Consider the following 72,089-nt stretch of genomic DNA (forward strand, 5'->3'; position numbering starts at 1 on the left):
ATGGTGAACTAATTTATAGGAAAGGAGACACTGTAACGTAGTTGAGAAAATATGGTCTATTAAATAAATGATTCTGGACTATAAAAATACATGTTTGGTAGAAAGTATTGAGTCCTATCTTATACCATGTAGAAAAGTCAGTTCTATTAAAGTTGAGAAACATTTCAATCTTAGTCGTTAAAGCCATGAAAATTAAAACCATGAAGGCAATATTAAGTACAGGAGAGAAACTGGCCCTCACATATATTACTGGAATTGAGGGAGTCCATCACTTTGGAAAACTGTTTGGTAGTATTGACTACAAATACCTTAATATCCTTATTACTTTGTTCTGTAGTAAACTTTTAAAATAGTCATCAAGTAGGCTGGCATTTGTTAGGATGTTTTCTGGATGCTTTATAGTTTTATTATTCCCTGAATGGGATTTTTTAAAAATCCTTTGAACCTAATTTTCTAATTACTGTGCTATAAAAAGCTTGCTTTGCTATGTTGATCTTGTTTCTTGCCATGTGTGTTGAAGTAGAAATTCTTAGCATCTAAATTAGCTTTTGAATTCTGAGTTCTAACTTGATTGCACTGTGGTCTGAGAGACTGTTTGTTGTGATTTCCGTTCTTTTGCATGTGCTGAGGAGTGATTTACTCCCAATTATGTGGTCAATTTTAGAGTAGGTGTGATGTGGTGCTGAGAAGAATGTATATTCTGAGGATTTGGGGTGGAGAGTTCTGTAAATGTCTATTAGGTTTGCTTGGTCCAGGTCTGAGTTCAAGTCCTGGATATCCTTGTTAATTTTCTGTCTGGTTGATCTAATATTGACAATGGGATGTTAAAGTCTCCCACTATTATTGTGTGGGAGTCTAAGTCTCTTTGTAAGTCATTAAGAACTTGCCTTATGTATCTGGGCGCTCCTGTATTGGGTGCGTATATATTTAGGATCGTTAGCTCTTCTTGTTGCATTGATCCTTTTACCATTATGTAATGTCCCTCTTTCTCTCTTATGATCTTTGTTGCTTTAAAGTCTAATTTATCAGAGATGAGAATTGCAACTCCTGCTTTTTTTTGCTCTCCATTTGCTTGGTAAATCTTCCTCCATCCCTTTATTTTGACCCTTTGTGTATCCTTGCATGTAAGATGGGTTTCCTGGATACACCACACCGATGGGTTTTGTCTTTTATCCAATTTGCCAGTCTGTGTCTTTGGATTGGGGCATTTAGTCCATTTAAATTTAGGGTTAATATTGTTATGTGTGAATTTGATGCTGACATTTTGGTGCTAGCTGGCTGTTTTGCCCATTAGTTGATGCAGATTCTTCATTGTGTTGATTCTCTTTACCATTTGGAATGTTTTTGGAGTGGCTGGTACTGGTTGTTCCTTTATATGTGTAGAGCCTCTTTCAGGAGCTCTTGTAAAACTGGCCTGGTGGTGACGAAATCTCTGAGTACTTGCTTGTTCACAAAGGATTTTATTTTTCCTTCACTTATGAAGCTTAGTTTGGCTGGATAGGAGATTCTGGGTTGAAAGTTCTTTTCTTTAAGGATGTTGAATATTGGCCCCCACTCTCTTCTGGCTTGTAGGGTTTCTGCTGAGAGATCTGCTGTGAGTCTGATGGGCTTCCCTTTGTGGGTAACCTGGCCTTTCTCTCTGGCTGCCCTTAGTATTTTCTCCTTCATTTCAACCCTGGTGACTCTGACAATTATGTGCCTTGGGGTTGCTCTTCTTGAGGAATATCTTTGTGGTGTTCTCTGTATTTCCTGGACTTGAATGTTTGCCTGCCTTGCTAGATTGGGGAAGTTTTCCTGGATAATATCCTGAAGAGTATTTTCCAGCTTGGATTCATTCTCTTCCTCACATTCAGGTACACCTATCAGATGTAGATTAGGTCTTTTCACATAGTCCCACATTTCTTGGAGACTTTTTTCATTCCTTTTTACCCTTTTTTCTCTATTCTTGCCTTCCTGTTTTATTTCATTGAGTTGATCTTCGACCTCTGATATCCTTTCTTCTGCTTGGTCAATTCGGCTGTTGATACTTGTGCATGCTTTGCGAAGTTCTCGTGTTGTTGTGTTTTTCAGCTCCATCAATTCACTTATGTTCCTTTCTATTTTGTCCATTCTCGTTAGCATTTCATCAAATCTTTTTTCAAGGTTCTTAGTTTCTTTGCATTGGGTTAGAGCATGTTCTTTTAGTTCACAGAAGTTTCTTACTACCCACCTTCTGAAGTCTGATTCTGTCATTTCATCACACTCGTTCTCCATCCAACCTTGTTCCCTTGCTGGTGAGGAGTTGTGATCCCTTTTAGGAGGTGAGGTGTTCTGGTTTCGGGTGTTTTCATCCTTTTTGCGAGGGTTTCTTCCCATCTTTATGGATTTATCCACCTGTCGTCTTTGTAGTTGCTGGCTTTCAGATTGGGTCTCTGAGTGGACATTTTTTTTGTTGATGATGAGATTATTTCCATTTCTTAGTTTTCCTTCTAACAGTCTGGCCACTCTGCTGTAGGTCTGCTGAGGTTCACTCCAGGCCCTGCTTGCCTGAGGATCACATGCAGCAGCTGCAGAACAGTAAGTGTTGTTACCAGTTTTCTTCTTCTGCTGTCTTTGTCCCTGAAGGATACCCACCAAGTGTCAGTCTGATCTCTCCTTTATGAGGTGGCTCTTTGGATATACAGGGGTCAGGGAGCTGCTTGAGGAGACAGTCTGTTCTTTAGAGGATCTCAAATGCTGAGCTGTGAGCTCTGTTGTTCATTCAGAACTGCTTTTTGTTCCCAGGTGCTCTGTCCCAGGGATTTAGGGCTTTATTTATGAGTTTCTGTTATGCTGCTGCCTTCTTTTTTTTCCTTCAGAGCTGCCTGCCCAGCAAGGAGGCAGCCTAGTCACTGTCTGCCTGCAGAGGCTTTGCTGAGCTGCTGTGGGCTCCGCCCAGCTGCCGAGTGAACTTCCCTGCAGTCCTGTTTATATGGGTGTAGTTAGAACTGCCTCGGCAATGGTGGCCCGCCTCTGTTATGGCGGACTCTTTCTGTAGTGGTGGGTTGCCTTGGCAATGGCAGGCTGCCTCAGCAATGGCAGGTTGCCTTGGCAACGGCGGGCTGCCTCAGCAATGGCGGGTTGCCTTGGCAACAGTGGGCTGCCTCAGCATTGGCTGGCTGTCTCTGTAGTGGTGGGCTGCCTCAGTAATGGTGGACGCCTCTCCCCCACAGAGCTGGACCATCCCGGGTTCAGCTGCGCTTGCTATGAAACTCTCAATCCAGAGAGTTTCTGATTGCTGTTCTTTTGTAGGGGTGGGACCAGCCAAGCCTGATCACCTGGCTCCCTGCCTCAGAGTTTTTTTAAGTTGGTGTTCCAGTCACCTGTTGAAGAGGCACTGGGATCTGTGTGTTTTCCCATGCAGCAACTCACTGCCCTGGCTTAAACAGCAGCACTGAGATTCGTGGCACTTTTTTTGCCCTGGAATCTACTGTCCTGGTTCCCTGTTCAGTCCCCTTTTTAAACAGACAAATGGGCAACTTCCCGTGGCTCCAATTGCCAGCCAAAAGGGCACCCAGACCAGTGTATTTTGTACGGAGAACCGCTGCTCTGGGGCGCTGACAAAGCAGCCGTGTGGGGCAAAGCAGCAGCGATGGCCAACACAGCCGCACTGGCCGAAACAGCGGCGCTGACCACCCGTGGAGCTCCTCTGCCTGGGAATTTCCTAGTCTGTGGGCAATAAAAATGTGGTGTCCACTCACTCTCTGCACTTTCACTGGGAGCTGCAATCCTGAGCTGTTCCTAAACGGCCATCTTGGATCCACCCCCCAACTTTTATCTTTCTTTTGTATAGCTTTCCACTTTTTCTTGTGTTATTGCTTTGGCAAGCACCTTTCTTTCACTAAAATTACTGAATATTAGTAATGAGAGCCAAAATATTTTTTATCTGACATTTTCAATGAGATACATTAAAAATTTTAACATTGAAAATCATAAAAATAATGTGTTCATAGGTTTCTGGTAACTACTATTTATCAGGTTAAAAAAGTTTTATTCTATTCTTTTTAAGAGCTTATATTAAGCTCTTTATATATCCCTTTGTTTATTTTAAAATATATCCCATATATCCCTTCGTTCAATTTAAAAATTTTGTGTGTGTGCACTTGTGCACATCAGTGTTTATATACTATATATTTTTTGTCCTTCTCATAAGTTTATTTTAGGATACAGGTAATGTTAGGTTTTAAAATCAACTGAGAAGCCCTCCCTCTTTTTCTGTTCTCTAAATCAGAATATTTCTTTTCCTTAATGTTTTTGAAAAACCCACAAAATCATTTGGATTTATTCTTTCTTAGAAGTATACCTTGTCAGCCTTTGACTATCTATTTACAATTTTTTCCTAGGTTTACAAAATTTTTGAGTCAGTTCTGGTATTATACATTTGTTGAGGGGAGGCAGTGTTACTTTTTCCAGATTTTCCAATGAATTGTTATACATGTTTGATATATTTTATTACTGTAAGTCCCCTCTTTATGTGCAGTTAAAGAATATTTTTATTATTTTTTATTATACTTTAAGTTCTGGGGTACATGTGCCAAACATGCAGGTTTGTTACATAGGTGTACACGTGCCATGGTGATTCGCTGCACCCATCAACCCATCATCTACATTAAGTATTTCTCCTAATGCTATCCCTCCCCTGGCCCCCATGCTCCAACAAGCCCCAGTGTGTGATGTTCCCTTCCTTATGCCCACGTATCCTGATTGTTCAACTCCTACTAATAAGTGAGAATATGTGGTGTTTTGTTTTCTGTTCTTGTGTTAGTTTGCTGAGAATGATGGTTTCCAGCTTCATCCATGTCCTTGCAAAGGAAGGGATATTATTTGTAATACTATTGATATATTTTGTTTTTTCTTATTGATGAGATTATTTTCAACAATTTTGTAGTCTTTTCAAAGATTCAGAGTTTGGTTTTAATGATCCAGTCTATGGTTTTTTTTATTACACTACACTTTCCCAATTTTAACTACATTTATTTTTAATTCTGTCAGGTTCTATGTACTTTCTAAAATGATGCATTGTCCCTGTCTATATGGTTCCAGTTGGAATAGTTTCAATGCACTGGTAACCAGATAAGATCTTTTATTATTCTGCTTAACTTATCTTAAAATATATTCTGTTTAAAAGAATGCAAAATCCCAAATGTAACTATGACTGGAGATCCTTTTGTTCAGCCCTAAAAGCCTCATATCTCTTGCTTGACCCAACCCCATAAAACCAAGTAGAAACTTTCACTAATGAAAGGTCTTTATTATTTGCTTCTTCTATCTCCTCTTCCAGTAATTAAGCAGAAGTGCAACTTACCCAAATCCAATATTCTATTGTATTTTGGGGTTGTCCAGCCTTGGTCAGATTTATAATTATTTTACTCCCATTTTTGTTTGACATTGGAAATATCCTTTCATAATTGAGGATGTTGGGACATACCTCCAAAGACTCAAGACTGTAAATAATTTTTCCATGTCTATAACTATCACACAAGCATTTAATGTGCTATTTGCATGTCTTCTTGACCCTCTCACCAAATTTGAATGGCTTTCAATAAATAAACTCCAAAATATAGAGTATTTTACTTGTGAAACAATCCTCCCAACATATATGCTCATTCAGCTGTCACTAGAAGTGAAGAGCATGAAATACTTTTTGAAAATGTTTCAAAAGATTCACTCAGGTATAAAGCCACGCTATGCATTTCTCCCCCTGGTGGCTTAAGGTGCTTTAAGTCACCGACAAACAAAAACTGGGGAGAAAAAATCCTTCTTGACTGGCTGACATTTTATTTTCTTCGGGAAATAAAGGAGAAGATGTCCCTAAAACTGCCAATAGCATTGCTCAAATTGAGAGTCAGGCATCTTTTTCTGCAAGAAACCAAGTTGCCCTTTTCTTGATAATTTGAAGTCTCAGAGGAAATGTTGGTCTAAAGCCTGCAGTTATTCTATTGCTCATTTCCTGATGTACACCTTTCAGTGGCAGAGGATTGACTTACAACAAAGAGAGACTGTTAAGAAAGTGAGAGGCATGGTATACTGATAATTATGTTTATAGAGAACTTATATAAAATACATTAAATGTAAACATTTACTTATATAATTAGATGTTTTGCCTTCTTTTTTTATCTCTATATTTGCGTTATACTCAATCCAACCTGAGATCAATTTTGTAGAACTAAATTAGGCAGATTGGGATGCTCGTTTTCACCTGCTCTAAACAGAAACATTAGTTACATGTTGCAAAAACAAACTACCTTTTTCTCTTCTGATCTCTTCAGATCTCTGTGATTGCTAAAGTTGAGCTGTTTTCACGCAGGGAAGTAAAAGGCAACACCCTCTCTGCTCTGCAAACTGCCATTCATTTCAGGAAAATAACAGTCTGTTGGCTGGAGATCCAGCTGCTTGTCATGTTAGACCGTGTGGCGTCTGCTGCTGCATCCAGCTGTACAGCCAAGATCAGTGCCCTAAGGACTGAGCACAAAAATGCTGTGATCCCTGGCAGTGACAGGGTCTCTGCTAACAAGCCTCTAGACATTCAAGATGAAATGTCATCACCCCAGCACAGCTATCACAGAGAATGAAACAAAGCATCTAAAGACCTTTAATAGCATCAGAGTCTGAGAAATAAGTGAAGCATACCAGGTTAAGTTCTCCGATCTATGGAGCTGATGTCAATTCTGTGAGTAATTGTGACCCCTTGTCTGTTACCTTTATCCCCAGTACTCAGAGATAAAATGTTAACTTGTAATAACAGGTTTTCCCATGATTAAGCTTAAGGCATTTTTGGGTCTCATTGCTAGTTATCGTTCATTATTTGATAAGTAATTATTAAATGTCTACTGTGTACGAGTTCCTCTGCTCAAAGTTCAAGTAGACAAAGAAATTGAGAATCAGGTTTCCTATCTTTATGGAATGGCAGGTAAGAATCATTCAATTTTTACTCCAGGCCCCCCAGTCATACTGTTTTGGCTAAATTCTTTAATCTCAGTCATTCTTGGGGTTCTTTTATCTTTCTGTGGCGGCCTCAGGTTGTGTGGAGATAAGCTTGGTAAAGGGCCCCATCTTGTCTTTTTGTTATCTGCCCACACGGGCTTATCTGAAATGTTCATTATACTGGCTAATGTAGCCCTTCCTATTCATTGGCTCTTTGCTGCTGGGAGTATCAGAACTATTTCAAGTCTGCTTGAGGCACCAACTTCCAAAACTTATTTCCTCTATTGGGTCTACTCATCTACCTGGAGAAGCTTCTGGGCATGCCACCGCATTACCCTTCCTAGAGAAATCTGTCTAGAGTGATGTGCCTATCCCCTCTATCCTTTACTTCTGGGCAGGTCATTTTCTTTGCACCCCAAATTTTCTATCTCATTGCCTCTAGCCAAGACAGTTTGGCCAAGGCATTTGGTCTGTAGCTGAATCCTCCCCTTCTAGACATGTAGCCTTATGAAAGACTGAAGCGCAGAGAAATTTAATAGGTTGTTTTGGCTTTTAGCTATAGTATGACTTTTCTGAGGTCTGCTTGTGTAGGAGGGAGTGGGAATAAATGGGAGGTGGAAAAACAAAGAAAAAACAGTGAAAAGCATCAAGTTGTTGGGAGGATGGTAGAACAACCCAAGCTCTCAAACACTGCAGTGTAAATAAGTACAATCATTTAGAATAACTCTTTGACCCAATTTGCTAAAGCTGAGCATAAGCATATCTTATGACCAGCAGCTCCACTCCAAGATTATACTCAATCTAATTATACATACAACAGAAATGCACACATATGTTCACAACAAAAAACTTACTATATTGTTTATAAGAGCACTCTGTGCTAACCCCAAACTGGAAATTACCAAGTGTCTATTTGTAATAACACACATAGATACATTGTGGTATAGTAATACAATAAATACTACATAGCATTTGAAATCAACAATCTATGACTAGATGCAAAAATGTGGATAAATTTCATACAAAAGATGTTCAGTGAAAGAAGCCAGGCACAAAAGAGTGTTTAATATACGCTTTCAATTACATGAAGTTCAAAAACAGGCAACAGTGGTCTTTGCTATCGGTGATCAGAACAATAGCTATCTTTGGGCATTTAGTTGCTAGAGGAGGGCGTGAGGTGGGCTTCTAGAGCACTAGTGATGTTCCGATTCTTGATTAAGGTATTAGTTACACAGATGAGCTGTACACTTAGCATATATGCAATTTTCTAGTGCGCCTATTGTACTGGGTTGAATGCTATCTTTCGTTCCAAAACGCAAAGCCCCCTGGAACCTCTGAATATGCCCTTATCTGGAAATAGGGTCTTTGAAGATGTAATCAAGTTAAAGTGAGGTCATACTTGATTAGAGTGGACCCTATTCTAGTGACTTGTGTCTTTATGAGAAGAGGAAAATTGGATACAGAAATACACATAGAGAGGAGAAAGCCATCTGAGGATGAAAACAGACATTGAAATGACGCATCTGAGAAAGGGAATGCCAAGGATGGCCAGGGAGTCATAGAACATATTCTCCAGCCTCCAGAAGGGACCAAGCTAGCCAACACAGATTCCAGACATTGGAACTCCAGAAATCTAAACAAATTACTATTATTTTAGAATACCTCATTTACGGCAATTTGTTACTGCAGCCCTAGGAAACGAATACACCTTATCCACAATTCTTGGCTTAGGTTGTAAAAGAGAAGCTTTTAGATTGAGTATAGTTCAAAGAATTTGGGAAAGATTCAGAATGCAGCAAATAGTCAAGAAGTAACACTTGACCATAATTTAATCCTTTAAAGTGGGGGTCCCCAATCCCTGGGGCTGCAGACCAGTACCATCTGTGGCTTGCTAGGAACTGGGTGGCATAGCACGAGGTGAGTAAGGGCGAGTGAGCATTACTACCTAGGTTCCAGCTCCTGTCAGATCAGCAGCAGCATTAGATTCTTAGAGGACCATGAACCCTGTTGTGAACTGGACATGGGAGGTATCTAGGTTGCATGCTCCTTGTGAGACTCTAACTAATGTCTGATGATCTGAGGTGGAACAGTTTCACCCCACTACCCACCCCCCCAACCCCACACACACCCTGGTCCATGGAAAAATCATCTTTCACAAAACTGGTCCCTGGTGCCAAAAAGGTTGGGTATCACTACTTTAAAGCTCTATTAAACTAGTTTTCATCTTTAAACAAATGATAAGAGCCAAAGTCTTTCACTGACTTCTTCTACAAGTAATGCTACCCAGAGAAGTTTCTATAAGCCAAGCATTGTCAAGGCATTAGTAAGTTGGGATGTTCTCCTGTAGCTCAATTCCTTTGTTGGAATAGATAACACTCAAGCCCCAGCTCCTTAGAAAAGGACAAGTCTTATGTGCTACTAGTTGTTTTCTTGTTTTGTCAGGGGTGAAAACACAGTCACTAGAAAATTACATTGTCCTGACTATGAATATGGCTGGACATTTTTAGTGTCCAGTATTTTTTAGGTACTATATATAATGTGTGACCATAAGCATTGAATGTGTTTTTAAAACATGCCAGGACTGATACATAAAAGAGTGCCATCCATCAAAATGGTTACTTTTGCACCACACACCTTGCCATCACTTCCATCACTCAAAATGTTACTGGAACTCCTCTTGTGGAATTTTCTTCAAATCTAGTTAATGAACCACACAAGAAAATCAGCCTCATAAATTTATAGTCACACATAATTCTGACCATTAAGGGTGTCATCTTGCTCGATGGATCATACCCATGTCATCCATCAGAAGTGACTTTGAATAACTTTTGACCATTTTCTCCAATAAAACCCACCATCCATGGAAAAATGTTTGCCTCAAATGAGCATATCTAAAAGAATAATAGCTTTCAAAAATCCTTTAGAAAGGATGCTTAGCACAATGCCTCACAGATGTTGTCACCCAATAAATATTTGTGAAATAGCTTTGAATGCACTGTGTAGGTTCTGAAGGCGTACTAAAAATTTCCTGAAATTAAAAAAAATATATATATCACAGCAGGTAAGTAGCTTTCTAAGATGTATTGTAGGCAGGAAATATGTTAAATTGTAACTATGTATTTAAATTGTAATTCATATAGAAAATAAGTAGTATGACTTCATTGGCATATCAATACAAAACATCTTTAGAAGGTATAATTTTATGCATTTACAAATTATATATAAAGAGCATGCATGCAACTATATTTATGATTAGGTTTTACCTTTGTTTACTTTTTATTTTCTGGGATGACGGATAGCATAGCAGAACATGATTTCACCTACATTTATTTTTTGTTCAGTTTTGTTGTTTGGCACCATCTATTCCTTTGTTGTCAAACCATAACTGTGAATCTGAAGGTTACATTTGTGAGAGCAGCAGGAAGGTAGTGAAACAGACTGATACAAAGACTAAAGTCACTAACATCGGGATAGCTAATGTAGAGTACTGTGAATTGTTTTCTTACGCCAGGAACACTATTGGATAAGATTCAGAGGAAGAAATGAATTATACCTGAAAGATTAAGTGACAAGTGCGACTGAATTGTCAACAGAAAAGAAAGTGACAGAAGATGTTAAACAAAGCACTTTAGTGATTTAATGTAGGATAATATTTTGCTTTAATAGTCTTATCGCTTAGCCTGGCTTCTTAACCAGTCACTCTCACAGATGTAAAATGGCAGGTCAAAGCAAAGCCATTAATTTTTTAAAAAGTGAACATGTAATATTAGGCTTTCAAAGTGGATCGCATGGTAGGGATGTAAAATGATGCAGTCACTTTGGAAAACAATTTGGCAGTTTCTCAAAAGGTTAAACATGCTTATCATATGACCCAGCAATTCCCCTCCTCTGTATATGCCTAAGAGAGATGAAAACATGCTCACACAAAAACGTATACCCAAATGTCTATGGAGCGTTATTTGTATTCGCAAAAAAATAGAAGCAACCTAAAGGTTGACAAATGGATAAACAAAAGCTGAGAAATAGTGATAAACAAAAAGTGATGTATCCAGGCTATAGCATGTTGTTTGGCAATAAACAAATTGAAGCAGTGATAGATGCTACAATGAACCTTAGAATGTTACACTAAGTGAAAGATACCGATCACAAAAGACCATACATGATATGATTCCATTTATATGAAATGTGAAGGGTAGGCAACACTGTAGGGACAGAATATATATTAGTGGTTGTCAGAGATTGAGGGGTGATGGGAGGTAAAAGAGTCACTACTAATGGGGACACAAATTTTGGAGGAGAGGTGACAAAATGTTCTAAAGTTGATTGTGGTGATAGCTACATATATATATATATACATATATATATATATATACACACATATGTGAATAAACTGTACACAGTTTAAAGTGGATTGTATAGTATGTAAATTGTATCTCAATAAAATAGTTTTAAAAATGACTTAAATCTTTTTCAAAAGTCCCCAAGGTGTGTGTTAAAAGGACTTTCTCCATAGGTAATATTAAGTCCTCCAGAGAAAAGACGGAATGAGTTTGGATTTTCAGCAGCTGAGACACTTCAACTTCCGCTGCTTCTCCAGCAATAGCATAGATTGAGTCAAATAACATAGAGATATTTCAGCTGCTTTGTAGGTTCTTTTTTTTTTTTCAGAGCATATTATGCTCACTATGAGTCAATAGAGAGTCACTTATATGTGAGGTTTTGCAACCAAATTAGCTCTTTGGAGATCATACTAGCTTCTGACTTTTCTGAGTTTCTCCAAGATCTCAAGAGGTTGAGGCTACTACATTAAGCATTTCAAGGACATTGAGTTGTGTTTATATCCAGAAATTCTGGTTGAGCTAGAATGTCTTTAGGAAATCAACTCTGACTGATGCTACTTCTATCATCAGTTATTTTTCTCTTATTTTTAAAGTTCTCAGTTATTGGGCATTTATTTATGCCGGGGATTTATCTAATTTTATGAGTATTCTCATTTGACCCTTACAACAATGTAACATTGCATAACATCATGGGGAACACCACACAAAACAGATGCAATGTTCAACTGAGAGGCCCTAAGTTTTCTTTGTTATCCTTTATTGCTCAGAGGGAGGTTCAGAGCCTTTCCCAAGAAAATATAACCAGTAAATGGTGGAGCCAGGAAGTGAGCTTTGTTCCACCTGGCTCGGAAACTGTATTAGGTGAGACTCCTGGCTGAGTTAGCAGAGAAGCAGAGACATCTCATTAACAGAGTGTAGGGACTAAGATCTAAGGCTCCGTTTTCACATGACAGGAGTTGGAATATTGGTTGTATCATGTAATATTGTGGGCTATGGTTAATTGCTATGTTCTTTATGCCTCAGTTTCTTGGCCAGTATACCAGAATGATAATAATTTTATGACATTTTAAAACTTTAAATAAGATAATCCTTGCAAAAAAAAGTCATTACAATTTCCAGTGTTCTATAAAGCTATCAACAAGTGTCAACTCTCTATGAGTTTATGACTTTATTGCAGGATAATTACATTACTAACTCTATGCGCACCTCAGAAGGAACAGTGGGATGACAGGACTATCCAATTATTCTAGCTGCCTTAGTGATAAAATTCGATCTCCCCATCATGGATAGATCAGTGAAGAATTAATTACTGATATTTTGCATACCTAAATTGGCTTCACAAACATCAGCCTATGATGGAAAGTATATATGTTCTTATAAGTTCTAAACTTGAGCAGTGAATAATATGCATTTAAAAACAGGTGAACCGTGTTTTATAGAGCTGAGGTACTAGCACTTATTTTGCCTTGATTCAGTTACGGACAGACATAGAATAGTGTTTAGGTATCTCGATTCCCCTGCACAAAATACCTGTACTTGTGAATCTACGTTTGAGAAACATGTATATTTGAGAAACAACTCATCAATACATACTTTTGAAAAAGCAATGAGAATACTCTATACACTAATATGGAAGCTCTTTAAAATATTAAGCCAAAAAAAAGGAAAGAAAAGCAATATGTGGAATAGTGTACTTTATGCGATAAAACGGTCCTACAGTGGGAGGAACACAAATAATCAGAGTACAAAGTGACACTGCTGATTAAAATATATGGATGAACTTTGGTTACCTATGAGAAAGGTGGGAGGAAGCTGTGGATATGGACAGCCAGACGGGATGAGAGTCTTCACTCAGGGTCATGCTATTTTGATTGATTTATACTTGTGAATGGACTATTTATTTAAAAAGTTTAACATAATTTAAGAAATAAATCTCTTGAATGATTTCTGGTTAAGGAACATTGAAGAAGCATACATCCCTTTCTTCTGCATGATCACGATTGAGGAACAGAGTAAAATGGCACAGAAACTTCTTAGTTATCACTTAGGAAAAAACACAAATGAAGAGCTAGTTGTTTTCAATCACTATATTTGTAATTATGGACCGGAAAATTAAAAAAAAAAAAAACATAGAACACAAGGAGAAAGCTCAGGTGGTGGTGGCTAGCTAAGAAAGGAAAAGATAACCGAGCAGCCAGATACTTTCCCAGGGGAAGAGCATGACTTTGAGGCCAGGTATGCAGAGTCACATCCAAGGAGAGTCCAACTCAACTATATTTTTTGTGCTCACCATTTTAAGCCAGACGCTCGTTTGCTCATAATGTCGATAAAGACAAGAGCTCAAAAGAAAGTCTTAGTGTATTATCTGTTATGTAATATGGAACGTCAGGTAAAATTAATGCATAATAAATGTTATTATCTTAGAAAGTTTTTATTTAGTAAAAACATATCAAGCAAATCAATTAAAGTTATATTGCATTGAAAACATCACGATTTATCTGAATACATCAAGATTTATCTGAAAATAGAAAAATAATACATTCACAGTATGTGGTGAGGGCTATACCATCATCACATGCCCTCCGCTACAGCAAATCACTTTCAATTGTTTTATGGTGTGATTTTTAAAAAAGCAACAATGACAAAGGTTGTGTATTTGTTAAAGTGATTTAGAACAATTCCGTTGTTTGGATTCATCTAAATGGCAAATAATATGTAAGCTGTAAGCTCCTTGAGGTCAAGGTGGTCTTACTTATCTTCTACCCATTATTAGGCAAAAATAGACTCTCAGCTCTGCCTGTTTGTTTTTCAAAGTCATTTAGGGCTAAAGGACCCAGCTCCACCTGAAGAGTGAAAGGACAGCATGTAGTGAGTGGATGTAATTTGCAGTCAGATGAGGAATACATTCTCCTTTTTCTTCAGAAGGAGGATCCAAGAATGTTAAGTCATCTGGCATGAGACGCTGGGTGTCATATGATGAATTTTCCAAAAAGAAAAGAGCAGAGATTGACTCTGGTTTCCTCCTCTGGCCACTGGTAGACTTTTATTTCCAGAGTAGAAAATAACTAGGTGATATACTGGATGCTTTGAGACTGCAGGCATGTCTGCCTGGACGCTGCTTTTTAGACTGGAGGAAATTTCCTGGAAGCCATAAAACTTCAATGTAAGACCGAAATCTGCTACTTCCAACTGTGTGACCTTGTACAATTCACTTTACTAAACCTTAGTTTCCCTCACTGGTAAATGGGGTAAGGGTGAAGGCAGACCACTAAGACCTCTTGTGGATTCTAAGCAATCCAACTGAATATCCTATTGGACTACTGGCCACCATTTTTTTTTCTAGATCCCATGATTTGTTTGTTTGTCCATGGATTTTTATCCACATATACCACATGGGTTCAGCTGTATGAATTTATCCTGTTAAGAATTTGTCAAATCATGTTTGTTATTCTCAGATCCCATGCCAACCGTGCCTCCCCGGAACCCTACCTCTCTCTTCACCCCTGCTTGTGTAGCCTAGGCTTTAAATTTTCCCCCATTTTCCAATCTTCCAACAGCCCTCTAGCCTCTGGTTTGATGTTTTATACTGAATTGACAACTCATCTTTGTACTGCAACAGGGATTTCTAGCTCTGAAATAGTAATGGTCCTTCGTGAAATAGCTGCTTGCAAAAAAATATTTTTAAGTCTCTTTATTCAGAAATAAATACATTTATTCCTAAAATGATACTGAGCACAATCAAATTTTTAGTCATTCAGAGGCATTTGAAATCTCTCAGTGATTTGTAGTCATTATTATGTATATCAACCTTCATTGTATGCCATTCTGAAGGCATTTTGATGATTGGAGTTTACGGCAAATGCGCCTACCTCGCTGTTGAGATAGGAATAGCACTGGGTAGTCACAGGACCGTGGAAAAACGCAAACAACAACTAAAACAAGAACTAGGCAAAGAAACCACAGGATAACAAAACACCCAAAATAAGAGAGAGAATATGGCCAAAACCCCAGTCAAGGTGACATGTCCATGACTCTTGTACGTAAGGAAGAAGGGTATGTTTTGAAGTGAAAGAAGAGAGAGAAGACACAATAAAATATTTAAATTACGTAGGAAGAGGGCAGTAATGGGGGAAGGAGGTTCCTCAAAATCCCCTCCTCTTCCAGAATACCTAATGATTATGCCGCCCCCTAACTAAAGATACACCCATAAAATAGGGATGCTGGGAGTCATAGGAAAAATGGGAAAATACCAAGTGGTAGTTTCATATAACATCAAGAAAGGGGCTGTTAAAAATTAAGCTACAAGGACAAGGAGGAGGCTGGACTGATAAGATCCTAACAAACAGAGTGAGTGCTGAACTGTAGCTGGATTTGACTCAGGCCCTAGTCTAGACCTAATTAATGCACTTATTACCATGCATACACCAGTCAGCCCCATGATAGAGCCGAGCATGCCCATATTTGTTAGAAAAATGGGTGGCACCTCAATTCTAAGAAATTTCTGCCTTTTTTCTAGAAAACTTTATGATTACTTCACCTTCTAATTAGAAGAGCCCATAAAATCAGAAACTCAAACTTCCTTGGGTGTGAATCACTTTCTGGATCATGACCACACTTCTCTCTCAAGTGGGTGCCTTTGCTTCACAGTAAAACCTTCTCGCCTTTTGCCTCATTTTGATTTGTCTCTAAATTCTTTCTTGTGATGGTGTTAAGGACCTGGACACCAGCTTGGGCTAGCATCTCACTGACTTCCAGAGATCCTCTTGAGCCCTCTGACTATTCTGTGATCAATGAATATCACTGTTGTTGTTAGCTAGCATTTATTAAGCCTTTGTGTTCTTGCATTCTTTACTACCTGTCCTTGTCTTGAGTTTTTCTATTGACCTGTATTGATCCTCTACCAATTCCTATAGAGCTTTCATTCTTACTCTTCAACTGCTTGTTTATGCAGAGACAACTGTTGCTATTTTCATCTCTACACTCACGTTTTCTCATCACATAATCATATTCCATATACTGCTATTTTAATCTCCCGATTATCCAAGAAGTAAGTCAAATAAATTGAGAGTGCAATACATAGTTGTACACATGCATTTCTTAATAATTTAAAAGGTAAATTAACTATTGCCACTCTAGCCTTTTGTACTTATATTAACGCATTGAATAAAAAATATAGTTAAATATGATGTCAGTTTATTTCAAACTATTTATAAATATAACAGTGATAACCGTACGACAAGGTTATGGCATTTTTAGAAAAATTATGAGACAATGGTGGTTCTACCTGTAAGCAGAGAGGCATTTTATTGTGTTATTTACAGACCACAAAAAAACTCACCTTTCCCTACACATCTCCCCTACAAGCCTTCCATAGTTCCAGCTGTCCCTACCACTACAGTCACCTGCTTTGTCAAAGCACTGTTCAGAACATCTATATTTTACTGAGACTCATTCCTTGGGGAATAGGGCACATTTATCTGTAACCAAAGGGAACATGTTTTGGAATTTAACTGTCAGATTCTTTAACTACCTCCTGACTGAGCGTAGAGTTTAGAAATTAGGGAAAGGTAAAGAAGATGGTATGTTTTGAAGTGAAAGAAGAGAGAGAAGACACAAGAAAATACTTAAATTATGAAATACAGGGTGATAAAAGTTGGTCATGGTAACTTTATTCAGGCTGTAGGAAGGTTATTTGGATTTTGTATAAAGAATAAGATCAGAAGATAGGACTGGGAAATGAGGGTCACATGACCATGTAGTTCTGGGGTGTGAAGCGAAGGAGGAGCAAGAGGGATCAGCAGGGTGGGCTAGGTGAGGAGCCTCAAGGCACAAGGAAAGACCTGTAACACAGGATTAACACAAATAATCAGCGGAAGGAGAGGCTTAGTAAGCCGCAGAAACAGAGACCACAAAGTGGGCAGGGCCTTGCAGGATTTCATGCCATTCCTGGGCAGAAAGCTTCAGTGGCTGATTTCTTGAGACTTAACCCACATCAGGCCGGGGAGTGCTTGAGCAGTTACGATTAACCTCCAATTGGCAGATGATGACAGAGATGGCCAAGGCCACACACACTATGGCAGTTACCCTTCTAGTGTCTAAGTGCCTATCAGACTGTGCCCTGGAAGCATCATTTCTGCACCCAAATGATCTAAATATTTTCATGGTTTGCCCATCACTTTGGCATCTAAGGTATTGCTTTATGGATTTACTTTTTTCTTTTTCAAATAAGGTGTCTCCTTAAGATCCTTACAGGAACTGCCAGGAGAACTGGAGAGTCTTCCAGTCGGTGATTCTTAGCAAACACAGGGCAAAGTGGCATTGTAATACCCAGACTCCCAGCTGCCCTTCCTGCTGATGGAAACTTTTGTGGCAGAGTGCAAATAACTCAGCAAGTGATTTTAGGGTGGATGTGAAATTTCCGCTGCACTGCCAAAGGGGGATTTCTTGTGAGCTTTTCTCCATGTCAGTCTCCACAAACATCAAGTGGCGCCCAGTGGACGCTGGACTGACACTTACTGAATCTTCCCCTGTTTTTGCTTATGCTTAGACAAGGGTTTGGTGTCAGCATGTAGATTGTGTGGGGGTAAAGAGGAGGTTATCTGACCTATCACCTTATCCTGGGCCCATACAAGGGCAGCAGCAGTTTTCGTTTGCTGGGTAGAGGCTCTGGAACATGGTGATATAAAGCCCTTAGCCAAGGGAGAAATGGCAGTGAGCTTATCCTGTCTCCCAGCAAGCTGAGCTGAATGAACTCTACATTTAGTGTGCTTTTGGTGATAGACTACGCAGTGTCAAAGAATAAAATCCAATCTTTAGTCAGATGGGAAAAATACAAAGCCATATGAGAAGGATACCTGATTAGGAAAGACACATGAAGAAATTTCAGAATAGATAACTTGATATAGAATAAAACATTAGTGGTAATTTACATGTGATAGTATTACTACAGAATACATTTCAAGTTAGTGGTGTACTGCATGAAGTATTTTAAAGGATATTCCCGGTTATCAAGAAAATGGTAACTAAAAATGAATTTGGAAGACTATGGTGGGAGAGCCTGCTGGATCTTAACCAAATACATTTCTTTTTCTTCCCAAGCACACAGCTGGAATGCATTCTTCTGCTTCCCTCATTATGGCCATGTGCCTGAGTTCCCGCAGGTGAGATGGGAGCATGAATAAGGGTGCCGCTGCCCAGCCTAGCATGTGGCTTCCTCCGTCAAGTGATGCTCTTACACTTTTGCCCCTTTCTAAATGGCTAGAAAGCAGATTGTTCTCCAAGAAACCTTATAAGCTTCGTGTAAAACACAGAAGAGCCACCATTTTGAAGAAAACTGGGTTCCCGTGGATCATGACTTGGAAAAGAGGTGCCTGCTAGTTATGAACACTCAATTTGGACTTCACACAAGCAAAAAATAAGTGTCCGCTGGGGTTGGCCTTTTATGTATTTTGGAGTTTCTGCAGCAACTTAACTGACACAACCGTAACTAATACTGAACTAATGCTAACAATCCTTGAAAACTTCCATATGGAAAGTCACTTATATTTTTCTGGCAGTTTGGGCTTTATTGGAACCAACTATGAGCCATCTGGAGTATCACACATCTACGCCATGAGGGGCAAATGAAGAATTTGACCAAAAAAGAAGACACTGAATAGCACGTCAATGAAATATTTTTCTTTCCTGTCTATACAAACTGACTGGAGACCTTAACAACAGTTCATCTTACACTATAATTCTCTAGATCACAGTGGCCTGAACATTTGGGAGCTATCTACGTAATGGTAGTATACACACACACACACACACACACACACACACACACACACGCGCGCACACAAACACATATATATAATAACATTTATATATTGCTCACCACTGTGATCCTAGAACTTTGGGAAGCTGAGGCCGGCAGATCACATGAGGTCAGGAGTTCGAGACCAGGCTGGCCAACATGGTGAAACCTTGTATCTACTAAAAATACAAAAATTAGCCAGGCATGGTGGTAGGCACTGGTAACCCCAGCTATTCGGGAGGCTGAGGCAGGAGAATCACTTGAACCTGGGAGGCAGAAGTTGCAGTAAGTGGAGATTGCACCATTGTTCTCCAGCCTGGGCAACAAGAACAAAACTCCATCTCAAAAATAAATAAATAAATAAATAAAATATGCTATAGAGGGAAGCTCCTTCTCGTACCCAACTGCTCCAGTTTTTGCCAGCTTGCAATTTCAGCCACTCCCTTTAGGAAGGACCAAGCTTTCCTGGGTATCTGTGTGACAGTAGGCAGGTGGCTAAATTTGAAGACTTGGCAGAGATAAAGGAAGAATAATGTTTATAAAGGTCATCTGTTTTGGTGCTTTTCTGAAGCAAGCATCTAGCCGCAGACACTGTGTTTTAAATGATAACTGAAGCTATTGACAGGAAAAGGAGAAAAAAAGTGGCTACCTCAAGAACTTAAAGTAGTACAAACTTTAAGAACAGAGCAAAATGACTTTCCATGAAGGTTCTTGTTTGGTTTCAGCCATGAACAGACTCCCAGGTAAGCACAATACAAATCCCTCAGGACTTTTGAGTCCAGGAAGTAAATTTCCAAGGGGAATTTGGCTGTTGAGTCACGCTCCTTGACTTTTATCAAGGAGGCTTCTCTCATCCTCATAGTCAAATGGATCCTGAATATTTAGGACTATCCTCTTTCTTCAGTGCTTTTTCTTTAGTCTGGCTTCAAATAGCTTGGATTTCAAAAGTATCACTAAGTTATGCCAATTTATACACACACACACACACACACACACACACAGATCAGATATGTATATGAGATATATATAGATATGAGATATATGTATATAAGATATATATATATCTGTGTGTATATATGTGTATGTGTGTATATATACACATTATATTGTATGTGTACACATTATACATATATAAAATAAAATACCATATATATAATATATATATTTCCCCAAACATATTATTATATATGTCTAATATGAAATACCAAGTCAGAACACATACAAAATAACAATGGAAATGTAAAGAAACACAATATAGATGTCTCACGTCTTCAAAGAAAAAGTTCCGAAGGCTTGAATGCCTTGTGCTATTCCATTATTTTTTCCTAGGATAACCGGTCTGAAAGCTGCTTCACCCTGGAAAGCAGCCTTGCTTTCTGAGCCATTCTGAGCAACATGTCTGTTGCTTCTGAGTTTGTCTATTGCTTTCACAGGCAAAGTCAAGAGAAAAGTCCAATTTAATACAGCCTGCCTAATTCCCTTTTCTTAGTTGTAGAACCTTTCTCAATTATTCCATGTGTTGTGAGATTCTTTATTAATTTCCAGGATTTACTATGTTTTGAGTTATTTAAAATGATAAATTTCTAAACTTGTCTTCGGTCAGATGGAAAAAATCTGTTATGAAAAATTGGTTAAAGTTTCCTTTATACACAAATATCTGACCATTTCTTATAACTGTTTTATTGACACATAAAAACATATATTCTCTATTTAATGTATGTTATAGTTCTATTTTTATTTGTTTACTTGAGCTTATAATTGAATTTTTTTATGTTAATAACTTATGGTTTTCTTTTTTCTACTGAATTTTAAAATCTATAAACCATATTTGTTAAGATCCAGAGGTACCTTATATACATTCACTGAATCTCTTTATGTTCTCTTATTATTTGTGGGGTCATGTTCTAATATGTCGCCTGCGGCTATTTAATCTTTACTTGGACTTTGGCTCCAGATACCTTAGCTCTCAGTTAATGGCCACATGGTAGGCTGCAGGAAGTGTGGGCCTGCAACTTGTCACTACTTTATAGGTACTGAAGAAAGCCTCATGGCCTCCAGGTCTCCTTTGCTGCTAAGGCCACCTGTTCCCATGGTGAGGGGTTAGGGCAATGTCCTCCCTGGGGTGAGGGAGACAAGCACCTCCTCCGTAAATTTCATCAGGATTGGCATTGCCTTCTCATCAGGGATCGTGGTTCTCCTCCAGCTAAGCTCTTTTCAGCAAACTGGTCATTTTGATCCACCTCCATCCTTGAGCTTCCTCTTGGGCAATGTTCTGCTGAAGTCTTTCCACCCAGACTCTGGAGGAGCCTCAGTCCCACTCACAGGTTCCGGCTCTCCCTTCAAAAGACATAGTCAGAAGTCAAACTGACAGGGGGAGGGGAGGGCAAGAGGGTCACATTTAATCCCATCTTCTTCAAGTCTGCTTTCTGTCTTGGCAACACACTCTTTCCTCAGACAATTGGCTGGACAGACTCTACACCATTCAACAAGCTTAGCATCTACTAGAGAGGAATTATGCCCATGGCAAACAGAAGGGTGATTCTGGATGAAGCACAAAACCTTTCACTCTTGCTTTCTCCAGCTTCCTACCCTTTCGTCATTCAGAGTACCTGCTGCAGACAGCTTCTTAAATTATAGAGACACATTTTTCATTTTAAAGAAACTAACTGCAAAAAGAAAAGAATTTGTGGTGATGATTATGGTTTTCTAGGGCCTTCTGAATACGTAAAGTTTATCAATAGTAAACTTAAATTTCTCTTTCCTCTGCTCTAACAAAGAAAACAACAATTCTCTAAGCAAGTAAACCTGTTTCTCAATCTCTCTCTCAGATATAGATATAGTTTATATACATCTATATCTTTATCTTTATATTCTTGAACCCTACAGAACCTCTCTGCGTATGTCATGCAGGGATGACAAATCTGCTCCTGATCATAATATTACTTGAGAATGTCATTTGATGATACAAGAAGTTCATAAAACAGTAAGATAATGATTCCTAATATCACTTGTCAGTAAAATATGGAAATCATTTCTTGTTACCCATTTGTACTAATTTTATCTTACACTTACTTAGTCAGCAGCAAAGCCTTCCAGGGGTGATTGTTTCCCTCTGATTAATTTCCAGTTCTAACAGTTAGATCATCAGATGAACATAGTGATATTTTCTTAACAGTGCATTTTTACAGAAATAAAGATTTATATTGCAGCTGACTCCCTTAAGAGGTCTCAAAATCTGAGGGAAAATGGTTACACATTTTGCCACTGGCATATGGATTCTTGCTGAGATATTCAGGGACTCCCAGCACCAGGGTTACATATGAATAGAGGGAAGCCTAATTCAGTGTCCGTTATTTACCTCCTTTGCCTCTTTTTGCCTGTCTTGCCTCTGTTTCCCTTTACCACTCACTCCGGGTTCAGAATTAATCTATGGCTCCAGATACCCCGACAGGAGCTTCTGAAGAGCTGCCCAGCCCTTAGGTTGCAGATGTCTCGTAACTTCCTCCTGAGTACCCAGCTCAATTTAGAGTACTAGAGTACCTCTTCTTAATTTACTCATACTTCTTCTTACCAGATATTGAAAACTACTTTGAGCTGATACGTGGTAGCTTCCACAGGATCTTGCCCCTCTCAACAGTGTTCGCATTTTGAATAGGTTCAACAAAGCAAATTCTAGAATTACTGTAAGCACTTATGGCTGGAATGGATGTATTTATGTGTGAAGATGGAGTCAGTAGAGGGAAGGAGAGAATATGAATTTGTAGGGTCCCTAGGGGTGTGTGTGTGCGTGTGTACGTGTGTGTGTATGTGAGAGAGACAGAGTCTCATTCTGTCACCAAGGCTGGAGTACAGTGGCATGATCTCGGCTCATTCTAACCTCCACCTCCTGGATTCAAGTGATTCTCCTGCCTCAGCCTCCCGAGTGGCTGCGATTAAAGGCGCCCACCACAATGTCCAGCTAATCTTTTGGGTGTTTTAGTAGAGACGAGCTTTCACCATGAGTTTAGCCTGGTCTCGAACTCCTGACCTCAAGTGATCCACCCGCCTCGGCCTCCCAAAGTGCTGGGATTACAGGCTTGAGCCAGCGCACCTGGCTCATCATCTTGTCTTAATGCTGTGGGTTTATTGCTTTGGAAATAATCACAGTAATATTTGCACCATAATGATTTTCAATTTTGCACTGTTCCTATACATTGTTATCTCATTGTATGTCCTGTGTCAGCCGTAGCAGTAGCAAATCTTGGGACTCTACCCCTGTGCTGATAGTTGAGAGCTTTTTGAGATGAGAGTCCATGAGTAAGAACCTCAACCCTATTCAGTCACTCACAAAGATAAAGAAACTTTATTTTTATCTTGGTACAGAAAAAAAAACAAAAACAAAAACCTGGTGCATTGCAGGGACTTTCCCCCAGTCTATAAAAACTACCACTTCTTACTCTAGCTTGGCCTCTGCATAGCCACACAGCCATGCAAAGAAGGCTTTTGCCTTTTTCCCAGCAGATAAGATGCAATTTTAAAAACAGAATGAAGAGATGATAGAAGACAATGGAAAAGAATCGTGTGCCATCCTTTCCCTTCTTCTTTTTCTGTAACACTCAGTATAAATGCTGGAAGAAAAGAACTCAAATTTTTCTAAGAAAGAAGTCGCAATTCTCAAGGAGAAATCTCTAGTCAGGCAGACACTCTATCCATGCTAAGCAAGAGTGGCACCTTTGGGAGATAAGAATTGTGAAAGATTATGCAAAAATTGCAGGCCAAAAGGAGAGCATTTAAATATATTAAGTAATCCTAAACAGGTGTCGTTAGGATCAAGCTCAGGCTCTGTTTCTTAAGCAGAGAAAGAGCCTGGAGCTGGTTCTCCTTTGATGGATCCCAAGTGGCACTCCACGCTGCTCTGACACTGATCACATACATAAAATGGAAAAGATGCCATTCCCAAAAGACAGTCAGAGTTATGCAGTTATGGACAATCGCTCTGTAAGTAGATAGGGAAATATCTAGCATGATTTTCCCTAAGTCTTATGAGGGGAAAAAACTAGTATTTACTTACCTTAATGCTTGAGTGGAGTAAATATACTTAATACATAATTATAACACTAAATTGTCAATTAAACATGACAAATATTTCTCTGTTGGAATTTTGCTGGAACACAAGGTAATCCCAACTGTCACTGAGAAACTGTATTAAACTTGACATCCAAAGATGGTTTTCCATCTGAGGCCTCTGACATGTTGCAGTGAAACTCCAAGGGACTTTATCAGTTAATTGGAAGACAAATACTGACAATCCCTTCATGCAAAATACTTACAATTTAACCTAGAATAATACTGAAGCCAAAAAATAATATGCTGAAATTGAATACACAGACTAATGTGATGACTCATTCTAGTTGAATAATAAGGAAAAAAATTCACATGGAGGAACGTGGAATAACTGAGGTTTCTCCCAGAGGCTTCCAAGTGAAGCCCACTGACCCCCAGATGGTTTAACTGGGGAAGGAAAATGATATTTTGAAGTAAATGACTATTCTGCATATTAGCTTTACCCTTAGTGTTCAGGGATTGGTTTGTATTGAAACATTCATGTGATTGGAGGAAATGAAAGGTAAATACAAAGATTGACGAACACGGCTTGGCTATTCTGGATATTCATAAAATGATCTTCTCTATTAGGAAAGGATGCCAACAGAATTAATTACATGGGCATATCTTAGAGTCTCTTGGATCTATGTAAACAAAAGGAAGCAGTAATAATTGAAGAAAGCGGAAAGAAATGAATTCCAGGGCTAAAGTCAACAAACCAAATAAATATGTCAGCTGGAGCCGAAATCCAGACATGCAATAATGAGAACAGCAGCAATTTTCCTCTGCAGCCCTGGTTCACACAGTGTAAACCCAATAAGCATGAAGAGGTAGAACTTCAAAACCCAGAGCTAAAGTGCAAACAACAGCAGCTTTGCAAGTTGGGAAGTTTGCAAGTTGAAATATCTGGCCGACAGCTCTTCCAAACTACTACCAATCTGAGGAATGTGTCACAGCTGGGCCAAGCTAGTCAGAAGAGCTCTTGGCATTTTAGAATCCCTAAGGAAACTGAAGTTTCTCTCAGGCACTGCATTCATTATTATTCCAGGTAGAAATATAGGAGTCTTATTATATAGATATTTACATTATATTTGTATAAAGAGATAAACAAGAAACAGGTCCTGAGAAAATAAATAAGTTTTCCTAGGTGAGGCACTGAGAAAGTAGAATAAATACTTAAATGTGAAAATGATGTTTGTTGGTCCTGGTAAAGTGAGAAAATATGGTGAAGCTTATTAATGTGTACTTAAGGCTAACCACTAGCAACTTTAAAAATAAAACCACCTGCTGGGTGCAATGGCTTACACCAGCACCTTGGGAAGCTGAGGTGGTTGGATCACTTGAGGTCAGGTGTTCAAATCCTGCCTGGCCAACATGATGAAACCCTGTCTCTACTAAAAAAACAAAAATTAGCCGAGTGTGATGGTGGTGGGCACCTGTAATCCCAGCTATTCAGGAGGCTAAGGCAGGAGAATTGCTTGAACCCGGGAGGCAGAGGTTGCAATGAGCCAACATCGTACCATTGCACTCCAGCCTGTGTGACAGAGTGAGACTCTGTCTCAAAAAATTAAAAATAAAAAATAAAACCACCAGGCAAAACAACAAAGCCCCATCAAAAGGTGACTGAGGGCATTGGTCATTCTTTACTTTAAAAATAATTATTACACTTTGGGAGGCCGAGGCAGGCGGATCACAAGGTCAAGAGATCGCAACCATCCTGGCCAACATGGTGAAACCCTGTCTCTACTAAAAAAATACACAAATTAGATGGGCATGGTGGCACACGCCTGTAGTCCCAGCTACTTGGGAGGCTGAGGCAAGAGAATTGCTTGCACCCCGGAGGCGGAGGTTGCAGTGAGCCGGGATCGCGTTACTGCACTCCAGCCTGGCACCTGGCGACAAAACAGGACTCTGTCTCAAAAAAAAAAAAAAAAAAAATTACATTATAAACATTATATATCAATGTGCCATTCTTATAAAATACTGGGTAACAAAAGTGAGTACATTCTAAAGGGACTGAATTTTCAAGACTGATTTCTGACTACAGCTTTTTTCTTTTTCCACATGACCTGATAAGAGGACTATTCATTCCTACTATACCTGGCCCCTAACTTCAGACAAGTGATGTCTTCTTCTTCTGAATTCTCAGGAACTGACACTCTTTTAATGGAGTTTTTTTTCAATGTTGCCTTGTATTATGCACTTAGTTTTGCCTCTTCTGTTTCCTGTGGAACAGTAGATTTCTTAAAGGTTATATTGAGCATATGTTCCTTTTTGAATCCCCATAGCATGAGTCAGATGTCTCGCCCATAGTTAGCACTCACTAAGTGATCGTTGAGAAAATGAATGAATGAAAGGATATTACCAAAACTGTTATAGTGAAATAGCAATGAAATGACAACCAAGTTACAGGAAATCAATAAAATTACAAAGAAAATGTGGCACCAATTGACATGCCCTTTTGTTTTCTCAATGAAACATAGAATAGATTGTAAATAAATATGCACCCATCTTACCATGAGTCTTAAAAATTTTTTTGTATTTTAAAGGCAAGATCTATTTACACATATAGACCATCCTAGTTTCCATGTATCATCATAGTGACTTATCATAGTGAGGCCAACACTTGCCAGAAGAAGTATAGCGTATTCAGCTGTGTTTGAATTTTCAATAAACAATATATGCTTTTTTATAGAAATAACTCTTTATTATATGAATGTCCTAAATATTTCATGGACCATACTTATATTAAAAATTATTTACACTAAATATTAGATATTATTTGTCTGAAATTCAAATTTACTTATGCTGAACAATTATTTTTGATCTGAAATTCACTTTCTTTCTTTTTTTTTTTTTTTGGGACGGAGTTTCACTCTTGTTACCCAGTCTGGAGTGCAATGGCGCGATCTCGGCTCACCGCAACCTCCGCCTCCTGGGTTCAGGCAATTCTGCCTCAGCCTCCTCAGTAGCTGGGATTATAGGCACGTGCCACCATGCCCAGCTAATGTTTTGTATTTTTAGTAGAGACAGGGTTTCACCATGTTGACCAGGATGGTCTCGATCTCTTGACCTGGTGATCCACCCGCCTCGGCCTCCCAAAGTGATGGGATTACAGGCTTGAGCCACCGCGCCCGGCCTGAAATTCACTTTCAATTCTGCATCCTGCAGTTTTGCAATGATATGGTTTGGCTGTGTCCCCACCCAAATCTCACCTTGAATTGTAGCTTTCATAATTCTCATGTGATGTAGGAGGGACCTGGTGGGAGTAATTGAATCCTGGGGGCAGTTTTCCCCATACTTGTGGTAGTGAATAAACCCCATGAGATCTGATGGTTTTATAAGACATTTCCCCTTTCACATGGCTCTCATTCTCTCTTCTCTGCTGCCACATACAACGTGTCTTTTGTCTTCCACCATGATTGTGAGGCCTCCCCAGTTTACTGAACTGTGAGTCCAGTAAACCTCTTTTTCTTTATAAATCACCAAGTCTCAGGTATGTCTTTATCAGCAGCATGAAAACAGACTAATACAAACAATCTTAGTAGTAATGGAAAAATCAAAGGAGAACTAAATAGAACTCCCATGCCACAGACAGAGCAACATGAAACTCTTTGCTGCTTACATGTGACCAAAGGTCTGCGTTTGTTGCACGCTCTTCTTAAAGACAGCAACAAAAGACTTACACTTTTTCCAGAGCTGCACCGATGTGCACTGATACCTCTGCAGTAAGCATTATCTGCCTTGCTGCACTTTTCTTTCTAAAGATCCTTATAAGGAGTTATTCTACGTAGTAGTGCTGAGAAGGAACCAGATGTTTCAGTTGAATAAAATGTTAATTTCTGACCGGAGTCCTAGATTTCACAATCTGACAGCAAGAAGGCAGACCTTCTCTTAGTCAAGACAGGGCTGGGAGACAGTCTCTGCAGGGTGGAGAGGAGGAAAACACAAATCTGGAGAGGGCCTTGGAGGAAAGATCAGGAAGGCTTTATAGGGCCTGGGTGCCAATCATTGTCCTACTTGGTTGTTACATGACTTTAGTAAGTCACTGATGTTCTTGTAGCTTCAATTTTGTCACTTGTAAAGTAATAAAACTGTTTCTATCCTTCAGGATACTTATGAGGATAGTAAATGAGTTTGCTCTTTACTGGCATATGGTAAGTACTCAGTCAATGGTGTGCATGGTGATTTCTATTTTTTATTGATGTAACAGGTTGAGCAAATACTTCCTGGGATGTTCAAATTACCTTTCTGGAGGTTAAGATAACTTATGTTTACTTTCATTTTCCTTAATTTCAGTGGCTCAATGCCTTCCACTCTATTATTTTTTGGCCATCACAGCACCTGGTTCTTGGTTTGCAGCCTGACTCTAATCGTGAAATCACCAAACAACAGTGAAGGCATCCCAATCCGTAGAGAGGATTTTTAGGGTTAAAGGCGGAAATAAGGGCAAAACCAAGGCAGAGATAACAAATTGAAACTAAAACATGCATGCTTGAGATTTTATGGAAAAGATCATTCGATTTCTAGAAGTTATATGCGTTAAAAACTAACCACTTGTATGACCAAGCTGAATGTTCCCTTCCTCCTCTCACTTGCCACAAATATAACCTTCCTAAAAAAGCTTGAAAGACAAATGCAAGTGGCCTCTCTTCTAGAGACAATGGATAGCAAATTTCTGCATTTGAGTAGACTAAGTGTACTACAGACCATTATACACAGAAGTTTTAAGATTTCTTTCACATTTTGGCCAATAGATCCTTAAGGAAACATTGCAAATAGAGACGTTTCATTTCTTGTTTCTTTTATCCTTACGCTCTTTCATTTTTCCTTTTTTTTTTTTTTTTTGTTCATAATAGGTTCACCTTCTACCTTCTAATCACTACCTTTTCAGATAATCAAAGGACTCGCTTGGCCTTCTCTGATGTAGGATTCACTTGAGCAAGACACTAAGGATTCTTTGTTTTGCTAGATTCCTATGTCCATTAGGGTTCAATGGAGCCTTTGCCAGCAGACAATAGACTTGATCTGTGGCCTTTCTGCTTGGTTAACTGCTCCTAGAATGTTAACACTGAAAGGCACTAGAGGAGATTCACATTACCAAAAGCGAATTAGCAACAAAAGATCCAACGAAAGGGTTGCACAAACCAGGGTGATTTTCTGCCATGAATCTATTGATCGTTCTTCTTTCTGTAATCTTTCTACAGACAAAGCAAATGGCTTTGCCTAACCACTGCACTGCTTACTGATATTATTGTGAACCAAAAGATGCTCTGGATGTTGTCTCACTAAGAGTGATTATCTTAAAGCCTGCTTTCTCCTTACTGACTCTAATGAGCTCTCTAACAGCATTGCTTTCATTACACTCCTTTTGTTCTGCCACAGAGAAATGAATTTAAACAACAGCTGTTCAAGAGCTGGGCATTTATTGATTGGATAAACACAAGCCTGAGATTTGGTTGTGTTCCTCTGAAGCCTGTCAGCTCTCTTTTTTTGCTTATCGGTTAGCCTGTTTTGACCCCTACCTGCTGGAGGGCAATCTTCCAGTTCTGATCTTAGAGGGGCTTTCCTTTTTCTTTGGGTCTTTATTTCTGAAGGCTCCTGTACCACATAAAATTTCTTCCTTTAGGAATGAAAGGGGCTGCAAAACTTGCCTAGCATGTTCCTGAATCTCCTTGTTATATATTTCTAAAAGTATCCTCAGATGTTTCTAGGGTCCATTTATGGATGAGTAACAACATACATGAAATTAGCACTTCTTTTCTGGAGAATGTGGACAGTTCCATGCAAATAATGAACCAAATTCATTAAAATCCAGTGAATGTTGTGGTTAAACATCACAAGAACCATAATATTTTATAGATCAGACATAACAAATACTGGCATTTAATGAGATTTGTAAGTAAGTTTGTGTCTGTTTCAAAGGAATTACTCACTTTGGAAACATGAGATTATGCTTTTTCACCATGTAGAGATAAAAGCACCTGCTGGGATTGCACTATAAAAGTAGTTCTCAGCACTCATTGCAGATTAGGATTATCTGATATTTTAGAAAATTACAAATCGCCAGGCTTTGAGCCCTGTCTCTTGAAGTTCTGCTTTAGTTAGTCTTAGGTAGGGCCTGGATGATGTTATATGTTTAAATGTCTTTAGGTAATCTTATCATGTAGCCAGGGGTAAGAATCACGAGAGCTTTGGCTACACTTTGAAATCACCAATAGAGCCTTCCAAACATGCCAGCCTCTTGGTTCCACCAAAATCAAATGAAACCAATGGGATTCAGGACATGCTACCCCCAAATATGGCACCTTATTTGAGAAAACAGTAGAAGCAGGAACGACTTTTTGTCTTCTTTCCCTTCTTCCCTGAAGAGGCTGGAGAAGAATGATCTGATTTTCCTCTGAAGAACGTGCCAAGATTGCCATTGGAGGGGGCCCCACTCTATATCTGAAGCAAAGGAATGTCCTTATATTTGAAGACACAGGGAGGGACACAGAGAAGAATCTGAACAATCAACCCTTGCTAAATTCTACCAGTTTATTACTGTTAGATCAAACCTCCTCTATCCAAACCTCTTTCTTCACAACTATCTATTTCTTTGTGAAACTTAGAATAAAAATATACCAGTTTCCCATTCCTTTGAGTTTTTATTTCGGAAGGCTCCTATGCCACATAAAATGTATATTAAATGAATTTTTTATTTCCTTGTTAGTCTGTCTTTTGTTATAGGGGACTCAGCTATGAGCCTAGCAATGGGTGAAAAAAAAATATTTCTTTTCCCCTACAAAGTCAAATCACTGAGGCATGAGCCTGGTCAACTGATTTTTTTGAAAGCCCTCAGGTGTTTTGATGCACAGTGAGAATGGAAGTCCACTCTTGTAGGAATGTAATGCAAAGATAGATGTTGATTCAATGTTAGATGCAATGTTCTTACAACTGAGAAGTGACCCAAAATATAATTGTTTGATTTATGATTTTATGAGCTTCTTACCAGTGCAGTTGACATTGATGAGACTGGACAGACACTGACTAGCAGTTTTTGCATTGCATAACAATATAGTTCAAAGTATTTTTCAAATTTAGGACCTCAGAGCCATTACTAGTGTATGCAAGGCTTCAGGCACACTTTTTTTTTTTTTTTTTTTGGTAAGCCTTTGCTATATAAACTGTTTTATTTTATTTTTGAAATGTATTATAGAATGTATGACTATGTAAATTCACTGGATATTGCAATTTATTGATGATGATATAAAACAATGGGTAGAAAAGAAGTATTTAGATAACTGTTTATTATCCATCTAGTGCAGGCGAAATGTTGAGGCTTCATTGCTTTATACACTTTATTGTCAATTACACCTCCTCTTGACTAATATCACATCTCCTACCATGAGCAAAAGGTGGTAATGCTGCTATTTATCAAAATACCATTGTTCTTTAAAACATGTTTGTATTGCAGCACAGATCTTGTTTTCATAGTTCCCTGATACCATTTATTTAATGTCGGTCACATCGTTACTCATGACACGGCATCATCCCTTATGCCACCTGGGAATATTGGCTTTCTGTGTATGACTCTGATAAATAAAAGTTCCTTCTATGTTTCATTCAAGATGACCTCAAAGGCAAGTCTTACCTCATGTGTGCAGGAAAAGATGAACAATAGTTTTTCTGATTATGCAAAATTTACCATCAGAATTTTATAGTATAATAATAGAACACACATGTTTTAGCACCTTCCAGCTACTCTTGTTCTCTCTAATCACTGCATTCTTGAATGTTAACAGCCATCCATGCACCACCAGTGGGATGCCACAGTTCAGGGACCATGGGCAGAGTGAGAAGAGTGATCCCATTAAGCTAGAAATGCTCCTTCCTCCTCTAACACAGCTTTGAAAGTCTGGATAGAAACTATTATTCTGTGTCAGAAATAAGAGAGAGTTATGGATTTAAACAGTCCTTAGAAGCCCTGGGAGAAGACAACTGCCGCCACCTCCAAGACTGCCTGACATGTGGCATGAAGCCGGTATAGCAGGTGGGGCACCTGAGTGCCAGCTGCTGCAGCACACAGCATAAAAGATGCCTACAGCCACATCACCACACCAATTGCTGTGGACTGGAGGCAACATGGAGATCAGAATATGGATAGGCCAGAATCACACACAGGTCTACACACACGGCTCAAATTTGGCTGGGAATTCATAGCCCAGGGTCCAGACTTGGCCTGAATCTGACATGATTGTGGTTCCTCCTAAATCAGCATGGCAGCACTGTTCTTGTAGTCCATTCTTATGCAATCTTGTGAAAGAAATCACAGGCCAGAGACCCAGAGTAATGTGCTTGCCAAGCTGCCTTCCTGGAATCTGGTCCTGCCGCAGGGATAAACCCTTAGATGTCAGTGTTAGAGCTCCTCAGGGCATCTGGTCCACCCAATGTGTAGGAGAGATTTGGAGAGTGCCCATAGAATGTCCAAAATCCAGGACTGGAGCCCAAGTGCATCCTGCTGCAGATTTTGGGCACCCCATTCAGATGGCACTGTTGGCCCTGGCTAGCCCCAAGCACCTGAGGGGCCATTAAATGTGGGGCCCTGCCCAGTTGCTGACATCTAAGGGTAGTACTGTTGGCCCACTACAGAATTCTGTGTCTCAGTGACACATGGATTATTTATGTGTGATAGTGAAGTTAATCTAAGAAGACACATGAATTTTGCATTGTTTACAATTCTTCAAAAAGAGAGGGTTAAAAAAAAGATTAATCTGATTTTTGTATACACCAACTACACATTTCTCCACCTTTGAAATTGAATTGTATGAATTGAACTTTTTAAATAGCAACTCAATATTTATGTCCTATAGAAAATAAAAACCACATTTTATGATCTGTTTTGGTTACAGTGACAAAATATAGATTACATGACAGAAGTATATTTCCCTTGGTGGTTTGTAGTGGTGGCTTACTAGAATTAAAAATATAAAGGATCAAGAGATACAATTCAGCATGTAGCTATTTTAATAAACTTAATAATTATAAAATTATGGTTGTGTATAAAAACCTTCTTCCTTGTTAATAAAAGAACATATTAGGTGATATCTTAATCTTATTTTTTCCTTAGACTTATTGATTGCCTAGATATGATGCTCTTACATTTAAAATTTTTAAAATACTAAATCAAACTCCCAGAAGTAATAATTTCACAGTTGATCTGAATCCTCCTATAGTTCATCTAATCATTATTTGATCAAATCTAACTCTTACAGAGTTATTGTCTCAAAGGAGTAAAAACATTAATGATTTTCCTTTCAAAGTGAACTCACTTATTAATGCATCACACCTGCTGGTAAGAAGCATTCTTTCATTGACATCCGTGGTGTTTCTCCTTTGTGTTTTTTCTCTAAAGTCATTTATAAATAATATGTAATACTATTTCACAACAGAGGAATGCTTAGAACAAAGATGATGGGGAGTGACTTAAAACTCAATGAACAATTATTAAAACAAAATAGATAATAGATATTGGGAAAACAGTTTGCCAGTCTACATTTAAATTCAGGCTCAAAAATGTAACAAGAACAAATAAAACTCACTAATCAAAGGAAGGTGCGTATAAATTGGAAAAGGACTGAATAGGGGCTATTAGGCACTTCCCATGCATTATCAAAATTACTTGCTCTAGTTGCAATGTAGGTACATTTTACTTTAAAGAACAAACAACTTAAATCAATAAATATTTATTAGTGCCTACTACATTTAGACAAGGCAGTAAGCTGAGTTAGGGGAAATCAAAATGAGCTAGTCATACCTAATTTATTTAACTGAATTGACTAAATAGTTTACTTAGTCACTAAAATGTCTGTCTAGACTTCAGATGATTAGTTTTAAAAACAACTAAAGAAAATGTTCAATATTTGGACCAACATGGTTATGATTAGACAAAAATATTTGCCATCTTAATCAATGTTTTCTTAAGCACTTAGGACACTTAGAAAAACATGCATAACATGTCACGACAGAAATTGGCTGCCATTCTAGAAAATATGATGTATGTGATTTTAAAAAGTACAAAAGAAATGTTTTATAGAAACTAAAATCTACTGTGGATTCACATGCCTAAGAGAAAAGAGGATTGTAAAAAATTTAAAACATATATATATATGGATGGCATTCATTTCAAAAATTTCACTGTATTGTGTTTGTCTCTCTCAAAATGTAATAAATGAATGAAATTTTCTGTTGAAGAGCAAACATAGCCTTGTATTATTGTCACACCAAGGGCATTAGAGAAATATGCAAGCACTTAGGGAAGCTACAGAAACATGTGATTCAGTGGAGGGCACTAAATGATTAATCCCCTCAGCTGTGTTGTCTTTAAATTATTGTCATCTACTTTTGTAAGTGCTCAAAGGGAATGTGATCCAAGTCTAGGACATTTTATTACATAACAGGAGCCGAAATAACACTTTTGTAGGACTTGTTTTAAGTTCTTATCACATCATTTAAATAGAGGAAAAAATCTAAGCCTTGAAAGATTTAAGTGGCATTTTTGAAAGAATGAACTGTAGTGGCACCTACAATTCACCAGGCTCTGATTTGGGAGGCCTGTGAATACCATGCCACTGAATCCTGACAACTAAGCAAAAGGGGTCACCCACATTTTACAAAGGAGGAAGCTGAACCTCAAAAAATACGTGGATTTGCCCCAAGTCCTACAGCTAATACATGGCAGAGCCAATAGGTGAATTCTGACCTATCTGGTTGTCATAGCAAGAAAGAGGTTTGGGTGAAGTTGAGCAGTAGTTATAATTTATAAACCTTACCTGAGATATTTGGATTCACAGGTTAATTAGTTGGTTGACTGAATCATTCATTCAGCAAACTTCATTGAGCACCTACTTTTACTTCAGAAAAAGGCAAGGATCCTAAAGTGACCCAAAAAAACCTTCTCCTCCCAAGAAGGTTAAAGTCTAGGGATAATATTTTATTTCAGCATTGCCTTTTCATAATTCGTGTTTTACCAAGGCACTCTGTGGTGAGTACCTTCCTGTAAAATTATGCTGTTAGCAAAGGAGTTCCTCCAAGCAGTTGGATTCTCATGGCCAGGAAGTAATCACTATTGCTTTGTGTACTTCTAGAAATATTCTATGCATATTGAAATATGTAGATGACATGTTTTACAATTCGAAAATAATATACAAAATATCCTGCATTTTCTTAAATAGGCAAAGCTGTAGAGTTTTTGTGGGATTTTCTGTGTGTTAGTTTACCTTTTTTGCATTATCAATTCACTTAACTGCTACTGCTTTCTGTGATTCTCCTGTGCCACAGGCCATGAAGGGACTCTGCCAAGGGTTCTGAGAAATAGGCGGAGAAGATATCATTCCTTCCAACTCAGTGCTCTTGGCAGCGTTGCTCAATCAATCAATAGAATCTGACACAGGAGAAGAAACTATTTGTTATTTGGAATTCAGATTCTCTTCTCAAGAAATATACATTTTTGGCCGGGCACAGTGGCTCACGCCTGTAATCCCAGCACTTTGGGAGGCCGAGGTGGGCGGATCACAAGGTCCAGAGATCGAGACCATCCTGGACAACATGGTGAAACCCCGTCTCTACTAAAAACACAAAAAAATTAGCTAGGTGTGGTGGTGCGCGCCTGTAGTCCCAGCTACTTGGGAGACTGAGGCAGGAGAATTGCTTGAACCCAGGAGGCGGAGGTTGCAGTGAGCCGAGGTCATGCCATTGCACTCCACCCTGGTGCCAAAAAAAAAAAAAAAAAAAGAAATAGCATTTTTAAAGTGTATATAGAGAATTTACATACAAGTTAGAATTTCATCAGTGCCTGAGAAAAGGAAACAAAGTATCAGTGAGCGTGAGGGTTCAGAAGAAGATAAAATTCAGACATTTAAAATGTGAGTGCTGCTGATGTCAGATGTAATGTTTTCTATCACAGATTATTGTCTATAATCTAGTTGCAAGTAATATTATCATCTGGAAATAGGAAATTAAAAAGTGCATATTGCAATATGAAGGCCATGCCTTTTCCAACAAGAAATATGAAGTGTCTAATACATGCAGATACTGAGATTTTTCTGGCTTTAAGGGACTGGTGGCTGTCCTCAGCCTCTCTGACCCCTTTACTAGATGCATCTGGACATCCAGCAGGAGACCTGCAGGTAGGGCCTCCTCTAGTGAGCTGTGCTGCCTTAGTATAATCTAGTGTCTCTACTTTAGGAACATTTGCTTTAGAAAGCATATGTCCAGGAGAAAAGAGGACTGCATTGAACAACACTCACTACACCCAGTTTTGTTTTTGTTTGCTTGTTTTGGAAAGTTGCAAACTGCAGTATAGGTGTTTAAAACTAGGGGTGCAATCTTATTTTTCATCTTGGAGCAAAAGAAGGCTGACTGATTCATTCCGGAAGCAAATGTAGAATGCAGAGGTGACTTCTCATGTTAGACTTTAAAAGTATTTAATATGGTTTTAAAAAGTAGAATAATATTGAGGTTTGGAATGACTTCATGATTATCTAGACGAGGTGCCCAAGGGGCCAGCAATCCTTGGACATGAAAAGCCTAGCTCTGGGTCTATCTGGCTTTCACAGCATGGAAGGAGACGATCTGTAATACTATTTTTTCAAATTCTGTAAGAGCCCATGGCTTAAAAGAAGCTCATATACCACTCATTGATCTAGTCCAACTTCCTAGAATCACTGGAAGTTTCCCAGGACCTCGTGGCTCACTCACAGCAGAATGTTATGTGGTTCTTTGATGTTCCTGTTAATGCCCTTTCTACCACATTGCCTTCCACGGCTTCTACTAATCTTGGCAAATATGTCTATTTCTTCTACAAACTATTTGTTTTAAAACAGCACTTTAAAACTGTTTTTTGTTTGTTTGTTTTTTTGTTTTGTTTTTTACAGAGACATAAAAGCCTTTCCAGGGAGCTATAGAGGGGTGGGCCTATGGGATTCTTCTCCTCCACTTCCCATAGAGCAGCTGTGCTTTTATCTATTTTGTGTATGGTGCTCTGAATAAGATTTTGTTTGCCTATTTAAGATTCCATTCTCCCATTATGAAAAGTATTTCTCAAGGGTTTCTAAAATGGTAAAAATGGATTTGGGCCACAGTGCAGACAGCCCCTGTAGTCTAAGTGATATAAGCTTCTTAGAGTTATGCAATGCACAATCAAACAATGGTATGTGATAGAGCTGAATAAATGACAATACTTCAGAGAATCATTTTCCCAAAGGGTTCAAAATTGAAAAACATCTTCCTTGGGTGATTTATCTCAAGACAGACCCTGTAACGTCTTATCTACTGATTTGTTTCTGCAATTTTATACTTTAAGATGTTTAGTTCACTTGCATTAGATGTTTATCCTGATGTTTCTCACACTTCTCAAAACAGAATTTCTGAAAACATTTATTTATTAAAAATATTTGTTTTTACTTTTATGTTCATAAAAGTATTTAAGAAAAAAGTACTTGGCAACACTTTTCTTTAGATATGAAAATTGAGAAAATAATTCGTTTCATGGGAGAATTTTTTTAAGTAAAATGAAGCAAAATGTCCTAATGATTTTTTTTCTTGAATGACCTTTTATGATGCCCAAATAATAAACAACAATGATTTGAGAATAGATAATGCTATTCTCTCCACCTGCCTCCCCATCCCCACACTTTGTCTTGTTCTGTTGATGTTCATCATTTTTCATATGTCAGGACTAAAGCCAAACAGAGGACACAGGAAGGACTCCTGAGAGACCAAGAAGGTTCTAACATATAATTTATTTGAATTTATAATTCATAAATTATAAATTATAATTAATAATTAGCCACATTGAGCCTTTATTTATTTTTATGTATTTATGTATTATTTGTCTTTCATAAAGTAATAGTGAAGTTTAGTAGAACATAGAGTAACTTATTTCTTCCTCAGTGGCCCAGCCCATAGCAAGATGGGGTGAAAAAGTTCTGGGTTTATTTGAAATAATAGCTTCTGGCCAAGGGAGAAGCTTTCTAAATCCCTTTGTGTGTTGAAGTGGAAGAAAGAAAAACAGATCCCATGGGACATCTGTGGCTATCTCAGACCTCTCAGCAAAAGCACTGTGAATACCACCATCATTACATACTTCTGAAACATAATGTACATAGCATAATACTGTGACTATTTACCTGATAGACTAAGCTATGTAGCACAGTGCTGACTCAGCAGATATTTACACCAATTATAGTACTCTTGAGGAAATATGGAAACTTGGCAAGATGGATAAGCAGTTGGTATTGTCAAGTAATTATGAAAGCCAGTAGGTAAGTGCCTTTCAGAGCTGGCAAGCCTCAAAGGGTTATTAATTATTCTCTTCTCTGTTGTTTTTCTTTGACTAGCCATCTCAAATCTCATGGTGGAAACAGGAAGACAGGCTGGTTAGAATGCTCTCAGTTAGCCGAAGAGTCAGAACAAAAGAGAAAGTAGAATTTGTGCAGTTTTTCAATACATTGAGTAACTCTGTAGTTATCTCAAATTCCAAAGCACTTTAAAGGATTGAGGTTAAAATAGAATAGCAATTGTCTAGAGGGTGATGACAGCAGCCAGAATAGTCAGGGCTGGCTATACTTGGCTCAGAAAAGTGGTGCCAAGTCTATTCATACACCTGAGAGAGATGTGTTTCTTAAGTGATATTTCTCCAGGGAACCAAGCAAGTTACAAAAAGAAAGATTATTTACCTGCTATAGGTGTGCTTAAATTAGGAAACCTTTGCATTATAGTTTGAACTTCGCTTTTCACTTTTGAAGTTGAAATACAGATGGATACAAATCTAGTTTAAAAATGGTTTCATTAATTCATCAATTCATTCATTCATTCATTATTTACTCTCTTTTGACCAAGTGCTATACTGAAGACCGTGAGGTGGGTGTTGTAGAAATACAAAAATGTGAAGTGTAAAGTACTCATCCTCAGGGAGTTTACAAAATTAGCAACTTGGAAATGAAAGAGGACATTTGGAAAAGTGAGAGACCCTATAATAGGTAACTGTTATATCCAGGTATATGATGGTTGAAATAGGGAGACAAAGCCATGAGTTTATTGTAATATGTGGTTTTTCATCACAGCTCCTAGAGATTTTATGAAGATTGAGGGTGGGGTATTGAGCAAGGTATATTTCATCCAGCTCCAAAGTTTGGAGGTATTCTTTTGTTTCCTGAACAAAAATATATTATTCTCAATAAAACTTCAGCTTTTCATCATCTCATGTTTTAAAAAAGGTGAATGAAGTTGAAATGATTTGATACTTATCTTTTCTGACGTGTCACCTATAAAAACACCAATGTCATCTCTAGTTGGGAGAGCATTCTGTGTAAATGAACAAAGCATTTTACAACAGAGTGCTCAATCACAGTAGTAAAATGAAGCCTATGACAGTCTTATACTATATATCTTATAAGCCCATTTACTTTTTCTGTCACAATTTATAACAAATAAATAATCTCAAATTATAAAGACATTATGTGATCTTTTCTTCTATAGAAGTGAGTTTAGGGGATGCTAATTTTATAGCAAGACAAAGTTGAAGAATATTAACAAAATAGTGAATACATCTTTGGGCTAGAGAAATGAAGTTAAAGTCCAGAACAAAAGAATGAATGATTGGTTGTAAATATGATCAAACTCAGGGCACCTGACAAGAAGAACTTTCTTGGACTTTAATTAGAAGATCATCCACCTGGTCTAGTTGGCAGCCAGGGAGACTTGGGCTCAAACTTACAGTATGATTAGAAAGAATCTAGGAATTCAAAGTATTGGCTCTGTGGCAAACAGACTGTCAGTTCTTGGGCTGAAACAGGTTTTAAGATTAACATGAAGATTTTTATATTAAAGTATTCTATGATTAACCTGAGTAATTACTGATTTCTATGATTAAAGTAAGTATTTCTATTTACCTATCTCTATTTAGTTTATATTTTTAAAGAATATTTGAAACCCCTGAAACCAGAACAAATTTTCAAAAAAGAAATAATGACAGATATAATGAAAGAAAAATATTTCTGAATGAAAGAGACCTAAATACACAAATTAAAAAGTGCTTGCATTTAGCTGATAAGAATAATGAAAAAAGAGCCTCATTCCTGGATGCACAGAAATATTGTTTTAAGGAATTGGAAAAAAGGAAAAGGAAGAATGAGAAAAACAAAGAATCCTCTAGTAAAATATCTGGAAAATTTCCTACAAAGGCACACAACCAGGTTGTTTTTACAATTCCCTGCAGTTTGAGATCAGCAAAAATTGAACTATGCAATTATAGGACTGAGAGTAGAAAAGTTTTACCACAAGGAATCTATTCCCAGCAATTTTAGATATGAAGACAAAGTCAAGGCATTCTTTCAAGCAATTTTCCTGGAAAATTACTTTAATACCTAGTGTAGCCAAAGGACAGAGGAATTCAAAGTAAAAATTTAGAGTCATAAAATAAATGATTGGGACATTGAAATCAGTTAAAAATAAAATTAGATTGACTACTGAAAGCAATCCTTGTAAAATGCTTTGGGGAAATCGTAAGGAATTTTAAATATGTCCTACATGTCTAGATACATATTGGCAGTTCCAAAAATTAGTTTATACTTGACTTTTAGAACAAAGCATTCATACTTTTGAAGAACTTAAAGATACTATCTCATATGAGTTTTAAAAAACAAACATACGCCTATTTCAAAATCCTTAGATAATTCCAGTCTCTAAAAACAAAGCAAAACCACAGTTCTTATGAGAAAAGACAGAATATAAAGAAGCATAAAAGAAGAAAAAGAGCATGCAAAAGATGAAATTTCAGAATTAAGATTAGATATCAAATATTAATATGACATTAATAGTTTAAGACTGTATAATAAAAAGCAAAGAATTAATAGGATGTATTAGCCAGGGTCTTCAAAGAAACAAAACCTAATATAGGTTTTATATATATATGTAGAGAGAGAGAGAGAGAGAGAGATTATGAGGGTTGGCCGATGTGATGAAGACTGAGGAGTCCTATGATTTATTATCTGTAAGCTGGATGCCCAGGAAATCTTGTGGTGCCGTTTAGCCTAAGCTTACAGGCCCAAGAACTGTAGGAGCTTGATGATGTGAGTCCCAATTCAAGTCAGAAGACCTCAGAATCAGGAGTCACAGTTTCCAAGGTGAATGTTCCTGCAGAATCAGAGAGCAGAGTTACCTCTCCTCTGCCCTGTTGGTGAGGTTTAGGGGTTAGATAATTCCTACAGGAACAAGCACATTTTTAATTGGAATTACAGTATTGCTATCATTCCAGAGCTGTGGGAGTAGCAGAGTTGCTGCATTTGGGACCTCAGATAATTAGATGATGTATACCTGTTCTGGTGAGGGGATCTTCTTTACTCATTCTCTCAATTCAAGTGCTAATTTCTTCCAGAAACACCCTGACTTACATACCCAAAAACAATGTTTTTTCTACCAGTTACCTAGGCATTCCTTAGCCCTGCCAAAGTGACACATAAAACTAGTCATCACATAGAATAAGAAAATAAACTCTAACCAAGAGTTTATAATTCATTACAAGAGACAGATATGAAATAACATGAAAACATAAAAAATGTAAGAACAGGAAAAGCTTTATTAGCAAATATGAAGAGAATTATAAATGGACTGGTTAGTTGGTTGGTTTCAGTCTGGATAAAAAAATAATTACTTTTAAGGAAGTAACTAAGTATCTGTTCCTCTTTAGGACAAGCTCATTCTCGGGTAAAATTGGTCTGAAGCATGAGAAGCCTGTTTCCTTGTAAGAATTCTTGGGATAATATTTATTTATTTTGACTATACTTATAAATCAGAATACTTCCAGATGTATTCTATTGAGTGAAAAGAAACCTAGAACTGCTGAGAGTTACTAAAAACTGTCAGTTCATTTCATTCTGGGGATTTTTATATTTAAGGCATATGCATTTTCAAATCCTTATAAATGTGTATTTGCATACCCACATGCAAGTACATACCCACAATGCCCTGGGAAACTTGGTGTAAAAAAAAAATTAGCCATAGTGAAATATCCAGCCTCATCTCTTGCCTCACATTCATTCCTGTAAAATCTACCCTCCCTAATTTAGACAGCTTAAAGAAACTTTGATAGCTTTCCAAGCAATTTTTCTATAGAGACACAAATGACATGTTTTTTTCTTTTTCTTGCCTATTTGTTTTTTTTTTTTTTTTTTTTTAAACAGGGACAAATGATTAAAAGCAAAGCAATATCAACACAGAGAACTGAAAACCCAAAGACAACAAGAAGCAGCATTAATTATCTTTTTAAAAAGGGTTTATGAGTCAAGATAATCCATACAGAAGTAAATGCCTTTTTAATTGGAATTATTGCTATCATTCTGGAGCGACAGAAATAGCAGCATTGCTGAATAAGTGAATTATAATTCCAAATAAACCAACTGGATCAGATGGACAGGTGCAGCTGACCATTAATTTTATCCCCAGGGAGGGGGAAAGACAAGGAAGTAGAGAAGAAAAACAAAGAATAAACAATAAAGGATTGTAGGACTTTTAGTCCCTAGGACAAAAAGCTCCCTGCCTACTTAATTTTCCAGACCAATAGAGGATGTTCTAAGACTTAAGAAAGTAAATTCTTGTGTCTTTTAAGAAATCTCTTCTTATGAGAATGAAATACTGTTTTATAAATGAGGCTATGTGACTGGTTTTGAGTAGCATATTTTGAATTTATGCAAGTGTATCGCCTGCATTTTGATTTTTTTTTTTTAACTGTGATTGAATTAGATCACCCACCAGTAGTTTTGAGTTATTCTCACTGGCTGAGAAAGAGGTTCATTTACTTAATCTATCAACGCTTTCCCCACCCACTCCCAGCCAGTAACACATTTAATAGCCTACAATTCAACCTTCCACATTTTACTTCACACAGAGGGTTTTCATTGTTAATGGTCATGTTTTTTCAATGATATATTATACACACTTTTCTGCATTTTGCTTTTCTCACATGAAAATACCTCTTAGAAATTTCTGAAAGACAAATTACTATAGCTCAAATTCATTCTTTTTAATAGTTGCATATTATTCCCTGTGGATACACTAGAATTATTCAGTCGTCTTTGAATAGTTTTACTTTCACTTGGGATATTCTTTCTAGGAGATTCATTACCAAGAATGAGACTGCTGGCTCAAAAAGGTATACCAATCATTAATTTTATGAAATGTTGCTAAGTTGATTTCCAGAAAAGTGCCAACACCTCCCGTTCCCATTGTGCTGTTTTCTCATGTTTTCACCTAACATATGCGCTCTTAGTCTTTTAAGCTTTGCCATTCTGATGGTTATAAAAATATATTTAGTTACTTTAGTTGGCATTTGTTTATTAGTGACTGTGAGCTTCTTTTCATATGTTTCTGGCCATTGAGATTTCCTTTTTTTGTGCATAGCTTTTAATATTCCATTAGTTTGCTTTTTTTGATTAATACAAGACATACCTTTGCATTAAATATTAGTCCGGTAGCTATCTGCTTTGCCATTGTTTCAAAATAAATTATTAATTTTATTGGCTTCGCTTTTGATGTTTTTGCTCTGTATATCTGGATAGTCTTTAGCTGAGTAAGAATATCTCTAGTTTTTTTGTCCATGAATTTTATTTTATTTTTATGTTAAAAATTATCTAGACATTGTATTTATGTGAATTCCAATTTTATTTTGTTCCAGATGGATGGCCAATTTTGCCAGTACCATTTACAATAATTATTTTTGTACTTAATTAAAATATCACTTGTTTCATATGTTAAACTTAATAAATATATAATATATGGATAATGATATATGCTTTTGATTGTTTAGATCAATTTTTATTATTTATTTCTAATTTCATTGGATTATGATCACAGAAAGAGACCTGTAAAATATCAACTTTTGAACAACTGTTAGGGTTTTCTTTGTGACCAAATACACAGATCATCCTATAAATGTTCCATGAGTAATCAAAAATTAGAAATTCTTGGAGACATGTAAGGTTCTCACAATGTTGCTATTAATAAAGGTTACTAATTGTATAAGTAAATTCTTCTAGGTCATTATTTCTAATTTACTTACAGATGTGTATTGAAATTTCTCACTATAGTACATTGTAGTCCTTGCATTCTAATAGTTCTTGCTTTTTAAATTTAGTTAAAATGGTGTTTAAAACACAACTATTTAGGTCTTGATGTTTCCTTTACAGGTATCTTTATTGTTAGATAATGTGCCTCTTTCTACATATCTCTAAGCTCCAATTCCACCCTATGTGATATTAATATTATTTGTTCTGCTTTATCTTTTTGTTTGAATTGTTTATGTCTTAGTCCATTCTTATACTCAAACTTCTTTTATTACTTCATTTTACATAAGTTTCAAATAGGCAGCATATATTTGCATTTTGATTTTAACCTACTTAGAATGTGTTTTTGCATAGGAGAATTCAGTTAGTTCATATTTAGTGCAGTAAATGATATTGCTGAGTTAATACCTTCTGTCTTACTTTATTATTTATTTTACATTTTGCTGTCTTTTGCAATTGTCTGTATTCTGTTCCTTTCATTACATTTCTGTTTATTTCATTTCCCTCCATTGTAAATTAGAAAGTTCTTTATTATTTTTCTGTTCCATTAATGGTTGCTTTTCATGTTCTTTTAATGTCACAAATTTCCCTCCTAATATTTGAAACCTCTTTCACTCATCAAGATGTCCTATTTGCCTCCATGTCTACCTTCAAATCCTTGTTTTTTAATGAAAGGGTTAAATACTTTTAATTCTACAAGTATCAAGTATATTCAATGAATGATTTAATTTATTAATATTTAATTTCTCTGTGTCTTTATTATTTTTTTCACTTACTACCATAATAATTTTTCTTCTGGTAGAGTCCTTATGTTCTAGGAGGTCATCATCATCAGTTGTACTACTTCGCTGCTGGGAGGATGATTTGGCACTATCTGCTGAGTTGGAGCATCCATTTTACCCATGACTCAGCAATTCCACTTTAGAGGAAATCTCCAGAAAAAGAAAATCTTGCACATTTACAAAGGAAACATGTACAAAAATGTCCACAGTGTTATTTCTAGTTGTGAAAATGGAAACAACCAAAATGTCCATTTTGAGGGATTAATGAATTGTCTATTCATGCAATAGAATATTAGCAGTGAAAATGCATGAATTATAGCAAGAAAGTAGTACGAAGGAAAATCATAGCATTATAATACTACAGGAAAATGTGAGTCCCAAAAGATTGTATATCTTTTTGTAACATTAAAAATCTAAAACAAATAAACAAATGATAATTGTAGAGCATATACAAATGCAAAAATTATGTATAAAGAAAAGCTAGAAAATGTTGAACATAGAATATTAAGTGATGTCTATCATGGATGGCTGAACCAAGAGGGATGTGACGGCAGAAGACACATGTGAGTAGATATACGTTATGCTCAGTATAGTAGCCTTTGTTTTGGGGTAGTGAATTAGGAGGTGTTTATTTCATTATTCAAAAAACACTAATCGAATAACTAACTAATAAAAGCAAGCCATGCATGGACCACTGATATTCATATTATGGTACAAGAATTATGATTCATCCTATACTGTCTGAGGTTAAATGGGAAAAAATTATTTAAATACATAGTTTGTAATTGAAGCATAAATGGAAAAGTTGCTATTTGTGACTTGCTGTGATTATTAGCCAGCACCATTACTTTTTAGGTGAAATATAAACTCTTAGCATGGAAGACTAGAAAAACACCTTTTGTTCAGAGATGAAGTACCTTTTCCAGGTGTAGAACTATCCTTTTGAAATAGCTTGTATCAAAATCTAATACAAAAATCATTTTGGGTATCATCTGTTTGCATACAATCAGAAAGAGTTCATTTCAATTTGATTTTTTATTTCTCTCTCTAAAAGAAATTGTTCTTGAAGCTTATATTGTTGAAAACTATAAACCTGGATCTTCCCAAGCCAGAGTTTGCCTACTTTCTTTTTTTTTCTTCTTTTCTACAATTATGGGAGAAATTATGCTTTTTGTTCACTCAGTCTTATCTTTTGCACTTCAGTTAATTGCCCAACTTTACAGCAAATCACGCTTGATAACATTGACCACTCACCTTGTATTTCAGCTTTGACTGACTACAGGTCTCTGAATTCCCTCGTGATACTTAGAGATCATAAACCTTTTAGCAACTGGGTATTTTTATTCATCTTTTTTATTCAGCACTCAACTCACAATGAATTCCTTGGGTGTTTACAACATAATAAAAATAAGGAGGTGTTCCAATCAGGGGGATATTGTGTTTGAATAGGCATGTTATATTCATTTATGTTGAGGGTTGTACTCATATCACCAGGAGGATTTTTCCTTTGTTGATAGTCATTTTGATAAATTGCAAGCATTTTTGTATTATGGTTTTAAATTATCCATATTCTTCATGTTTTTTGAAAGCTTTATTCCCAGAAAAAGGGCACCTTTTTACAGTTATTTTATGTGTTAATTATGTTGATCTCATTGGAAATAATGTGAGATTGTTTATATGACAAAAAGAAGACATTCATATATGTAGTGTTCAAGATCTTGCTTTGGCTTCTCAGCTGGTATACACCAGTAGGGCCTTACTGGTTATTAAAATGCTGAAATTCTTCTATACTGGTTGCTAAATGCCAGCTCATCTGAGCCTCTCAAATACCCCTCAATTTTTCCAGACTTTTCCCAAGACCCAGAAGCTATTCCCAACCTGCCACCAAATGGTTGCTATCTGGCAAACTGGGATTTGGTCTAGCTCTATAGTAATGTTTATATTATTATTACAATTCTTATGATAGTAATTATGTCATACTAATTGTTAAAAAAATTTTGACTTTCACCCTTGGATATGCCTCTTTTGTTTTATGAGTAATTGTTCAAACCTACATAAGAAAACTGAGGACTACTAGCATCTCTAAGAAACAATGTGTAATTAGCAAGGTTAATTTAGGTGGATAATTATGATTATACCAATGAACGTAATCCTCAAGGCTGACAAATGCATTTTAATAACTTCGTTATAAATAATACCTACCATGCCTTCTACGTTATTCAGCAGATTAATGCCCACCTAGTGTAGTGTGGGTTGCCCAAGAAGGAGACACTGATACAAGGGCTCAAATGAAAGTCATTTACTGGGGAGGTACAAGGAACACCAGTGAGGAAATAGAAAAGTGATATAGGGAAGGAAGGCATCCCATAAAATACATGTGTTGATACAGTGTGAAACTGAAGCTTAGCCACGGGGAAATTCTGTGTGCAAATTGCTGAGACATGTGCTTCTGTCTATCCCACTAGCAGTGGAGAAGGTTGAGGTATTTATGCACTCACCTTGCCAGTCATTAATGGAGGGCTGCTCTTGAAGAATATTAATTCCTTGACACTGATGATCTGTGAGGCCTTGAACAGGGTATCCTTCAGGAAAAATATTCAGGTACAGTGGGGCTGATACCGACATGTGGAAGTCCTGCTTTCTGAATTGATGTGACTGACAGATACGGGCTGGGCACTGAGAGCAGATACCATTATTAGAGTTAGGTTCTATGTTTTGCAGCTCTGAAATTGCTCCTTTAACCTGTTGTCATTGAAGATTCATTTTGTTTGTTGAAGAATTATGTATTTTAGCCTTTTTGGGGAGAGACAGAATCTAAAACTTCTTTTTAGAAAAGCCATGTTCCTTAAAATAAAAGGGCTTAGTAAATTTGAAGTGGTTGAGGATTTAACTTGCCTTCCAAATTCAAAGTTGCCTCCTGTGTTCAAGCGAGGCAATATTTATTTCCATCTGTTCTGTGCAACTATCAATGTGTTCAGTAGGTAGCAGTTTACCTTTATGCTCCCAAACATTTAAAAACTGAATAATAGGGTAAGGTTTTCTCTCTTACATATTCCAAATGTGGTTGTTGGTACACAGAAAGGAATTCATAATGATAAGTCATTTAGGAGTTCAAATCAGGGCCTCAAAGTTCAGGCAAGCCGCATATACAGAGCCAGTATGAGAAGCTGTTCTGGTTTAGCTGATGATAACATAATTTAGAAGACCAAAATAAACATGTTCAGTTATATACCCAAAGTATATAATCATTTCAGAAAACCTGGATAATAAGAAACTATGAAGAAGAAAATAAAAATCACCATTTTTCTATTCAGGAACACTGCTATCATTATTTGTCATATTTCCTTCCATTCATTGTTTTTCGTTTGTTTTGTTTTTTGAGACAGAGTCTCGCTCTGTTGCCCAGGCTGGAGTGCAGTGGAGTGATCTCAGCTCCCTGCAACCTCAGCCTCCCGGCTTCAAATGATTCTTATGCCTCAGCCTCCCAAGTAGCTGGGATAACAGGCATGCACCACCACACCCGGCTAATATTTGTATTTACAGTAGAAATGGGGTCTCGCCATGTTGCCCAGGCTGGTCTCAAACTCCTGACCTCGTGATCTGCCTTCCTCAGTCTCCCAAAGAACTGAAATTACAGGCAGGAACCACTATGCTGGGCCCCATTCATTATTTTAATGCTCATATTATATTACTAAAATCATATGTGTAAGCACTTTTTTCCCATTCTATAACAAAATACATTTTTATGGGCTACTAGTTCTTAAACCTTAGGGTGCCTCAGAATCACCTGCAGCCTTTGTTAAAACGTAGATTTCTGGGCCTTACCTCCAGAACTTCTAATTTGGTAAGTCAGGGGTAGAATCGGAGAATTTATGAGTTAGAGAATCGAACAAGTTTCCATGTGAGTTTGATGCTGTTGGTCTGAGGAGCATAATTACAGGACCTAGGTTTTTAAACTTTTCATATACCGAAATGAAGATAATGTTTCGTTTCTTGGTCAAAGCATGAGAACACACATATGTGTTTAATTTGTAAAAATTCACCCAGATGTGAATTTTTGATATGCATACTATATATCAGTAAAACCGGGTTAGTAATGTTTTATCTATGCATATGCCATAATTTACATAACCTTAATTTTACTTGCTTCTAATTTTTCTAGGTATTAATCTTTTAGAGAACTCCAAATTATTTTATTGCAATGCAAATCTAGGATAAAAACAAATATGAATATTTTAGCACTGCTCATACATATGCCATAATACTTTTCCCAAAATTATAATCATTCATATTTCAAACAACAGTTATGCAACTTGTTTGTTTGCTGAACAAGTGAAGGCCTTTTTCAGACGAAGGTGCTATAATAAGGTTTCTTCGTTGTTTAGGTATCTTTTAAATACTTAAAGCATAATTAAAGTGAATGACTTTCCTATATGACTTTCTTGTGCCATGTCTTCAGTACATGTATCACAGCCTTCTTTGAAAAATGTAAGTCATTTGAAAACTTTCACATAGCTTTTATTTAGGTAAAATCCTTGAGATTAAGTATTTTTTTACATTTTAAAGACTGGCAGCTAACAATGCTTTTTCAATAGACCCAGTCATTTTTATGTTCTCCAGAGTATTTCTGCTAGTATCGTACATTAGTCAGTAAACCTAAAAGTCTCTCCTTAACCCCCCTCCTTCCTCATTACAAAATGAAACCACCATTACGTGAGAATCAGAACTACTTTGTTCTAGGTCAATGGCATGGGAGAATAGGGTTATAGTAACTCCTGTAAATAAATTTTAAAATGAATGTGATCCTTGAGCTTAACTTTCATTGAATTACAAGTTTTAAAGACAGTCTTTACTGAAAAGTAGTCATTAAGGACAATCAGATTTGGTGTTTATCTCTAAATGTGTGTTCAAAACATAATGCATTATGTTGCTCAAGAGCCATTCAAGTAGCACTTCCTGTGTGTGTGGGGGTGTGTGTACACACACTTTTTCTTGGATTCTTGAACCTAAATATTAATATAAATGAAAAGAAAATTTCAGTACATGCAATTTCCCTGTGTTTAAAGAGTATTACAAACATGGTAATCAAATATTACCACATAATTCATTTTTATACACAATAAAAACTTCTTACAAATATGAAATGTAGTCAGCTCTCTCCATTGAATAGAATAATTTCCAGTATTTCCCAATATTACCTGTTTCTCATAGTGAGATGTTTAGGGTAGCACTGTTATACGTGTCTGGGCAAAGGGGACTATGGCTACCTGTGACGTGAAAGTGGACTGTTTAAGAAATAGACACACAGGAGGTGCTCAGAAACTTTTTATTTTTATTTTTCATCAACTTTTTTTTAAGTTCTGGGGTACATGTGTAGGATGTGCAGGTTTGTTACCTAGGTAAAGTTGTGCTATGGTGGTTTGCGGCGAAGATCAATCCATCCCCTAGGTATTAAGCCCAGCATCCATTAGCTATTCTTCCTGATGCTCTCCCTCCTCTCATTCCCTTCACAGGCCCCAGTGTGTGTTGTTTGCCGCCATACGTCCATGTGTTCTCATCCTTCAGCTACAACTTATAAGTGAGAACATGTGATGCTTGGCTTTCTGTTCCTGTGTTAGTTTGCTGAGGATAGAAGATTCCAGCTCTATCCATGTCCCTACAAAGGACACAATCTTGTTCCTTAATATGGCTGCATAGTATTCCATGGTGTATATGTACCACATTTTCTGTATCCAATTATCATTGATGGGAGAAAGTTTTATTGCATAGATACATTATAGCTAAAACTGGTTATTCTTTATCTGGGGCATGCTTCTGGATTAGAAGTCAAAAGGCTTGTTGATGGATTGCAGTTGCTGGTATTGTTTCCTATATTCTTTGTAAATGTTTTGGAGATAAATAAGGGTAAAATTTGAAGACAAAGGGGAAAAAAGACAATAAAATATGCTGTTCATCTGTTTCTTACTTCTTTTATCTGGATGTTGGTCCTTTATTGCAGGATCTAAATTTATTTTATTAATAAAAATAGAAAGAAAACATTTTACATAGAGGTGTATAGGTTTTTGAGTTGATTTACTATTCCGTTTTTCTGCCCTCAAACCATTCTCTTGCCTTTTTCTTCATTCTTTTCATATTTATAATTTATAAGTAAAGTCTGTCTGTATGTGTCTCACAGATGTTATAATAGAATTACATCCAATAATAAAAAGGTAGAGAGATGTGACTGAAAGAAGTTCCTTGAGCTTTGTATCCTTTCCCCTTGCTCTTTAACTACTGGTGTTTTGGGATTTGGGAAAGGTGTTTGATTCAAATTTTCCTATCTTCAAAGTCTTTAAGAAAGAAAAAAAGTTACTCGTTTTCAATGCTAAATTATAATCTACCTTATAATACCAAGGAGAGGAAAGGTAGCCATCAGCAGGGTAATATAGTGGAGTAGACAACTATAAATTTGGCTTAATAATGACATTTCAAATTTATATGTGAGATGTATCTACATATCTTATATATATATAATATATAAAAATATGTATAAATATGATATATAATATTATATATGTACCACAGTTCATCTAAAAGTATCACTGAGCACTTCACAGCCAATTACTGGTCTTAAATGTCAGTGAGAGGATGTGTTAATTTTTAAGCAAAACCAAAATGACTTTCCTATCTGAGCAGCCAATGAGATTCTGTATCTAAGGGATTTTCTCCCACAAATGCCAAACTGGATACATTTACATATGTTCTCTCTGATGTATCAAGAAGTTGAAAACTGCACATGACTTTAAAACACTTCAAGAAATTGCTTCTACAATCTGCATGTTTACATCTCTGTATGATTCCTTATTTTAATTTTTGCTGCTAGGTGATTCTACCTAACGAATAACTAATAAAAATGGATTTCTGTTTTTTCTTATCTGTTATCTACGTATAGGTAAACTTAACACCATTAATTTGACTCTCAAGTTTGTAGATATGATATAAAGTATAATAAGTATTATTAGATTAAAAAATGTAAACGTAACTGAAATTTGGTATATCAGGTAAAGGAATACTATGCTTGAAAAAAAAAATAACCAACCAGTCTTATTATGTCAGTTGTGACTCTTAAATTTCTGGGAACTACTCATTACTATTTCAGAAATTAGATAGTCATATGTATCCTTCCCCTCGTGATTAGCTGATATTCAAAAGCAACAATGGCCTCAGTCCTTCTTCACTGTGGGAAACCATCTGTCACTAGGTTAACTCCTTTTGTATTATAATGAAAGAACCATTAAACTTCTATTTCATCATGTACCTTTTATGTAACCAGGAAATTCACTGGTTAGTCCATATAAGTTTCTGAATAAAATCAATATTTAAAGTGACAACATTCCCGATTGAGAAATATGACATCATGTAGCCAGTAATGGTAAGGCACATTGAAGCGTTTTGGTGTTATTTTTGGGGTTATTTGTATAAAATTATATTTTAATTATATGGCATATAATAAAAATAGCTAAAGTGCTAATAAACACAATTATAATGTTACACAATTGTTTAATAGTTTATTACTAATACTGCCCAACTTTTAAAAACCAATCTTTTCCTGGCCAGCCACCTAGACCACTCCACAAAGTGCCAACCAGGAATCTATGAATAGATAATATCTAAGAAAACCAAAGGATATATAAGTTCCTAATTAAATAAATGCTTTTGCTGATGTTGGGCAACCAGTTTTGTTTTTGTTTTTGTGGTTTTCTAAACAATCATTATAAAAAGAATCTAAAATAAGTCAGAGGGTGGTAACAAGAAAAGAAGCGAGATTTTTTCTGTATTACTTGCTTGTCTGCAAATACTAGGTCTGAACTCCAAGATATGGAATAGGTAAAATGAGAAGATGTTTTAAATTCATGCCAAGGATCTCTGATTTTCCTTGATAAGGTGTAAATACCTAAAGAGCGTTCTCCATGTGTACAATTTTTCATAGTGAAAAATAATATCCCTAAGTTTGGAATTTATATTTTGGCAGAATGTGACAAAGAAAATTTCACTCAGAAAATATTTATTAAAAATCCCTTATACACCAGGACACTGTAAAGCTAATACTACACAGTGTCCCTTTATTTTCCCATAATTCCTATGGCTAAGTGAAAACTGTACTGTTTAATTTCAAGCAGCTTGAAATAGTCCTTTCCTCATTTGATGAAATAAAAAGAAAGATGAATCTTTTCTTAATTTCTGTTTTTACAGTGTAGTTGGTGTTCAGTGTCCTAACACTGAACATATAGTTAATCCTTGGATTAAGAAATACAATAAATCTTCATTTGACATGCTCACTATATACCAAGCATTGTCTTAGCTGCTATGAAGATGATGAAAAAAGGGGATTGGGATGTTTTCTCTAAGTGGTATTCATTATGCCATTAGAGACATTGTGGGCTCAGAACTAAAACAAAACAAAACAGAAAACAAACGAAAAAGCAAAATGAAAAGCAAGAGGTTTAAAAGGAAACAAGGGCCAGGCGTGGTGGCTCACACCTGTAATCCCAGCACTTTGGGAGGCCGAGTCAGGCAGATCACGAGGTCAGGAGATTGAGGCCATCCTGGCCAACATGGTAAAACCCCATCTCTACTGAAATACCAAAAAAAAAAAAAAAAAAAAATTAGCTGGACATGGTGGCACGCACCTGTAGTCCCAGCTACTTGGGAAACTGAGTCAGGGGAATCGCTTGAACCAGGGAGGGGGAAGTTGCCATGAGCCAAGATTGTGCTACTGTGCTCCAACCTGGTGACAGGGTGAGACTCCGTTTCAGAAAAAAAAAAAAAAAAAAGAAAGAAAGAAAGGAAACGTTCTCCAAAGTGTGGTCTTATTGGTATTGAAGTATTAGATGACTAAGAAAGATCTTACTGTCTTTACATCAAAGGATGGTTTATTCAGATCGATAAACCCACACATTTATGGAAACGATTTGCACAGCAAATATGAAAGACAACTTCTTAAACAGCATCTATTGTGTTGACTGCAACTGGTGCATTAAAAACCTCAGCATATCCACATCAGTCATTTCTAAAGTGTTGCTGTTAAAGAGTAGTTTTAAACTAATGCCTCCTGAGATGTGGTGTGTGTAACCTTGTCTGGAGCTCACGCACATACAGGGATAGATGTCGCATTTAGGAAACTGCAAGTGAGATCTGTGCTATGGCTAGAAAAACATTTAGAAAACAGGTCATTTTTTTCTGAGTCCAGATACTCTTATGCCCTCGTTTTTGAATAAGATGGAGGGTCTATTGCTTGTCTTTTCCATGGGTTTAGAACTATTCTAATGCTCTTGAACACTTTATGGATTTTAACAATGATAACATTTTGTGTTCCTTATCTCAGGGTTTCAAATCATTTTATTAAGAACATGAGTGCCTTTGCTGGGCGAACATGAAGAGCAGGTTGATCATGAACGCCACAGAGGGCCCTGGTCATTGGTTCACACTGCTGGCATTCAGCTTTATGGTCTGTGCCAGACATATGGTAGCATAATGGTATCATGGTCTTTTTTTCAAGATCCTTTTCCTTGGAGACAATGTGGTCTCCTTTTAGAAAGTGTTTATGAAGCAGGATGAGTCTCCAGCGATGCAAGTTCTTTGTTTATCCATAGAGCCAGGGGATTGTCTTTCCTCTCTATTGCCTTAATTTAAATACATTATTGAAAGGGCTAAAGAACTTCGAGATGATGGGCATTTTCCTTGATGAACACACAGGACGCCAGGCAGAGCCCCTTGGCCGGCATCCCATCTCTCTCCATGAAGTCTCTTAAAGATGACATGACTTCAGATTTTCTTCCTTCTGTTAGAACTTTGAAGGGTGGTGTGTGAAATCTGGCTTCCCCAAGGCTCTTGTGTGAGTGTGAGTGCTGGCTTCACAAACCATCTCAAAAAAGGGTGTTCGAACAGACTGTACAGATGCTGTGTCTAGTTTTGTGGTGCCAAACAAATTGAGGGTACTCTGCCACCAGGTTTTCTATTTCAAGATGGCTTATATATTTTGGATCCTTTAATTTTTTTACCAAACATTTTGCTGCTGTTGATAACTGAGCTAAACTCTGTGGTCAGTGAGGTGGAAAATGGTTCATATGGTCCCTTCTAGCTGGGCAACTCAGATTTGTGAAAGGAGCAAAATCCTCAGTTATATACCCACATGGCAAATGTTTCCGAAAGTGATGTGAATATTTGAAAATATGTGGAACGGACATCTCTGTCTTTGAAATATTTATTTGAATGCAAATTGCTCATTTCTCCCCTCCTCACCTCCAGCAGGGATCCCATGTGCATGAGACCCCTACCTCCCTGGACCACACCAGCATGCGATGTCTTTCTGAGGCAACATAACAGCCTGTTTCCTCTGTTCTCGATAATTCTAGGGATTACAGTGTCATCACAGTTCCCCCTTCTCCTTTCAGGTATTTTTAGCAGTTATCTTAAGAATGCTGATGAAGTAGCCCTTAGCAGGCTTGGGACACTTGGCATTTTCCTGCCTTCCTGTGATTTTCCTTTCTGGCATCTTCACTGTTGCAACTGTGGGCTGGTCCAGCTGGCTGCTCTGGCACTGAGTCTTATCTCTGCCTTGGTGATTCCAACAGTAGCCCCAGACAGAGGCTCTTCCCAGGTTCTGATGCAGGTGAGCAGCAAGGCTGTTCCGACCCAATGCCTTATTTGAATGAATGGCTGTTTAGGTTTCTAAGAGTTTAGTGGTGTGACATGTTCCTAGAGATCAGAAATTTAGCCTAAGAGAACTGGAACCAAAACCAGCAAATTCCCATTAAAATCACTCTCTTGCCGAATGCGGTGGCTCATGCCTGTAATCCCAGCACTTTGGGAAGCTGAGGTGGGCAGATCACTTGAGGCAGGGAGTTCGAGATCAGCCTGTCCAACATGGAGAAACCCCATCTCTACTAAAAATACAAAATTAGCCAAGCATGTTGGTTCATGCCTGTAATCCCAGCTATTTGGGAAGCTGAGGCAGGAGAATCGCTTGAACCCAGGAGGCAGAGGTTGAGGTGAACTAAGATCACACCATTGCACTCCAGCCCAGGCAACAACAGCAAAACTCCGTCTCAAAAAAAAAAAAAAAAAATCACTCTCTCTTTTGAATCCTAATCTATCCTGTACTAAACCAAATTTCTTAGAATGAGTTCTTCACTAGGAGGGACCCATGTCTCCAAAAGTATCTTGATCATGTCTGAAAAGACAGTGGACATAGTTTTCTTGTCAGTGGGAACTCCTGCTCCCTTAGCATTATGCCTTAATTGAGAGGAGAGAGATGATAAAAGACAAAGTAAATTAAAATTTGAAAAATCTTTTAAAATACTAATTATTACTAATGTTGCTAAATTTTAAAAGTCTCTATCCTCCTCCTAGACTCTGATTAGTAATCATATTCTAAAATAGGCATTTTGTGGCATTTTTTTTAACTTTTATTTCAGGTTTAAGGGTACATGTGTAGGACACAGGTAAACTTGTGTCATGGGGGTTTGTTGTACAGATTATTTCATTACCCAGGTATTAAGACTAGTATTCATTAGTTATTTTTCCTGATCCACTCCCTCCTTCCACCCTCCCTCCTCAAGTAGGCCCCTGTGCCTGTTGTTTCCTTTTTTGTAGTTCATAAGTTCTTATTATTTAGCTCCCACTTATAAGTGAGAACATGCAGTGTTTGGTTTTCTGTTCTTGTGAGTTTGCTAAGGATAACGGCCTCCAGCTCCGTTCCATGTTCCTGCAAAAGACATCATCTCGTTCTTTTTTATGGCTGCACAGTATTCCATGGTGTATATGTACCACATTTTCTTTATCCAGCCTGTTACTGATGGGCATTTAGGTTGATTCCATGTCTCTGCTATTGTGAATACTGTTGAAATAAACATACGCATGCATGTGTATAATAAAATGATTTATATTCCTTTGGGTGCATACCCAGTAGTGGGATTGCTGGGTTGAATGGTATTTCTGTCTTTAGGTCTTTGAGAAATCACTGCGGCATTATTTTTAAACATGTTAATTGTTGATTCAAATGGCTGAACAGTGCAACCATCTTGTCATTGGAATGAAGGGAGATAATAGGCATATGAGAAAAAACACATTTACAAAAACAGCAGACAGCACACTGCTAAATTATTTGGAAATGTGACACCATCAGACATAGTTTTGGATATTCATGCATTCAGGTGAAAACTGAAAGAAAGTTCAACTAAAGCCTAGAGTAAAATCAGCTATATATTAGCCTCAGAGGCATAACAAATATATACCAATACAGGAGAGCATTACATCAGATGCCTTATTTATTTCTAGAACTACAGTGTTTTAAAATAAATATAATGATATAAATATATAGGTATATAATTATGCCTTATAATTTTTTAAAATAAAAGTATATAATTCAGAAGAAAAGCATGCCAATCCCCAAACTATGGGAATCCTGGCTGTCTGAGACACCGGTCACAAGCAATACATTACCACAGTCTTTTTAGGAAATGATTCTTGTTATGGGCAACAAGATATAAAGAGCCTGGGTTTCCAATTATCATGGAGTGGCTATATCAGTATTGGCCATCTCACCTTTGAATTTTATTTGAGAAATATGCTATGTTGTTTGAGCCACTTTTTTTTTTTTTGGTCACTCTTTCCTGAACTTCATCATATTATTTATTAATATTTTTATTTTTTATTTATTTATTTTTTTGAGATAGCGTGTCACTCTGTTGCCCAGGCTGGAGTGCAGTGGCATTTTCTCAGCTCACTACAACCTCTGTCTCCTGGGTTTAAATGATTCTTGTGCTTCAGCCTCCAGAATAGCTGGGATTGCAGGAATGTGCCATCATACCAAGCTACTTTTTTTGTATTTTTAGTAAAGATAGGGTTTCACTGTGTTGGCCAGGCTGCTCCTGGCCTCAAGTGATCTGCCTGCCTCGGCCTCCCAAAGTATTGGGATTACAGGTGTGAGCCATTGTGCTAGGCCGTTAATTGTATTTTAATCATCTCACCACTGTTTTACTTCGTTACAAATGAGTGCCCTTTCAAATTTTTGACCTGAAATAATATTATATAATAATGTAAAACAATATTTTATTTTTGCCTTTTATGGAAGTGCAGTGTAATCCATTATAACTCCAACCAACAACAGCAAATAAATTCACTGGCAATAAATCATAAAAGGGTGATTATCTTTCTAGTCGCAAATTTCCTTTACAAAGAGGAGGTGCAGTACAAGAGGTGAGAATGCATAATTTCAATGGATCTTTGGTTTTCTTGACCTTCCCTGTGGTTTGGGTAGACCATTTCTGTAATTGACTGTGGTCGCTTCTAATTTTTGTTCAGCCTTCTGGGACGTGAGCTATCTGGCCATCCTGGTGTCATTAGTTCTCTCTTTTTTGTAGTTAAGATGGTTATAAAAATATTTGATGATACTAGACTTAGTTTCAAACCTTCATAAGCACCATGTGTATTTCAATCCTGTTGCAGGCCAATAGAGATATTGCTCATCTTGCAGCAACATATGCAGGCACTCCAAAAACAAACCCCCAAAATAAAATCCAACTCCTTAGATAATTTGTTTCAGATCATTGTTAAAAGTATATTTGAAATGTTAGCTAGTGTGTATATTATGATTCATACAAGTTATAAAGCATTTTATTAAGAGCAATTGCTAGACTCTCCATTAATTATTATATATTCAAAGCCACAATAACTTAAACTGCAATTGTATCATTATTTCATTCTGGGGGAGAGGATCAACCATCAGACTCTTAAATCCTTGAAATTTTAAGTTGAAGACAGCTATGCCCACATAATCATCACTACTTCCACTGTTTTAAAATGAAACTATTATGTGTAAAATACAAATATTTCTAATATTCAGGGGAAAATGTTTCTGTCTTTCCTGTGTAAATATTTATCATGTATTTAGTCTATTAAATGAGACATATCGAAGAAACTAATATAAGCTTCTGCAGCCTCAGGGTTTATTTTATGTTTACTTGTAGTGTTCCCGATAATCTGACATTTGACCATTTACATGGCTTGGAATGTTGACAAAACTGGAACATGTTTAGTCTGGGGTTAAAAATGTGGGGAAAGAACGGGAAAAGTGAAGCTAGAAGGTAAGCCCCTCCCGTACCTTCTGCTCTCATCCCCACTCTGAGACGATGACCTCATTATCAGTATTCCCTCAACTCTTTGGAACCCCATTTACCACTTTATTTTCTTCCTCACCCATCCTTGACCTCTTCCTTTGAACTCTGGAGGACAACCCATCTTTTTTAATCCAAGGTTAACCCTCCACACAATGGATTTATTATCCTTCCTTGTCTTTTCCAGGTCCTTGTTGTGTCTCTTTTACCTTTTTTCCCTCTCCTTTGGCTTAGTCTTCTCAGCCAATAAATGTGTTTACGTCTCTCCCTATAAAAAAACAAACAAACAAAAGTTTCCAACCCCACATGCTACTCTCATAGCTATCATCTCTCTCTCTGGCCCATTACAGTAAATTGGCTTGAAAATATAATCTATACACACCGTTTTTAGTTGCTCACCCACCATTTTCTCCTAATCTTCCTCCCACTCACTGAAAGTGCTCTTGACAAATCAGTCACTGAAAGTCTCAGAAAGGCTCAGTCTAATAGGTATTTTTCTGTCATTATTTTGCATTATTCTGTACTTCATTTAGTATTGCTAAATTCCTTTTCCTTGAAATTCTCATCATTTCTATGACTTCCCATTTTCTTTTTCCTCCTGATACTCCGTCGCTGGAAGTATTTTCCTAGATTTTGCCCATAGATGATAGATCTCGCTGGGAGTCTGTCCTTCACCTGATCTTTTCACTCTCTGCACTATCCCTGGGAAATCTTACTATCCTTTACAACTGTATCTCCTATCTGTCTTTCAAATATCTTCCTCCAGCCAATCCAGGCAATGTTAATAACTACATGGCCCAATCTGTCCCTTTGGACTCCTCAGGGGCTTCTCTGTCTCAACATGTGAGAAAATTGGCTTATCACCACCAAACCTCCTTATTCTCCTCTATTCCCTCTCTTGGTGTATGGCATCACACCATCTTTCTGGACATTTCCCAAACAAACAGGATCTGTTTTCTCACTTCTGTGCTTTTGCACATGCTAGTCCACCTGCCAGGAATATTTTCCTAGTCCGTTTCACTTAGCTAGCACTATTTGTCATTAAGATTGCAGTTAAAGTGCTGTTCTTTTGTTTTATTTTGTTTTGTTTTTTTCAGGAATCTTTTTTGTCAAATCTCAAGTCTGGACTAGAACTCCCTACTGGTTGCTTTTCCTGACCCTGTTTACTTGCCTATAACCCTACTATGCTTTGAGTTACTTGAGGCCTGGAAATATGTCTTGTTTATTAGTGTATTAACAGAGCCAGGGACACAGAACAGGTTTCATTATTTTATACCTATATAATATATAAATTTAGTATATTATCTATTATACATTATATATGTACAAATAGAATATAACATATTTTTATTAACATACAAACAAATAAAACATAGAACATGTAATAGATATAACATATATATTAAAATATATATACACATACAACACACAAACACACACATTCTGAATAACTAAATGAAACTAGAATCCTGGAAATCATCCTGAACCTCTTCTTGTTTTTCTCATAATATACCAGTTTCTAAGGATTCAATTTCTTGGGCATCTATGAAATCAATCCTTTTGCTTTCTTTCCCTAACTTGATTTCTTGTCTGTTAATTGTAAATGGTCTTCTACTTGTCTTCCTGCCACTAACATATTTCTCTCAAATTCTGCACATATGCTTGCTCCAGAATTATCTTGCTAAAATATAAATTTGTTCATGTCACTTACCTACTTAAAATCCTTCCACAGCTCCCCATCTATCATGTATGTCAAACAACGAATCACAACACACAAGGCGTTTCACACCTTGGCCTTTGCTACGTTTCCACACCCATTTCCCACTTCCATACATGCACACTACATTCAAGTCCTGCCACACTTGTCCTAGTTCCCCAAATGTGTCATATTTACTCCCCTGTGGCTTAGTACAAACTCTTCCTTCTGCTTACATCACCCAGCTCAAATGTTAACCTTACAACTTAGCTGGGGTTTCACTCTTTGGAAGGACTTTCTTGTCACCTCTAGACCAGGTAAGGTGCCCCTCCTCTGTGTCTTCAAAAAATCTTCTACATAATTGTTCATTTGAATATGGGCTAGAAACTCCAAAGAGTCCTTGGAACTGTCCCATATGTAGTTTTGAAAGCTGGAAATCCTAATGCTACCCGATAACAATTTTATATTTCCAACTAAATTATTTTTCCTTTGAGATTTTTTACTGTTTAGCCTTAATATTAAAATCTTCTCATATTTTCCAGGGCTGTTATGTATCACTGTAGACTGAATGCTTTCAGTCTGCTGAATGCTAACTATTACAGTAGAACAAAGTTCTAGCATTTGTCCCTGGAGCGTATCACTGCGTATCTTCTGTAAACATACTCGGCTCTCATATCTGTACTCTTCTGGGTACTTCTCTTATGTGTTCTCCTGAGGTTGCATTTTTGTGCCTGCCCAGGAGGGAGAGAGCTGGTGCAGCATGGCAGTGTTTTGGTAGCTGGTGGGAGAAACAGAAGAGTTTCCTTACTGACCAGCTATTCCAGGGAGCACCTCCAATCACATGTTGGAGCTCTGATCTGATACGCTTTATTTTAGTGCAAAAAAAGTACAGCTGTGCAGCAGAACTCACCTCACCTTACTCCACGAATCCATTTATTTAGTTCCCAAATAATTATGGAACTTGCTAAGTCCTGAGGATGCTCAAATGAACAAGGCAGAGCTCTTTCCCCCAGAACACTCACAGATTAGCAGAACAGATAAGAATGCATGCAGTAAAGGTCAATATTAGACAAGAAAGATTCCTCAAAGTTGAGCCCAATCAATTCCAGCTGGTGGAGAGCGCCAGGAATGAAAGATGATGGCTTTGGTTTCGGCCACATTGAGTTTGAAGTGCTTGTGTGACATTCAGGTGGAGCTGTTGCATAGGCAAGTGGCATTACAGGTATGATACTCTGGAGATGGTCTCATCCTGATAACATAGATTTGAGATGTACCAGGTGAAAGAAGATATTTGAAGGTCTGTAAAAACTGATAGGGAAAGGTCAATAGCAGCAATATTTGAGATTTTAGATGGGAAAAAAAAGGAGCCAGTAAAAAAGAGGAGCAATACTCAGGGATTTCAGAAACAGCTCAGAATGGGGATGACATTTCCGAAGTAAAAGAGAGAGATTTAAGAAGAAAGGTGTGGTCACTAGTCAGGTGTGACCAAGGGGTCGATAAGAGGACGTCCAGAAGAGTCCATTGCTTTTAGCATTGAGGAGGGAATTGGAAAGCCAAGGCAAGGTAGAGAAGTTTAAGTGGCGAACACAGAGTGTTTTTCAAGGATCATGGCTCTGAACGGAAGAGCAATAAAAAAGCAGCCAGGAGAAATACGCCTAACGAAAGTACCCTTTACATTTTAAAGGCATAAGAGACATCAGGATGCATACATGCTGAGAAGAAACCAGTAGAGTGGAAGAGACTGAAGATTCACCAGAGAGAGGAAAGAACTGATAGAACAAAATCCCAGAGAAGAGAAGATGGTTTCATATTCCCCACTTCACACATGAGATTGGGCAAGGGAGCAATTCAAACGGAGGCACAGGTGCTCACAATCACTCTGGCAATATAAATCTCATTATGAAACCCATCTAGCCCCTTTCAATAGTATATTCCATAAAGACTTGAGCAAAAGTGATGAATTTATTTTTTAGTCACATTAGCAAATAAGAAAAATGTTCCCGAGTGCCACAGAAGTGTTTCCAAATATTCATTTTTTTAACAAGAACAAATCTCTTTGGTTCTCTCTGGTACTGCCAAGATCACTTAACTGCTACATTGAGAATGTTCAACCTCCCTCACTTCACTGATCATCTAAAATGAGCTTCAGCTGCATCTTGAGCAGAGCTGGGACTGTCTTTGCAGTTCTTAAATCAGACTAAAAATTGGGTCATTACCGCAGTATTTATTAAGGGTTCAAACCTCTCTGATCTTTTTCTTCTACGAATAACCCATAATTCATTTCTAAACAAATGCCATACAAAATCCAATGATCATAAATAGTTCTGTTCTTTCCTTATTTAAAATAAAATCCATAATAGTCTGGCCAGCTGGCCATCACAGTGCACATTACTTAGTCAAGGGCTGATTTAATTTGAATAAGTATTTAATATATCTAGATTGTGGTAAATAACAGCATTCTAAATTGAGCAGTGGACTATACTCTTATTCACAAGTAATGTTGCAATGGGAAGTGAAGATGATTGACATTAATGTGCCCAGCAGAGAATCAAGTTCTCCTTAAAGACAGGCATCTGAGTATTGCAGGGTCTCCAGACGTCGGAGTGCAGTGTGTGGGGAGTTGAAGCTTTAGCTCAAATTGTTCTCTGGGCTGATATACTGCTTTGCTAGCTTTAAGTCCACATGTGTCTCTTTCTGAAACTCTGTCTTTGAAACTCCCCAAATAGGTGAGGTACCCCTCCTTTGATCTCACACATCACTTACATACACAGACAGCTACAATGAACTCGCTGCATTTTTTTGTCTGCCATGCTCAGATAGACTGTTTCCTAAACTTTTCCATGCCCTGGTTTTGGTCCAGTTTCTAGTATTTTCTAGAACATAAGGAATGATATATTCCCAGGCTCCAGTTTCTAGTATTTAATAAAATATATGGAATGATGAAATGAATCCATGAGTGCATCTAAATCTTATTGATTTGGATTTGGAAAGTTACAAAAATACACCTTCCCCATGTGGTGGGGGCTCACTTCCCACTGTGATGTGTTTCCTTCTTCTTCAGAGCCCTGACTCTCTCAGCACATTTAATACCAGGGGCTTTTCTATCACCTTGCATCCTCAGGGAATCTCATATTCTCAGAACACCTAGAGGGATAGCTCCTGGCTGTCAGTTTAGTGGGTAATTTTCTCTTCCCTTTTCAAATTTTCATGCTTTTTTTTCCTTCTGTAGCATTTACTGCAATCTGAGATGTAATGGTGCTATTTTTAAAAATTATCCTATTTCCTTTCTGGCTTGTAATCTACTTGAAGGGAGGGACTGCGTTTATTTTATTACCTCCAACGGTGCCTAACACTGTGTTTTGCTTATAGGTCACGACTAATAAATATCTGTCATATTGAACATCATCTATAACTGCCACTTAAATGGGGCAGCAAAATGCTAAGAGACTTTGGCAGAAAGCCAGCAGTCCAGGGTTTCCTTAGCTGCTTTTTCCCTCCAGCACTCCAGTTTCTGGTAGCGAAGAGGCATCTCACAGCTTCACAATTGCCTGAAACTGCCAAGAAGAGAAGAAATGCAGCAAAGTCCCACAAAGGCTTACTTAGGGATGTTTCTTTAGAATTCACTGCTACTAGAACTACAGGGGTGGTGGCTTATGGTGTGGAAGTGAGGCCACTGGATGCTGCTAATCACCATCAAGTGGTGCCTCCTTGCATCAGCGCGCTCCTGAGGCTCTGGCAAGGCAAGTGAGGCAGCCCTGTGCTCCTGCTTGGCAAGGGCTGATAATGGCTGAGCTAATACATATCCCATTCACCAGCCTGTCATTCGCTAAGTAGACCAATGTAACAGAGAGGGGACACTCATCCAAATGGGAAAGACCTACAGGGAGAATCAGGTGCTTTATAAGCTAACGTATCTTCCTGGAGGAAAATAAATCCCAATGCTGCTTAAATAATAGAACTCTATTTACAGTCGAGGTCTCTCAGTGTACCGGGAACGGTAGAAGACATGATAAGGTAGGTTTAAATGAAATAAATGAAAAATGTGCAGTCTTGTTATGACAAAACATACCCATTACAGCCAAATACATAATCTTATCTGAACGTGTAAGATTAAATAATCAAATGTCTACCTATATGAAAAAGGGATGGGACAAGCTACATTCAAAGTCAATGCCAGACATTGCATTTGTCACATTATTTTCACTAGTATATTTAAATCTGTATGACATTGCATTCTAAAGCAGCAATGGAAATTCAGCAATGCTTAAAAGATAGCTTAAAATGCATTCTCTTTTCATTTACTAAAAAAATGAATCAGTCTTTCTATAAAATTTTTCGACATCCATAGGACTTATGAGAAAGAACGAAATAACCTTTCTATGTATAAAAGGACTAAAAACACAAGGATAAGAGTGTTAACAGCCAGTTGTTTATCACACTTAATAAATTAAGGTGTTTAGAGAATTGTGAACTAGGAAACCATTGCTGCCAAACACCACTTTTTAGAAGCATAAAATTATTTAAGAAATAAGTGTGTATATCTGTATCTTAATTCTTAGTTATGTAGAAAAAAAATTAAAGATTGTTAACTTTGAGGCTATGTTCAAGATACAAAGGAAACCTTAAGAGAGAAGCATTACAATTAAATTCGAGGATGTAAGTAAGGTTTGATTATTTCTAGAATAAGTACGAAATCACACAGCGGTCTGTTATTTAACAATAGAAGACAGGCTGGTTAAACATTTTTCCGAATAAGAATAAATGATTAGTTACAAAGTATTACCCATCAGATTATTTTATTCATTACAAACAGGGAAAGTACTTTTACACTAGAGAAATCTGGTGGATACTATGTTAACTAAGTGATAAAACCTACTTTAAAAATGGACAAAGGATTACAGATTATTTTGACTAAGTCATTTAACCTACGTCTAATCATCAGGAAATAATGAAGCAAATCCAAATTGATGAACGTTCTTCAAAACAATAATTCTACATTCTCCAAAGGTGTCAACAACATGAAGAAAAGAAAAAGATGAATGAGTTGCTCCAGATTAAAGGAGAAAAAAAAATGTGACAACTAATTGGAATGTGTGGTCCTTGATTGAATCCTAGTTCCAAAAGAACCAAAAAACTATAAAGGACATTATTGGGACAGCTAGGGAAGTCTAAATATGGTTCTGATTTGACGATATTCAAGTACTGATGTTAAATATCCTGAATGTGACAAGTGAATTATGGTGATAAGGGAGGATGTCTTTGTTTTTAGGTGGTAGAAGCTGAAGTTTCATTACAACTGCAACTTATTCTCAAGTTGATGAAAGAGAGAGAACAGATAGAAAATGTGGCAACATGTTAACAATTAATGAATCTAATTTAAGACACATAAACTTTATATAGTAGTTTGTTTTCTGTTGCTTATAATAGAATACTTGAACTGGGTAAGTTATTTAAAAAGAAATGTCTTCTTTTTGAGATGGAGTTTCGCTCTGTTACCCAGGCTGGAGTGCAATGGTGTGATCTTGGCTCACCACAACCTCCACCTCCTGGGTTCAAGTGATTCTCCTGCCTCCGCCTCTCAAGTAGCTGGGATTACAGGCGTGCACCACCATGCCCAGCTAATTTTTGTATTTTTTCCAAAGTGCTGAGACTACAGGTGTGAGCCACCATGCGCAGCCCAAAGTAAACAATTTTAAAGTAGTTTTTATTACATCTGCAACATTTTAAAATCATCACCACTATCTAATTCTAGAACATTTTCATCACTTTAAAAAGAAATTAACAATTTAACCTTATTAACCTATTAACAGTCAAACCTTATTCCTTACTCTCTCTAGCTCCTGGTAGTCTACATTTTGTCTATGGATTTGTCCATGGATTTACCTGTTATGGATCTTTTATATACATGGAATTATATAATATACAACCTTTTGTTCCTGGTTTCTTTTACATAGGATAGTGTTTACAAAGTTCATCCATGTTGTAACATATATCAGCACTTTATTATTTTTAAAGCTGAATAACATTTCATTAGATGAATATAACATATTTTGTGTATCCATTAATTGGTTGATGGACATGTAAGTTTTTTCCACTTTATGGCTATTATGAGTAATGTTACTTGAATATTTATGTACAAGTTTTTTGTAAACCTAAGTTTTCATTTCTTTCGGGTATATGCCCAGGGATAGAATTGCTGGGTTCTATGGTAACCCCCATGTTTAATTTTTGAGGAGCTACCAAACTGTTTTCCAAGATGGCTTCACCATTTTATATTCCTAACAGCAACATATAAGGTTTCCAATTTCACCATATTCTTTCCAACACTTATCAGTTTCTTTAAAAACAAACAAACAAAAAAACCCAGAAAAACAAAAACATCCTAACGAATGTGAGGTAATATATCATTGTGGTTTTGATTTGCACTTCTCTAATGATTACTGATGTTGAACATCTCATGTGCTTCATCATTTTCTCATTCTTTTCCTTTTTTTTTTTTTTTAGTGGAGATCTCACTCCCATTGCCCAAGCTAGGGCGTGGTGGCACAATCTTGGCTCACTGCAGCATCGACTTTCCAGTCTCAGGTGATTTTCCTACATCAATTTCCTGAGTAGCTGGGACCACAAGCATGTCCCACCACATCCAGCTAATTTTTGCTTTTTTTTTTTGTAGATATGGGGTTTGCCATGTTGCCCAGGCTGATTTTGAGCTCCTGTGATCCTCCTGCCTTGGCCTTCCAAAGTGTTGGAATTACAGGTGTGAGCCACTGCACCTGGCCCATTTCCTCATTTTTAAAATAGGTTGCATTTTTGTTGTTATTGAACTTTTAGGAATTGCTTATACAAACAGAATATTAATCTATGTTTTCTTTTGCATCCAAAGTTTCCATGTCATATTCAAAAGGTTATTTCCAAATCCAGTGTTATAAATCACTTTCCCTAATGTTTTTTTGTTTTTTTGTTTTTTTTTTTTTTTTTTTTTGATACGAAGTCTTACACTGTTGCCAGGCTGGAGTGCAGTGGCCCTGTCTTGGCTAGTGCAACCTCTTCCTCCTGAATTCAAGCAATTCTCATGCCTCAGCCTCCTGAGTAGCTGGGAATACAGGCACATGCCACCACATCGAGCTAATTTTTGTATTTTTAGTAGAGACGGGGTTTCACCATGTTGGCCAGGATAGTCTCGATCTCCTGACCTCATGATCCACCCACTTAGGTCTCCCAAAGTGCTGGGATTGCAGGAATGAGCCACTGCACCTGGCTATTTTTTTTTTCTTGAGAGTTTAATTTTTTCATTTAGGACATTGATCCATTTTGAATTCATTTTTGTATATGTTGTAAGGTAAGAGTTCAACCTCATTCTTTTGCATGAAGTATATCCAGTTTTCCCAATACCATTTGTGGAAAAGGCTGTCCTTTCCTTATTGAATGGTCTTGGTACCCTTGTTAGAAATTATTTGACTATATATATGTGTATTTATTTCTAGACTCTTTATTTTATTCCATTGGTCTTTATATCTGTGTTTATGCCAGTACCACATTATGATTATTTTAGCAAGTAAACTGTGTACAATTTTTTTGTCTGATTGGTTAAGTTTATTAATAAGTATTTTATTCTTTTGATGTTATTGTAAACAATGATGCTATTGTTTTCTTAATTTTCCTTTTGGATTTTTCATTGTTACCTTAGAGCAATGCAATTGTATTTTGTGTGTTGCTTTTGTAGGCTGTAACTTTGCTGAATTCATTTATTAGTTCTTACAGGTTTTTATGACAATATTTTAAGAGTTTTCTACACATAAGATAATGTCATCTGAGAAAAGATAATTTTACATTTTTCTTTCCAATTTGGATGCTTAAACATTCATTTTTAAGTCAGATATTTTTGTGGTAAAGATGAAACAATTGTTTACATACCCATTTCAGTTCTGAAGTTATGCTTAAAATCTTACACATAATTGGGAGGCTTTAACATCTCTTGCATCTTTTAAACAAAAGGACACATTTTAATTATTCTCTAGTACCTGTTATTTTTATCTTCTCATCAGATTTGCTTCTTCCTTATGATCAGTCACAAATTTAGGCAATGAAATTTAAAACGAACTGATTAAATCCCTCTGCAAACAGGACTGGCTTATAAAAGAAAAAGAAAATCTTATCTTACTGCCTACATTTTCTTCTGCCTCTGGGCTGGATCTATCTAATTGACTCTTTCACATTGACTGTTGACAATTTCATCAGCTCTTTTTGACCAACATCAGTGCCAGAATCCAAAACATGTTGGCCTATAGGTATTGAACTTGGTAATGCTATGAAATGTAACTCACATAGAGCAGATTTGTAGCAGTTCAACAGCAAACGCATTAGTAGGCTGAGAAAAAAAGAAAAGGCCACAGAGAGAAAAGCCATTTGAGTGATGGGGCAAATTATTCCAGATCAGTTCCATCTAGAAAATATTCTTTCTCCATTTGTAATCCAGGGTTCTGTAGAAATTTTCCAGGGCAACGGTAGAAACCTGATAATGGATTTGCACAGCTGCATGAATGTTATGTGAGTAAAAGTGATATAAAAATGGATTTTAAGCAGTTAGTACTATCTGGATTCTCCAATTTGGGGAAATAAGAAGTAAGATCAGAAATAGAGGGAAGAAGAGCAACCACAAGAGCAATAGAAATCCAGGTGTTTAAATTGGTATGGTTGATGCTGAAAAGTTCCTTCCTCTAAGGAATGATCTTTGGATAGGTATAGGGAGAGAATATGAAATCTGTTACTGTTTTTCAGGAAGTGACAAATTAAAACAAGTTTCTTAACCTCAAAATATATCACAAGCAGTGTTGTGTGTCCATGTTATACTCATTTGCAGGTAAGGTACAGAAGATTTACATTTTAAGAAATTTTGTTTTTTCTAACACAAGAAATAAGGGATTACTGCTACTACTTTGGTCTGATAGGATTTAATTAATTAATTTTGGAAAGAAAATACTTCTGGCTTGCATTTCCCAAGCACCTCTGAAAAAGGGCTTGTTTATTGTAGTAATTACGCTGTCTGCATAAATTTATTGAAAACTGCTGGGGTAAATTTTATGAAAATGGGCTTCAAGCTTTCTTTGGACCGTGTGATTTAAGCTTTCTTTTAACAGGGCAATCTACAAAACATGGAGCTGAAAAGCGGCATTTTTTTCCACCAATCTAAATTCATGTTGAGTATTAAACACTGGTAGTCTTAAATGAGGAACAAACAGTCACTTAGGCAGCACATATTGCAGAAATATCCCATAAAGAGGCAAGAGTCTGCATTAATCATCTGAGTAGGACAATCGGTGACCTTTTCTAATAAGAACCAGAGCATCGAAAGTGAACATTAAATTTCACTGCAGCCCTATTTGCTGTATATCTACAGCATTCATCACTGCTGAGATGTAAATGTCGTGAGACTTTTGGAATCTGACAATCATACTTCATGGAGAGAGAATGTTCTGAAGAGCACAGAATGCTTGTTCATCCCCAAATTTTGGCAACCTTAGGGCCATTACAGCTTCGTTTCTCTTTCATTATGAAAGCAGAGCAGCTGTTGAGCAAGCAAGGTTAACAAACCTTGGAAAAACATTAAAGTTAATTTGTTTTTAGGGCTTTCATAAGCCCAGAAGTTGGAAGAAGATTATTTTATATGGACCCATTAGTTTTTCAATAGTCAAATCTGCAGAGCTACTTATAAGATTTACTCTTTGGATTTTAAGTAGATATTACCAAGGGTGGGCATCTGTTTAATTGGCATTTGGAGTCACTGGGGGCTATGGGTTGGCCTTAAAAGTATTTTGGACTAATGACCTGTAGAGAGACTGGAGAGTCATGAAATCTCAGCTCAACTCCTGACATTTAAAAACTCTTTGAAATTACTGGTGAGCAGGGTCCATGTTTATACAGAATTAAAACTAGGTAGAGAGAGAAAAAGTGAGTACAAAAGCTTATTTGGGCAAATTTAAACTTTTAATTTAAAATCAGAAATTTCGTCAACCAAATTTGAGCGGGTAATATGGAAATGCAACAGATAGTCATGGGGTCACTCAAATCTACTTCTTAGCTGCCCAAAAGCTATGTGACCTTTTTAACCTTTGTTTCTTCCTCTTGAGATTGTTATAGTAAGTGTGGTCTGCAGATTTAATCTGAAGATTCAACATAAGAGATTAAATGTAAGAAGGTACTAGAGCCCCACACTTACGTAATTGGTGATCTACATAAATGGTACTGGAGATGATGCAGATAGTATGGAGAATCTGCAAATTTTCTTGAAACTCTTAACAGTCTTTTAGGTAGAAAAGATAGAACACCTTTAAGACTCAAAGGATTAAATTTTAAATGGCAAAATGTTTGTCACTGTGTCAATTAGACAATAAGGAAGATAGTTTTTGAGAGACCTGTACAAGGCTATTCAAAACCTACCAGTTTGAGCTAAATATTGTGAACTTGAATTCTAGCCCAAATGCTCTCTGTATGGATCAGTAACTTCCTTAATCATGGGCCATGAACAGTATCTTTTATTTCTAGGAGATAATTCTAGAAGCTCAGTGGGTAATTAACTCAGATCAAGGGTGGTTGAAGTATCAATCAGATAATTGAGGCTGAAGGTTAGTTCAGAAAAGAAGGCTCAATGTGAATATAAGAACATTGGGATTCAAAGAGGGGAGAGTTCCTGTGCACTGAGGGCCACAGAGCCCCATTGAGAGGCCTACAATGGAACTCATGGGACTCGCAGGAAACCTGGAATTATCACCAGCTTCATGTGGGCTGTTTGAAGACAGTTTGCCTCCCGAATCTCCAGACTTTTTGCTACAGACAGAGTGGTCAGGTGGCCCAGGACAACAAGACTTCACTGGGTCTTATGGGGCTGTACTCCTTAGTCTTGTACAGGGCAGACAGTGGTGTCATACACAGAAAGCATTTAGCACAGTGTCTGCCACATGATAAGCATTCAAACAATCTTGCTATTATTAGTATGATTGTGTGATTGGAGAGACTTCAGGCTTCCCATCAGGCATCTGAGTACTCCTGTGTGTGTAGACATCCTGCTGGGTCATGAGAAGGATTTCCCAGGAGAAGGGTTTGTAATAGTGGGAAACTGATCTGCATTTACTGCTAAGATAAGCCAGGAGGCTAAATATGCTTGAAAATCATTTATTTCAATATTTGCATTTAAGCCCAA

This window comes from Sapajus apella, unplaced genomic scaffold (genome assembly GCF_009761245.1).
Source record: "Sapajus apella isolate SASKATOON/1434 unplaced genomic scaffold, GSC_monkey_1.0 scaffold29, whole genome shotgun sequence".
Taxonomy (NCBI): Eukaryota; Metazoa; Chordata; class Mammalia; order Primates; family Cebidae; genus Sapajus; species Sapajus apella.